The sequence below is a fragment of the Schistocerca gregaria genome, chromosome 5, assembly GCF_023897955.1.
Source record: "Schistocerca gregaria isolate iqSchGreg1 chromosome 5, iqSchGreg1.2, whole genome shotgun sequence".
Classification (NCBI taxonomy): Eukaryota; Metazoa; Arthropoda; class Insecta; order Orthoptera; family Acrididae; genus Schistocerca; species Schistocerca gregaria.
This window is the reverse complement of record NC_064924.1, coordinates 285,247,875-285,319,963: the sequence shown is the minus strand read 5'-3', so window position 1 is coordinate 285,319,963 and position 72,089 is coordinate 285,247,875.

Below are 72,089 nucleotides of genomic sequence, written 5' to 3'. Positions count from 1 at the left end.
CCGAGCGGTTCTAGGCGCTTCGGTCTGGAACCGAGCGACCGCTACGGTCGCAGGTTCGAATCGTGCCTCGGGCCTGGATGTGTGTGATGTCCTTAGGTTAGTTAGGTTTAAGTAGTTCTAAGTTCTAGGGGACTGATGACATCAGATGTTAAGTCCCATAGTGCTCATGGCCATTTGAACCATGTATCACGGGAAAAGTAATTTATAAGTTGTATTTGAACAACTGTGGTCCAAAGATACTTTTTTCATAAAAATAAATGTTTGTTACTGATCTTGTAACGTCCTTGGCTTGCACTCCTAAATCCTTTCAAACAATTTGCAAATGTCGCAAGACACTGTTGTTTAATTTTTTTTAACACTAGCTGAAAATCTGGCACTGCTCGAGGATTCGTTTTGCCAATTTTCTGTTAGAAGCAAAACCAAAAAAATTAAGTGTGTTTGTAGCGTAATATCGAACAAAATTCATTTTCATGTATTTGTGAAAACACCTTTGAAATTATGAAACAGTCACACAAAAAAATATGCGTAATGTACAAATGTATATTGATCAGCCAGAACATTATGCCCACCGACTTGCTACCGATACAAACTAGTCCAGGCAATAGCAGCGTCCCCCGGCGAGGAATGACTGTTCGTCAGACACACGAACGGTGCGTGTACTGTAAAATCAGTGAGCGTGCAGCCTGTGTGTTCGATGGGGAGGGCACACGATTTATCTGAGTTTGACTGAGAGCAGATTGTGATGACCCGGAGGCTCGATACTGGTATTTCAGAAGCTGCACGACTTGTCGGGTGCTAGAGGAGTGCCATGGAGAGTATCTTCAACATGTCGCAAAACCAATGGTAAAATAGGACAGGCGGCGACCTGTGGCGGAACCAGCTTCAGAGTTCAATGATGAACCTCCACAGCTGATGACCTATGCATGTGCCAATGTTAACACCACGACATTTGCAACTATGACTGACATGGTCATGTGACCATCGGCACTGGATGTTGGCGCAGCGGCAAAGCATTGCGTGGTCTGATGAATCCTGATACCTTCATTGTGCTGATGGGAATGGGCGAATCCGTCGTCTTCCTGGGCAACAGCTCTTTTACACCTGCGTGTGGGACAGAGACAAGCTGGTGGCAGCTCCATTATGCTCAGGACAATATTCACGTGGGCATCCATGGGTCCAGTGGAGCACGTGCAAGGCACTATGATGGCCAAGGAGTATCAGATACTGGTTCAGATCACGTATACCCCTTCATGACGATAATGTTTCCTGATGGCAGTGGCATTTTTCAGCAAGATAATGCGCCATGCCACAAGATCAAGAGTGTAATGCAGTGGTTTGAGGAACACAGTGGAGAGTACCAACTGATGTGTTGAGGCCCCAATTAGCCAGATCTTAACCTTATCGAACATATCTGGGATGTGACTGAATGTGGTCAGAGCTGATCACCCTCTCCTGGGAATTTACGTGAATTAGGTGACTTGTGTGTGCAGTTGTGGTGTCAGCTCCTTCGAGTGAGCTACCAAAGCCTAACTGGTTCCATACCACCGAGCGTCACTGCTGTTATCCATGCAAAAGGCGGACATACCGGCTATTAGGTAGGTGGTCATAATTTTCTGGCTGATCAGTGTTTAAGTACAGCTGCTCCACATGTCTACAGCGTGATTTTATAAATGTGTCTATGGCTACTTCACTTTATGGCTCTGGAGAGTGCTAATGTTTTCACGTACAGTCGTTTGCACTTTGCAGCTGAAAGCTGCCAAAAGTGCTGGCAGGTGTCAGGGATTTCCGTAAGTCGACTGGCAACACCTCATGGTACCGCGAACGAGGCGGGGAGGTGTGCTGAAGACGATTGGGCACATCTACTGGTGTTGCATGTGCGTGGACAGTGCTGTCTCGATCACTGAGTAGTGCATTCTTTCCCATCTTGCCAACAAGTGTCCCTCAGCAGTGATCTCTTTTCATCCTCCGGAGTCATGTCCCTGGGCGCTGATCATACCTTCGATTGGCTAGATCATATTCTTCTACATCCAATCTTTGTTAAATTTTGTGTGCACCCACAATCCCTACAGCAGACAGGACTGGCAGATTTCATTAATGGTGGACCTCCCTCACTCAGCTAACTCCATGTTGCAAGTTAGGAACAGATGTGTCCCGTCCATTTCTCACCTCCTCATCCTCAGCCAATACCTCCTTCTACTTCAGTCCAATGTTTTACACACATCTCTCAACAAAAAAATGGTTCAAATGGCTCTGAGCACTATGGGACTTAACATCGATGGTCAGCAGTCCCCTAGAACTTAGAACTACTTAAAACTAACTAACCTAAGGACATCACACAACACCCAGCCATCACGAGGCAGAGAAAATGCCTGACCCCGCCGGGAATCGAACCCGGAAACCCGGGCGTGGGAAAGGAGAACGCTACCGCACGACCACGAGATGCGGGCATCTCTCAACAGGAGAGTACGTGCAGATGTTAAAAGCCACTCTCATCAAGCGTTCTTTCCCTTAGTAAACTGCATATTGCCCATTTCACATTGACCTCTCACGTACCATAGAAGCAACCAATTGGCCCCTCTGCTCCCCCATCTGTGAAAGGATCCTTTCCGCTCTTCTCAACAGCGTTCTCGCTTACGATAGTGGCTGCTTAATGGTGGGGGACCGGGGCGGGGAGGGGGGGGGGGGGCGGTGGCAGACCTCTGACCTCAGTTCCGTTTACTGCTCGTGGTTTAAGCGCTGCAAATTTTAACAGCACCTAAATATCTTGTATTTCAGTTGAAGTGGTCCACAAATAAAGTCCTATATTGTCTTTCCACTCATATTCAAATAGTTTCACTCCATGTTCGCCTCACAACGATCATAAGCACCTAACATCGATACTGAGTAAGTGTATCTACAAATTAGGATGTGCCCTGCCACTGGTAACATTACAAAATTTGTTGCTTTATTCTGAGAATATCAAGAAAACGGCTTACATATATAAGTCTTACGCTGAGGTGACAAAAGTCATGGGATACCTTTGAATATCGTGTCGGGCCTCCTCCTGCTCGGCTCAGTCCAGCAGCTCGTCATGGCATGGACTCAACCAGTGGTTGGAAGTCCCCTGAAGAAATACCGACGCATGTTGCCTTTATAGCCGTCCACTATTGCAAAAGTGTTGCTGATACAGGATTTTCTGCAAGAGCCGATCTCTCTATTGTGTCCCACAAATGTTCGATGGGATACAAGTCGTGCGATCTGAGTGTCCAAACCATTTGCTCGAATTATCCAGAATGTGGTTCAAACCATTCACGAACAATTGTAGCCCAGTGACATGGCACATTTTCATCCATAAAAATTCCATTGTTATTTGAAAACAGGATATGCATGAAAGGCTGAAAATCTCCAAGTAGCTGAACTTTCAGAGGATCCAGTCCATTCCATGTAAAAGCAGCCCACCCTATTATGAAATGCCCACCAGAGCCACCACCAGCTACCACAGTTATTTGTTGACAGTTTGGATCCATGGCTTTGTGGGTTCTGCGACACACTCGAACCCTACCATCAGCTATTACCAACTGAAATCTGGATTCGTCTGACCAAGCCACAGTTTTGCAGTTGTCTAAGGTCCAAACGATATGGTCGCGAGCCCAGAAGAGGCGCTGCAGGCCGTATCATGCTGATAGCAAGTGCACTCGTGTCGATCGTCTGCTGCCGTAGCCCATTAACGCCAAATTTCTCCTCTCTGCCCTAACGGATACGTTCGTCGTACGCCCCCCATTGATTTCTGCGCTTATTTCACATATTGCTGCTTTTCTATTAACATTGACAACTCTGCGCAAACGCCGTTGCTCTTGATCGTTAAGTGAAACCCGTCGATCACCGCGTTGTCCGTGGTGAGAGCTAATGCCTGAAATTCTGGGCACTTTCTTGACACTGTGGTTACCGGAATACTAAATTTCTTAACAATTTCCGAAATAGAATTTTCCACAGGTCTAGCTCCAACTACCATTGCACGTTCAAAGCCTGTTAATTCCTGTCGTGCGCCCATAATCTCGATGGAAACCTTTTCACATGAATCACTTGAGTACAAATGACAGCTCCGCCAATGTACTGTTCTTTTATATCTTGTTTACGCGATACTACCACTATTTGTATATGTGCATATCGCTAACCCATGACTTTCGTCATCTCTGTGAATCACGTACCAAAACTTATGATTCGTCCCACTTTCATGAATCTCTGCCAAATACCTTGACAAATATATGCTAATACGGAAGCAAAGAACCATGGCTCAAAGTCTACATACAGTTTACATCAGAATCGAAATATTTTCTTGTGTTCTGGCGACATTTTCGTCTCAGACGTCTGCATACATTCGAAAAACAATGAAAACTTATCGTTATGCACTGAAAATGAAGGGCAGACAATAAACAATAGAAGGTCAAGTACAGAAACGTAAATGAAAATTAATTCAGTAATAATAGAAATTCCATTAATTATAATTAATTATTAACACTTATTGCTAACAAGGGAACCTCCCCATCGCACCCCCCTCAGATTTAGTTATAAGTTGGCACAGTGGATAGGCCTTGAAAAACTGAACAAAGATAAATCGAGAAAACAGGAAGAAGTTGTGTGGCACTATGAAAAGAATAAGCAAAATATACAAACTGAGTAGTCCATGCGCAAGATATGCAACTCAAGGACAGTGTAAGCTCAGGAGCGCCGTGGTCCCGTGGTTAGCGTGAACAGTTGCGGAACGAGAGGTCCTTTGTTCTATCTTCTCTCGAGTGAAAAGTTTAATTTTTTATTTTCAGACAATTATTATCTGTCCGTCTTTTGGGAGTGATTATCACATCCACGAGAAAACCTAAATCGGGGAAGGTAGAAGAACTTTTTACCCACTCGCCATGTGTACAAGTTAGGTGGGTCGACAACATATTCCTGTCATGTGGCGCACATGCCGTCACCAGTGTCGTATAGAATATATCAGACGTGTATTCCTGTGGAGGAATCGGTTGACCTATGACCTTGCGATCAAATGTTTTCGGTTCCCATTGGAGTGGCACATCCTTTCGTCTACTAATCGCACGGTTTTGCGGTGCGGTCGCAAAACACGGACAATAAACTTATTACAGTGAACAGAGACGTCAGTGAACGAACAAACAGATCATAACTTTGTGAAAATAAAGAATGTGAAAGTCTCACTCTTTTTTATCTTTTTTTTTTTCATTTTGTTCGTTGTAGATCGTTGTGTATGGTCGTTGCGGACATCACAATAACATCCGTTCAAGTTCGTTTTTCATCGGGGAGCCGGCCGCGGTGGTCTCGCGGTTCTAGGCGCTCAGTCCGGAACCGCGCGACTGTTACGGCCGCAGGTTCGAATCCTGCCTCGGGCACGGATATGTGTGATGTCCTTAGGTTAGTTAGGTTTATTTAGTTCCACGTTCTAGGCGACTGATGACCACAGATGTTAAGTCGCATAGTGCTCAGAGCCAAGCCATCACTCGGGGAGGACTTGAACCAAGGACCTCTCGTTCCGCAACTGCTCACGCTAACCACGAGACAATGGCGCTCCTGAGCTCAGATTATCCTTGATGTTAGCTATCTTGCGCATGGACTACTCAGTTTGTATATTTTGCTTATTTTTTCATAGTTCCACACAACTTCTTCCTGTTTTCTCGATTGATCTGTGTTCAGTTTTTCAAGGCCTATCCACTGTGCCAACTTAAAACTAAATCTGAGGGGGTTGCGATGAGGAGGTTCCCTTGTAAGCACCAGTAACAGTTCATTCGCTATTTTTTGTCTATGAATATGTCTCTTGCTCTTTCAACGCCCTTTGCACTGTATTTCTACTTTAAATGTTTATAATTCACACTGTCTGTGATAGACTTGCACTTTATACTATTTGAAAACGTCCTCTGCTCTTTTTTTTATGCATCAGTCTTCGACGTACGAACCTCATCCATCCGTCACTTTCATAAAACAAGCGTACAACAGCCATACCATGAACTTACAGATATGTCACCAACGCTTGCTCTGCCTCATTTCCACTTGAAATTTTCCTCTCCTTCACAATATAACCTTATACTACGAAATATTGCCACAAGTTTCTTGCACTGAAGATTCCAACTTCTCCCATTCCTTCTAATCATAGGTACAAAAATTTTAAACAGCTACAATTCACAAATGGAATCACTCTGAAATTTTACTATGCATCTGTTAGCTTATGGCTTTTATTTTTCTTTCTCTGAACATTAGTTATCAGTCCACACTTATGAATATCTGTTATGGCACTTGAAATGATTTATTTGTCAGTTCCATCATTACATTTCTACTGTTCTCAACAACATTCTGACGTACAAAAGAGACTCAGCAAGGTAGGGGGCCTCTCTTCGGTTGATCGGCGTCAGTCTGCCTCCCACAGGGGTGGGTAGGGGTGGCCTGCCGCCTAGCCTGAGATCCATTACACAGTAAATCTGAATGTCAATTATGGCTTACTACAGGATTCTAGGGGAAACAGTCGGTGAGCAATCACAGTTAGAAAATTGTTAATACCAACACTTGTATCACCACTGACACAAGGAAGTGAATAAACAAATGCTTTGGATTCTGAAGACGAAAGAGAACGATCCTTAAAGGTGGTGTTCAAAATGTGGACCACAGCTTCAATTCAAGCGTCGAATCTGCTATGTGAAGCGTGGTATAGCATCCCATCAGAAATTTCCCAGAGGTAACACGTCGTTTCGTGTCGTTTGGTGCAATCGATATGTCCCAATAAACAGCAGTGTCTTTTAGCTATCCTGAGAGGGGAAAAAAGACCTATAGGGTCACATCTGGTGATCTGGGCGGCCAAGGTACAGTGTCCCTTTGTACGTCGTGCACTGTTCGCTACACAGTCGTCATGTTGATGGCACATGGTCCAGCTAGTCTGCAGAGGAACTTAGTGTAAATACAGACATTTGTCTGCTCCATTTAACAGCTTAGTTAAGAGAGGTTGGTTGGTTGGTTTGGGGGATTAAAGGGACCAGACTGCTACGGTCATCGGACCCTAGTTACGAGAAAATTATGCTCATACATTTGTTTCCTTTTCAGTAGACCGACTGTATTGCGACTTAGTTGATTTGGTTTGAGATAATTCGATAAGTGAGACTTGGTAGAACATGGTATTTTCAATACCGACAAATTCGACATGTTAATGGTGTATGGAAAATATTGAAAGAATGTTCTTTCTGCTCTGTATTCTAGCTTCGTTTTATAAATGTCAATGATACTGGGAACAGTTCCACTTAAATATGTTCCGCAGTTATCTACAGGGAGGCGCTATCGTCATAAAATTGATACGAAATGCAGAATTACGCAGAGACAATTGCAAATGCTGACAGCTGTCTCAAAAAATAAGGAAATGAAATACACTACTGGCCATTAAAAATTGCTACACCACGAAGATGACGTGCTAAAGACGCCAAATTTAACCGACAGGAAGATGATACTGTGATATGCAAATGATAAGCTTTTCAGAGCATTCACACAAGGTTGGTGCCGGTGGTGACACCTACAACGTGCTGACATAAGCAATGTTTCCAACCGATTTCTCATACACTAACAGCAGTTGACTGGCCTTGCCTGGTGAAACGTTGTTGTGATGCCTCGTGTAAGGAGGAGAAGTGCGTACCATCACGTTTCCGACATTGATAAAGGTTGGATTGTAGCCTATCGCGATTGCGGTTTATCGTATCGCGACATCGCTGCTCGCGTTGGTCGAGATCCAATGACTGTCAGCAGAATATGGAATCGGTGGTTCCAGGAGGGTAATACGGAACGCCGTGCTGGATCCCAACGACCTCGTATCACTAGCAGTCGAGATGAAAGGCATCTTATCCGCATGGCTGTAACAGATCGTGCAGCCACGTCTCGATCCCTGAGTCAACAGATGGGGACGTTTGAAAGGCAACAACCATCTTCACGAACAGTTCGACGACGTTTGCAGCAGCATGGACTATCAGCTCGGAGACCATGGCTTCGGTTACCCTTGACGCTGCATCACAGACAGGAGCGCCTGCAATGATGTACTGAACGACGAAACTGGGTGCATGAATGGCAAAACGACATTTTTTCGGATGAACCCAGGTTCTGTTTACAGCATCATGATGATCGCATCCGTGTTTGGCGAAACTGCGGTGAACGCACATTGGAGGCGTGTATTCGTCATCGCCATACTGGCGTATCACCCTGCATGACGGGTGCCATTGGTTACACGTCTCGGTCACCACTTACAATTATTGACGGCAATTTGAACAGTGGACGTTACATTTCAAATGTTGGGTTGGGTTGTTTGGGGAAAGGAGACCAAACAGCAAGGGCATCGGTCATTTCAGATGTGTTACGACCCGTGGCTCTACCCTTCATTCGATCCGTGCGAAAGCGTACATTTCAGCAGGATAATGCACGACCGCATGTTGTAGATTCTGTACGGGCCTTTCTGGACACACAAAACGTTCTACTGTTGCCCTGGCCAGCACATTCTCCAGATCTCTCACCAATTGAAAACGTCTGGTCAATGGTGGCCAAACAACTGGCTCGTCACAAAACGCCAGTCACTACCCTTCATGAACTGTGGTATCGTGTTGAAGCTGCATGGGCAGCTGTACCTGTACCCGCCATCCAAGCTCTGTTTGACTCAATGCCCAGGCGTATCAAGGCCGTTATTACGGCCAGAGGTGGTTGTTATGGGCACTGATTTCTCAGGATATATGCACCCAAACTGCGTAAAAATGTAATCACATGTCAGTTCTTGTATAATATATTTTACCAATGAATACCCGTGTATCATCTTCATTTCTTCTTGGTGTAGCAATTTTAATGGGCAGTAGTGAATAATGTGTGTAAATAGACGGAAAGGCCTGATATCGTTCAGCCACGTGGTCTTCGGTCTTTGAGAATACAAGAGTCTGTGTATGAGGCACTTAAAATTGGAACGTTCACAGTAATCGAGCAGTGGGGAAATCATAGCGCAGACTTAGATATGCTGAAAGAATCTTTGGCGAGATAACTGAAACCGTTGTGGCCCCAGACAGGCCAGTCTGGACCGACCAATCGTCGTGTTATTGTCAACGAATGGCCTCATTTGGGTGGGGCAAAGTGGGATGGGAATCAAAACATCGACCTCCCGGCCGCTGTTGGGTTGGCAGACCTGGTGCTGTTACGCGGTTGCACTGTCAACGAGCTCTTCACTTAGCTTCACGAAGCTGAGTGCATCCCGTTTGAGACCTCTTGGCAACGAAAAATCTCTGGCAGTACCTCGAATCGAGTCCGAGTCATCTGCATTGCAGTCAGCCGCACTAACCACTGAGCTATGGAAGCAGACTTGATAAGATCTTAAGGAAATGTAATTCATGCCTGAAAATGGTTACTAATAAAACGTGTGACCAATTCTTGAGTATTGTTTAACAGTGTGGGACGCTTGCCAAGATGGATTAACGGACAAGGTAAAGAACGGTTCATCACCGGTTTGTTTAGTCAGCCCAACATAATTTTGCGCTCGTCGATGCAAAAAAAAAAAAAAAAAAAAAAAAAAAAAAAAAAAAAAAAAAAAAAAAAAGCTGTTGCGCACCGTAAAAAGTCTTACTCGCGAAATTCTGAGAGCCCTATTCAAAGACGAAGCAAGAAGCATACTGTTGTCTCCAACACATGTCTGGTGTAATGACCATGTCTGAAAAACTGGAGAAATTGGGGCCCCTTCAGCAGGATACTTTCGTAAATACGTGGTAGTAGCAGCAGTAGTAAAGTGCCCCCGTTGTGCCGTCAGACACGCCGGTCGGGAGCAACGAACACCATGTCATCCTCAGCCAATGGCATAAATTGGTTGTAATATGGAGGAGCGTGAGGTCAGCATACTACTCTTCTGGCCGCTGTCGGTTCTGCAGATTTTGCAGTCGCTGCTTTCATTCAAGCAGATCTCACATTGGCGTCACCAGTGTGAGTAGACCCCAGTCTAGTTCTACCACCAAGGAAAAATCCCTGCATGTTCCGGGAATCGAACGCGTGTTCTCTGCGTGAGAATCAGCCATGCTGACCACTCGGCCATGAAGGCTTGTAGAGTAAAGGTGATCAAAATTTTTCCTCATCTTGGATTCGAACCAAACACTTCTGGGTGCTATCTACATCTATATCTATATTTATACTCCGCAAGCCACGCAGCGGTGTGTGGCGGAGGGCACTTTACGTGCCACTGTCATTACCTCCCTTTCCTGTTCCAGTCGCCTATGGTTGTCCGGAAGAACGACTGCCGGAAAGCCTCCGTGCGCGCTCTAATCTCTCTAATATTACATTCGTGATTTCCTCGGGAGTCTAAGTAGGGGGAAGCAATATATTCGATACCTCATCCAGAAACGCACCCTCTCGAAACTGACAGCAAGCTACACTGTGATGCAGGGCGCCTCTCTTGCAGATTCTGCCACTTGAGTTTGCTAAACATCTCCGTAACGCTATCACGGTTACCAAATAACCCTGAGACGAAACGCGCCGCTCTTCTTTGGATCTTCTCTATCTCCTCCGTCAACCCGACCTTGTACGGATCCCACACTGATGAGCAATACCCAAGTATAGGCCGAATGAGTGTTTTGTAAGCCACCTCCTTTGTTGATAGACTACATTTTCTAAGGACTCTCCCAATGGCACCCGCCTTACCAACAATTAATTTTATATGATCATTCCACTTCAAATCGTTCCGTACGCATACTCCCAGATATTTTACAGAAGTAACTGCTACCAGTGTTTGTTCCGCTATCAAATAATCATACAATAAAGGATCCTTCTTTCTAAGTATTCGCAGTACATTACATTTGTCTATGTTAAGGGTTAGTTGCCACTCCCTGCACCAAGTGCCCATCCGCTACAGATCTTCCTGTATTTCGCTGCAATTTTCTAATGCTACATCTTCTCTGTATACTACAGCATCATCTGCGAAAAGCAGCATGGAACTTCCGACACTATCTACTAAGTCATTTGTGTATACTGTGAAATAAGGTAGGCATGATAACAGACATCGAATCAAAGCAGAAACGCTTTGTTAGGATCATAATACACTGTCCAGTTACATTAATGTGACCACTTGTCAAAGACAGAGATAACCACCCTTTGAAGCACGAACAGCGCATGCAGGAAGAGAGTCAATGACGTTCTGGAAAGAACCGATAGGGATGTAGAAACATGCCAACTTCAGTCTTGTGGCCAGCCACACTACGTTTCTCAGATGAGGATCCATCTCGCGAACAGCCCGATCAAGGTGGTACAAAGATTCCCGATTATGTTTAATGGACATGGCACTACAGTAAGCTTATGGTGCTCTTTTAATAATGCACGTACACCGTAGTGTGTGTCACATGTTGCATTGTCCTGATGGAGGATGCCTTCGTGATGAGGAAAAGCAAACTGCATGTAGGGTAGGAAACGGTTCCGCCAGGATAGGTGCATTCTTGTATTGATCGATTTTGCTTTGCAGACTGACGAGATCAAGCAGGGAATGCCACGAAAACAGTCCCCAGACCACAACGCTCCTTCAGTTGCTGCAGTGTGTTTGCTTTCAGACGTTTCACGCCATCTGTCTAGTGGGGTATAAAAGGTGATTCATGTGGAAAGGCCAACTGCCTCCATTCAGTGGACATCCAGTTGATGAACAGCAGTCGGCACGGGTGCATGAATCAGGATGTGGAATACTATACGAACAACGTTCACTGAACGGTCGTAGAGGAGATACTGACGACAGCCCCTCGATCCACCTGGCCGGTCAGTTGCTCAAGAGTTGCACGTCTATTTGCTCGTGCGCATCTCCACAGCCGTCGTTCATCGTTCCCAACCACGGCCCGTGTGCACCACAGTCTCCTCGGCGCCAGTTTTGGATAGCGCCACTTTGTCATGCAGTGTACTTTAAGCAAGGCAACATTCCAACAGTTAACAAACTTCGCTGTTTCGAAAGAGCATCCACCCTTGGCTCGAAACTCAATGGTCATACCTTTTTGAAAGTAAGATAAATCGTTCCTTTTCCGCATTACAACGCCTGCACTGTTTTGCGCATCCCTCCGACACACTGTACACACTCCACTGCTAGTGGTGCCACCTGCAGTTTGTGAATCGTTGTCGCACGTTGACGTCGACCATTGGCGGTGATCACATTAATGTGACTGGTCCGTGTAGTTTGGTATTGCTCTTAACATTTGTGACTGGTCCGTGTAGTTCAGTATTGCCCTCAACATTTCTGACTGGCCCGTGTAGTTCGGTATTGCCCTTAACATTTGTGACTGGTCCGTGTAGTTCAGTATTGCCCTTAACATTTGTGACTGGTCCGTGTAGTTCGGTATTGCCCTCAACATTTGTGACTGGCCCGTGTAGTTCAGTATTGCCCTTAACATTTGTGACTGGTCCGTGTAGTTCGGTATTGCCCTTAACATTTGTGACTGACCCGTGTAGTTAGGTATAGCCCTTACGAAATTGTAAATGTAAATGTCGTGACTAGGGCCTCCCGTCGGGTAGACTGTTGGCCGGATGCAAGTCTTTCGATTTGACGCCGCTTCGGCGACTTGGGCGTCGATGGGATGAAATGATGATGATTAGGACAACACAACACCCAGTCCCTCAGTGGAGTAAATCTCCGACCCAGCCGGGAATCGAACCTGAGCCCTTAGGATTGACATTCTGTCGCGCTGACCTCTCAGCTACCGGGGGCAGACCTTACGAAAAAGAAACGAAAGCTGTAGTGCAACTTAAAATGGGGATCCTTGGAAAGAAAAGAACGCGTTTCTCTCGAAACCCTGTTCGGTAAATTTGCAGAATTGTATTCCACGAAAACTGTAGCATCATTATTCTTCCACCATCGTAAATTCTACATCTACATCTATACTCCGCAAACCACCCAGCGGTGTGTGGCAGAGGGCACTTTATGTGCCACTGTCATTACCTCCCTTTCCTGTTCCAGTCGCGTATGGTTCACGGGAAGAACGACTGCCAGAAAGCATCCGTGCGCGCTCGAATCTCTCTAATATTACATTCGTGATCTCCTCGGGAGGTAGAAGTAGGGGGAAGCAATATATTCGATACCTCATCCAGAAACGCACCCTTTCGAAACCTGGACAGCAAGCTACACCGCGATGCAGAGCGCCTCTCTTGTAGAGTCTGGCACTTGAGTTTGCTAAACATCTCCGTAACGCTATCATGGTTACCCAATAACCCTGTGACGAAACGCGCCGCTCTTCTTTGGATCTTCTTTATTTCCTCCGTCAACCCGGCCTGGTACGGATCCCACACTGATGAGCAATACCCAAGTATAGGGCGAACGAATGTTTTGTAAGCCACATCCTTTGTTGATGGACTACATTTTCTAAGGACTCTCCCAATGAATCTCAACCTGGTACCCGCCTTACCAACAACTAATTTTATATGATCATTCCACTTCAAATCATTCCACACACTCCCAGATATTTTACAGAAGTAACTGCTACCAGTGTTTGTTCCGCTATCATATAATGATGCAATAAAGGATTCTCGCGTAGGGATGCTAAGAATAAGGTAAGAGAGACAAGGGCGGCTACGTCAGCATATAGACAGTCGTTTTACCCTCAATCTGGGAAGGGAATAGGACATAAAGTCGATAATACTGATGTGATATGCCTCCCGCCATACAATGTACAGTGACTTAAGGGGTATTAACGCAGATGCAGATCGCCATCTAAGGCGTCCGCGTCATTTTGCCTTCCATCCTCAGAAACTACATTACTTCAATGTATCAGGAAATTCGTTTCCCTCGACATGGATAACTAACAATTCTCCAATGGGAATTTCTGACGACATTGGAATATCCTCCTCGAGCGGCATTCTTGCAGTACGGAATGTAAATGCATTTTTAAGACTCGAGGCGTATTTCTTTCTTTACTATCCTCTATATCGCTCCTTAAAGAAATAGTTTCGGGCTTCTTAGCAGCACAATAGAATCGCAGCGCTGACCCGTTTCTCCGACAAAAAGCGTATGGGCGTTTGCAGAGAGCCCCGATGCGTCTTGTCGGGCGACTGTTTCCACCAATCATTAGCATATTTCACAACGCCCGCGCTGGAGGGCCTCCAAGAGCTAAACCTCGCCCTCCCCAGTGTGTCTGCTCTTGACGAATTCGCCGGCCAGCCAGCTTCATTTCGGGGCAGCGCCACCCACTGTTCTGCTTTATGGCGTCTTTCAAATGCACGTTCCGGGATGGGCCTTCTTTATTGTTCGTTTCTGCGAGTACGAAGCCGAAACAAGGCCCCGGGTGCACGCAGCTGCAGCGCCAGTTTGTTGTTTTGTCCGGGGCGCCAGAACGCGCTGGCCGAACTCCCAGTGGTGCTCGTTGGTTGGGAAATCAATCACTCGCCAGCCGACAGCGGAGCTAACTCGGCCCCGGTAATGACCACTCCGAGAAACACGAGCTCTGTGTCTCTCAGCCAGAGCGCTGCACTGATTCTGCTTCTCGCTGCACATTGCATCGCAGTCTAACGTAACAGTCGCGACATTCCGTTTCGTTTTTGTTAACCGCAGCGATAGCAGCGCCCCATGCGGCCACCAAGCGACACTTCTGAATACGATATCGGATGAGGGCAAATACTGACGTCTATATTGATTTGTAACACAGTTTTTTCAATAGGGCGAGTATGAAGTGCCATAAAAATGGACGATAAGCAAAATTTGACATCACACTTGTTATTATTTACACTCATGCTCATAAATTAAGGATAATGCTGCTACATGGTGAAACAACGCTCTGGTGGGCGGTTTGCGGGTTTAAATCACCTCAGGGTATGACCATAAGGTGCATTTGACCTGCAGTTGTCGCACGGTGGCGCTGGCAGGAGTCCACATACGCAGAGGTGTGTTGGTGCATGTCAGAGTACAGTGCAGCGAGTAAGTGTGCAGATGTTTTCAGACGTGCTAATGGTGACTGTGTGTTGAAAATGGTTCAAAGAACACATATTCATGACGTTATGAGCGGTAGAGTACTAGGGCGACTGGAGGCTGATCAAATACAGCAGGTCGAAGCACGAGCCCTCCGTGTGCCACAAAGTGTGATCTCAAGATTATGGCAATGATTCCAGCTGACAGGAAACGTGTTCAGGCGCTACAGTACGGGACGTCCACAGTGTACAACACCACAAGAAGACCGATATCCCACCATCTTTGCCCGCAGACGGCCACGGAGTATTGCAGGTAGCCTTGCACGTGACCTTACCGCAGCCACTGGAACAGTTGTCTCCAGACACACAGTCTACATACCCTGAACAGACATGGTTTATTCGCTTGGAGACCTGCAAGGGGCATTCCACTGATCCCTGGTCACAGGAGAGCCCGTAAAGCCTCGTGTCAAGAACGCAGTACATGGGCATTGGAGCAGTGGTCCCAGCTTGTGTTCACGGACGAGTCCAGGTATAGTGTGAACAGTGATTCTCGCCGGGTTTTCATCTGGCGTGAACCGGGAACCAGATACCAACCTCTTAATGTCCTTAAAAGGCACCTGTATGGAGATCGTGGTTTGATGGTGTGGGGTGGGATTATGATTGGTGCACTTACACCCTTGCATGACTTTGACAGAGGAACTGTAACAGGTCAGGTGCATCGTGACGTCATTTTGCACCAGTATGTGCGCTTTTTCAGGGGTGCAGTGGGCCCCACCTTCCACTGATGAATGATAACGCACGGCCCCACCGAGCTGACGTGGAGGAGTGTGGCACCACATTCTGCAATTATCCTTCATTTACGAGCATGAGTATAGTTTCCTAATTACCCTGTAAGATACGAAACGGCACGTTACAGGACAGTTTAATTACGATTCTCTTGTAGTATACAGACATTTACTGTACAATGTCGTTTGCCTTTAGCAACAAAAAATTGTTATTAATTATCAGAAGATTTGACCTTTTGCAGAAATATGTTGTATATCTGGCCAAGAAAGCAGTGTTTTGGTCGCTACACTTTTAGCCAAGTCAGTGAATGTGGAACGTAGGAAACACGTATTGAATGTAACACCTGCATTATTTGATATATCAAATAAGCCATCGCAGCTGTAGCTTAAGGGAAAGCCACGCAGACTTGACAATAAATAGGCAAAAGCAATAAAATTGCTTCCCAAGGCAGAAGAAACGAGTTCCGTAGTTGTAGCTAAATCTAAGCCACAAAAGGCAATATTCTTTAACACATTCGCTTTCGAAGCAAAATTAATTACATTTATAATAATATTCCTGTTTTATAAAGTCGAGTGAAGTGTAAGAATGGGTGAATCATTAGACTACATAAGAATTTTTAAGTGTCAGGGACAGTGTCTACAATAATAACAACAGACAATAACAGAAATATATTCCTATCATCCATATAATATGTGTTCATATTTCTTGCTTTCGGCGGAATAAGCTGCAAATATACACACATTCGGAAATATTTCTTCCTGAATAACTTGCAGATTACTTCATAAAGTCAGTCTGATTCGGATGTTTTCATACGTACTTCACGATAATTCATGTCTCCTGGTAATTTACTAAAGAATGGAACGGAAAAATATAACAATAACAAGGAAATAATGAAAAACATACATTATCTGTACGATGCATGTGACTGTATGCTTTCTCGGGAGCCCTTGTGCCGCTCCAGAACACAGTAACAACTTTCGCACCAGAGTGTGTCGTGACTGTATGTATTACACTGTAATTTCAGGACAGATGGTATTGAACATTTGTACATTGTAGCGTAGTTTTCGTTAACATGGGCACTGAAACATAAATCAAGAGTCTAGGTAACAACTGAAATACGCTAACTATTTTATATTCTGGGCAACCGAAGCTGTTGAAAGGTGCCATGTTATGAAGAATTCCGGCTGGCCGGGGTGGTCGAGCGGTTCTAGGCACTACATTCTGGAGCCGCGCGACCGCTATGGTCGCAAGTTCGAATCCTGTCTCGGGCATGGGTGTGTGTGATGTCCTTAGGTTAGTTAGGTTTAATTAGTTCGTAGTTCTAGGGGACTGATGATCTTAGAAGTTAAGTCCCATAATGCTCAGAGCCATTTGAACCATTTTCAGAGGAATTCCACTAACAGCTGGTAACATTGTTGTTTATTAAAACACAACCGGTGGTGGTAAATTCCTATGGTACAAAACTGCTGAGGTCATCAGTCCCTAGGGTTACACACTACTTAATTTAACTTAAAGTAACTTACGCTAAGGACAACACACACACACACACACACACCCGAGGGAGGACTCGAACCTCCGACGGGGGCAGCCGCGCGAACCGCGGCAAAGCGCCAGAGACCGCGCTGCTACCCCACGCGGCAACACAACCGGTTTCGAGGACCTAAAGCCACATCATCAGGTGCAAGCTACATCCTAAATGGCAAGTGCACCGTCACCACATTTTGCGGATATTGTCTGAATAGTAAATTTTGACTAGGAGCGATGGGTATGCCAATGATCTTTTAACGTTGTGTTTGTTGTAGACTCTTATTTATTAATTTTAACATCCACATAATGTGGTAACATTGTACTTTGGTTTTTACCATCCAGGTTGCACCTGATGAAGAGGCTTTAGACCGCGAAACCGATTGTTTTAATAAACAACGTTTTTATCGACTGTTAGCGTAATCCTGCCTTGCATCAACTGACACACGCAAACGTGGCAAGACACAGGGAGAAAGAAGAAATTTACGTTGGTAGAATACCGTGTAGCAAGTTTGTACCATCACCGTGTTCGTAATATTCTTACGTTTACAATGATTGCACAAATATTCAGGGTGATTCAGTTAAGAAGCTCACCACAGGTACTTCCATCACCGCTTAAGATACCGTAAAAACAAATAGTTCTCGAACCGTGTAAGTTATCACAATTCTATTTTCGCCCAGGTAAATTGCTAGAAAGTCTTTACTACATCACATATAATCTTTTGTCATGGCTTTATTAATTCGTTTTTTCAAATATAACCACAGACGTCCGGAATGGGAGGGGGGCAAGACGTAGCAGAGTTGTTATTTATTATAGAATTATCATACACTTCTAGATTCCGCTGATGACGGGCATTGCATGGGTGATCGAAGTGGGACAGTACTATGGCTTTTCTACTCTGATCACTTGATTCATTTAAAAAATGGCCATTTTAGATTCTTGTTTCCCTCCCACCCTGGCTAACTATCAGCAGACATCCCTGAATGCTTCTAGAATGAAATTTTCACTCTACAGTGGAGTGTGCGCTGATATGAAACTTCCTGGCAGATTAAAACTATGTGCCGGGCCGAGACTCGAACTCGGGACCTTTACCTTTCTCGGGCAAGTGCTCTACCAAGTGAGCTACCCAAATACGACTCACACCCCGTCCCCACGGCTTTAATTCACAGCTTTAATTCCACCAGTACCTCGTATGCTATGTTCCAAACTTCACAGAAGCTCTCCTGCGAACCTTGCAGAACTAGCACTCCTGGAAGAAAGGATACTGCGGGTACATGGCTTAGCCGCAGCATGGGGGATGTTTATAGAATGAAATTTTCACTCTACACCGGAGTGTGCGCTGATATGAAACTTCCTGGCAGACTAAAACTGTCTTGCGGACCGAGACTCGAACTCGCGACTTTTGTCTTTCGCGGACAAGTGCTCTATCAAGTGAGCTACCCAAGCACGACTCACGTCCCCTCCTCACAGCTGTAATTCCGCCAGTACCTCCTCTCCTACCTTCCTAGCTTCACAGAAGCTCTCCTCTGAATGCATCTACAGTAAATTCTGCTGCTGCGGTATGTTTTAAATGGGTGAATTCTACCCTAAATCAATCTCCAAAACTCGAGTAATAGTTTCAGAGAAGTTTAGAAAGTAGAATTTAATCTGTTGTGAAAGTCAAACCCACCGTTGTCTTTTATGGAATTATTTGTCGCATCAGGTAAAGAGGAAACTTGTTTTACACAGCCACAACAGCAGGAGAAAAGGAAACGAAGGACACGTCATTTTATTGTCTGTTTAATATACGCGCGTGTAGCTCTGTTGTTATTTATTTATTTATTTATTAGAAAAGTTGTTCTATAAACTGACAGAAATTAGACTTTCACCTCCGGCTTTTACAGAGAATACTGGAGGAACGTGAAGAGAACAGTGATTTGTACACACAAATTTGTCTAGAGGGACCGTGTTCGACAATAATGATGGATCAGAATGAAATTTTCACTCTACAGCGGAGTGTGCGCTGATATGAAACTTCCTGGCAGATTAAAACTGTGTGACGGACCGAGACTCGAGCTTTACTGTGCCATAGCTTGCTAATAGTAGGGCACTGGAATACTACGGAGGGGATACGGAGCAAACCCAGAACACATCTCGTAGCCATGGAGCATTCGTGACCCATTTTCACACAATCCTGCTTAGCAGTACGTTATGAAATCCGAACGGGCAGCTGCATTCACCGTCACAGCATGACGTATGTCTCCTTCTATATACAGTGGTGGAAATATTTATTGCATCACCTCTTACAATTAATCATTTTTGTTACAATCGTTGAATAACTGAGCTAAATTTGTCTGATTTCTCTTAATTTCTATCACAAATGATTGTACACAATAATTTATGTCAATTTCTTTTATTCTTAATTTTTGTTTCTATAAAATTGTTTTTTTTATATAATTTAACACTTTCTTGAAACATGAGTGTGAATGAATACTCTGCTATTCTGTTTGCTATTCTGAAATATGAATTACTAATGTTGAAAGAAACACTATATATGAATGTTGTAACATAACACTGATGGATTTTAGCGTTTGTATTGCCTCATATGAACACACTGTTGCATCTAATACTTTGTTGCTCCACCACACACCTTAATCACCAGTTGGCATCGTGAAGCCATTGAAAGAATTAACTTTTTAATGTACTCCTCACTCAGTTCATAAAAACCACACACGCACAAGGGTCTCCAAGAACTCCCGTTTATTCCGTGGTTTCTTTTTAGTGATATCATTTCCCATAACCTTCCAACAGTTCTCAATAGAATTGAGATCAGGGTTGTTTCCACGCCACTCTAATACTCGAACCCCGTTTTGTAGAAAGAAAGATTTTATCTGAAATGTAGAAGTATGTGATAATCAACCAAGAAAGTAATCTGCTTAGTGTCTGGCACAAATATTAGTCATAGGGCTCACCTTCAAAGCTGTATGGCAAGGGGCGGAGTCATCCTGAAAAATGCAGTTGAAACATCTCCAAACTGGTCTCTAATGATTGGCATAACCTTCCTTTCAAAGATGGTTTTGTAGGCATCTGCGTTGACAGTGCCATTGATGAAGTCCAGACGACCTACCCCGTGTCTGGAAATGCACCCCAAGACCATCTGTCCCTGTGGGTTTCTGACTGTATGTGTTATGCATGATGGCAAAAATTCTTCACCTTTTCTTCGACGCACGAACACTTTTCCATTTGAGCCATGCAGATTAAATTTAGACTCGTCTGAAAGGATTAACCCTAGGACGCCCAAGCTTTTTTTTCTAACTTGGATGCCTAAGGGGGAGGGGGGTGGGCATTCGGCGAGCCCACAGGTATTAAATAAGTTTACTGACGAAAAATTACAACTTTCAAAATGGTTTATGTATTTTAACTAAGACATCGGTTTGTAACTGTTGTTAATTGATATAGATATTGGATTGAGTGAATAAAAAATTGACATATTTCAATACAAAATACAGATGTGTTCATATACAATAGTAGACTACTCTGAGTCCTCAACTTCAAGGCAAGAGACACACTTCACAATTTTTCTGAATGTGTGTTACACACATGTTTATGACACTGTCCACAATACTGTTTTGGTTTACTTAGATTGTTGTACTTCTGCTTCTTTGTTTTAGCTTCTCTTACACAAATATGGTACCGACCTTTCCCTGCAGGAGGCTGACGTGCTTCTGTTGTCACTTCTTTGATTTTCTCTTGAAGAATAGTTTCCATTGATTGAACAATTCGGTTTGATAATCCTCTTGCATTGGCACTTCTTTCTTCTACCTGAAATTTCACTAGTTCCATCCCAGCTTGCAGAAGATAAAGTTTCCGTTTGTTGTGTTACTTTTCATTCTTGTATGTTGCTGGATGAATATGGTGGTTTCATTGATAGCACATATGTCGATGAGAGAATAAAATGCAGATAGAGGCCATTTCTTTGTTCCTCACTTGCACGTATACATACAGACCTCCGAGGAATTCTAGGCTGTGTGGTTACGTACCTTCTTCCAGACTCAGCCACAATAACATCCTGATGGTCACTGCCTGAAGCTGCGCTATCTTCATCTTCTCTAACATCCACATCACTTTCCCGATCTGAATCATACTCCATAACACCATCCTCATATTCACTGTCACTCCCCGAGTCAGAATCCTCGTCTAAAATTTCATTCAGAACTCTTTCTGAAGACGAGTCACGTATTCCTTTAGTCATTTCTAAGTCTGGGTGTGAACAGTAGGAAAATGCACTAATTTACTGCAAGTTTACCAGATAAATAACAGCTGACTGACATCAACAATAACTCCCTCTGAAAGTAAAACCATTGTTCTGAACAACAAGAATACCAACCAACAAGAAACTAACTCGCATTGTTGTAGAAATGAGACATACGAAATCGTACTAAGGGAAATTTTCTACAGCACGGAAGCCTAAGGCGGGGGGGGGGGGGGGGGGGGGAGGGGTTGTTCGACCCATAAAAATTTTATTTCTTTTTTCTTTCAAAGCATAAAATAGCCAACAAGCAATAACTCAAAGGGAATATGTAGTATGAAAGTTAGTTGGGCAAAAGCAGGGGACGTAAAAAAATTGTGGGTTCAACGAACTCCCCCCCCCCCCCCCTTAGGCGTCCTAGGGTTAATTTTGTTCCACATATCTGGTGTCCATGTCTCATGTGCCTTTGCCCGTTTCAGTCGCTGTTGGCATCATCTTGCTCAATAAAGACTTCCTTCTAGGACGAAGGCTGAGAGTCCAGCCTTCAGTGGTCTATTTCTTACAGTTCTACTGATTACTGAGATGTCGCACATTTCTTCCCAGTCTCGCTTTAGTTCAGTTGTTGACCGGCGACTATCGTTGATAGAAAGCCTTTTTAAAACCCTGTCCTGTTTGGCAGTAGAATCGCTTTTCCGACCTCTTCCTTTCTCACGATCAACATTTCCTTTTTCCCTATATTTTTTCAGTACCCTCGAAATCGTAGACTGATTAAATCCTGTCTTAGAGGCTATCTCTCTAGTGCTGAGACCAACAGACGAATAAACATGAATAGCAACCTTCTTTTCTGGCGTTAATTCCACTGAAGTGCCCATCTTCTCACTGCACTGATGGCAGTATAAACACTGGTTTCATTGTAAAAACAAACAACAACAACAAACAGTTGTGGATTGTTGGAAAACATGCGTGAAGAATTCAGATTATTAAGGCAAGAATATGTCAACAAAGTTTAGCAACAGTGGGACTGCTATAACCTGAAGCAAACCGCTGCAAAAGACAAAAAGACGGAGTAATTCAAGGTGATGAAATAAATATTTCAACCACTGTAATTTTGTTTCTCCATGCCGGTCAGAACTCGGTAAAAGGAAACACTTGTTAAATGTTGAAAACTGCTGGCATGTTGGAATCAGGCCCATCACTTATTTGCAGGCATAGATGTTTTCTTGCAGAAATAACTGTGGCTCAGATAAACGTACAGAAAAAGGGAAGGGAGCACAAAGACGGAGCTTTCTACAAACTAGCATAATAAGTAGCCAAACACATGTGAGAAAAAACACTGTTGTACGTTTCAATAAACTACGAGGATGAAACACAAAATACTGTATAGTACTGCTTAGTGTACAAAACAGGTACTGCGTTCTAGGGATTCATGGCAATTGCTCAACAGAAAAATAATCACAAATTTAGGGTCTGTACTTTACCGCAGGCAAGGTATTTAGATCAACAAATGTGGGGCTTTCTTACGAAATTAGTAGAACTAATTTCTGTAATACTTGATGTTATGTAAATATAAGCACGTTCTCTAACAGGAGTAAGTTTTTTTCGATTTGGTGAACTTTTATAAGCTGATATCCTTACTGACTGAACATGTGTCTTTCCATTTTGTCTCATTGCATATTCGCTGATATCGAATGTATATTTATGTACAACCTGACGTAGTAATTTTAAACACACCCATTTTCACGAACAAAGTGTATTGTTTGTGAACCAAATGAAGCCGACAACTGCCGCTGCAGGACGCTGAGAGCAAAAATTCACGTTAACCAGCTTGTGCCGTGTACTGATGGCGCTGTGGTTGGTGACGTTGGATATGCCATCTGCGTGCACGTCAGCGTTAGCTGCCTTGTCCCGTGTGTCGACGAATTACGTTGTTTACGTGGTATGGCCAAAAGGTTTGGAGTGTAGATGGCAGCTCGATAGCATGTCATGTTTTAACTGTTGCGGCGGAGGTGAACCACTAATAAAATCGCAAAGTTGTTGTCAAAATTAATTATTCGAAAACTACGGCTCAATGCACAGACGAATGCGTAACTTCAGTCTGCTAGCCAGCACTTGATAAACAAGTTCATTTGTCTGTATCAGAATAGAGACCAAGATGGAGTCCCAGGCTAACGGCTGTTGTATTAACCGTGGTATCTCCTTTGTCCTAGTTAGTACGACCTGTCTCTACCAAGATGAACGCCAACGAAGTGCAGGCAGAGAGTGAGAGTGAAGTGAGGAACACTCGCAGTTTTATTAGCTCAGTTTTTAAAGAACAGAAGAAAATCCAAGTCTATACGCTAACAACCCACTAGCGCTGGCTCCTCCAGCCACCGTACAGGCGAAGGATCAATGTAACTGCATCCTGTTGGCACCTACTGTGAACGAGGAACGGAAGCTCCAACGACTGCTACACCTGGGGACGTTACTAACAGTTCTCCTTGCACACTTCAAAGAAATTAAATATCTAAACTTCGGCCATAAAGTTCCATTGCATCTGAACTAATTAATGTAATGAAATTTAAATTACATCACTACAGTCCTCTAATATTGTTTAGTTAAATTATACTATCATCAATATCGTTATTTGAAATATTTTTAAAGGAAAACTCTGAATTTTTGAGATGCTACAGACACAGAAATTATATCGCAAATGAATCATTTTTGGACCCATGTTTACTAGAATGTTTTTGATTCTACTATCATATACTTTCATCTCTCTTAATTTTCGTTTGCTAGTTGTGATACATCGTCTGTATACCGCATTCTGTCAGTACAGTCGACCTTTTTCTATTATTCGAAGTGTATAATTTCTTCTTAATGCTGCATATTCAGTGCCCTGTGCTCAGACCGGACGTTGGTCATTAATTTTCAAATACGTTGCATCGAAGGGCATAACCACATACTGAGATATAGTTTTTATTTAGGTGACTCTGTTGTTGTTCACTTCGTTTTGCCGATAAGAAGCATGATAACCTCTGCAGGCTGATCTAGCAAGAAGAAAATTCTGTGACGAAAGTATTATGAAAATCTGGTAATTCTCATATTGCAAAATGAAGTAGCGCATCTGAATTTTTAAACGTTTGTATTCTGAAACTTTTCACACATTGTAAAGACAAAATGAACTATCAGTTCGAGCAATACGTCTGCTTTCTGCATCCCCATACAATAATTTCACTACAATTCACCACAATTTCCCGCCAAGTTACGAGTAGTTCACAATGAAGACGAACACAGATACTACATAAAGCGAAGAGTTTAGATCTTTGGCAAAGACAATTGCTGGTACATATTTAGCGAAATATCATAGAACTGAATTTCAAAATTTTACGTTAAAACTTAAGTATTGTTTTAAGTACATGGAATATAAGTATTTAGGCATGAAATAATTAACTTTTATGAAGATAGTTTTAATATGAACTTTTCTTTTTGTAAATGAGTATATCGATATCCGCTGGTATCGTAGGATTCCTAATGTGTCATGGGCTTTGATTAAATAACAAATGGAGGCTGACTCTGGTGGTGGCCGTCTTTATCGAATCTACATACTTAGAGTACACCCTTGACACATTGGCACGTCAAAAATATAGTGCCTGCACGACCTCTAGGATGAAGAGTTCTGCGCAGGGTGCTATTAGGAATCTTACCCATCCACACCTCGAATGTCACTCCGATGGCCAGTTTAAGATCTGATCACAGCCTAGACATGTTACTTGCTGTAGCGACTGGAAAACTCTTATCTCCAACATAGCAGATAACTCAGATTAATCTGCTGAAGAGCAAATTTTTCCCTCTGTTTCTAAACTGGGTGACAGTTCAATTTGCAGTAAAAAGTTTTTTACCGAAATTGTGGAATTTGTTCAATTATTGGTATCCTACACAAAAACTTCACGATAGAGGGTCCAGTAAAAATTGTCCAAGGAAAGTGTTTTACTTGTGTTCTGCAGTAGCATACCAACAAATTTTTATGTCTTCAAGTAAGAACTGAAGCCGTATCTCCAAACAGGAGTCATAATTTATAGTATTATACCATTTTTATCACTTTATAAATCATAAAGGGAAGTTGTGATTATTGGCGTATATGCACCCACGAACGACACAACAGATAAGGAGAAGGATACATTTTGGGACACCCTCAGGGAGACTATTGAAAAAATCCCAAGAAGAAAGGAACTGATTATCATGGGAGATCTGAATGGAAGGGTAGGAATTAGAGAATCTTGTAGAATAGTAGGAAAACATGGAGAGGACGAATATAATGACAATGGGGAACGATTGATTGCAATTTGTGAACAATTTGATCTAAAAATTACCAACACATTTTTCAAACATAAGGACATTCATAAATATACTTGGCAAAAGTACACCAAAGAACTTCGTTCTATAATAGATTATATTATAATTAGGCAAACAAGCAGTTTCAAAGTAGTAGACGTCAGATCTTACAGAGGAGCCCAGTGTGGATCAGACCACTATATTGTTAAAATGAAGTCTTTCTGGCCATGGAAGAATGCAAGGAGTGGTACAAGTAACATAAATAAAACGAACCAGACTGAGAAAGATGAAAATTTGCCTTTTAATATTGACAGCCTACAAGACGAAAGTATCAGAACACTCTTTGAGGCCAGGATGGAAAGGAAACTGGTTGAATCATTTGAAGGAAGTACAGAGGAAATATATGACTATATAAAAGCTAATGTGAAAATCATAGCAACAGAGGTGTTGGGTAAAAAAGATAGCAACCACGAACGTGCAGCAGAGTGGTGGTTAGAGGAACTAGAGGTCCTCGTTAGAGAAAAACTAAATGCGTTCCTTCAGTGGTTGAATGATAAATCAGAAGAAACAAGATCAATATACAAGGAAAAGAAGAATGAAGTGATGAAAAAAATAAGGATGGCAAAAAATGAAGCATGGGAAAGAACATGTGCCAAGGTGAACAGCAAATTAGGATTTGGGAGAGCAAAAGAAGCATGGTCAGTATTGAAAGGGCTTCGACAGGATACAAAAAGCAAAACTAATCACCAACTGATAACACAAAACGAATGGGAAGAGTATTTCCGAAAATTATTAAATGAGGGCAGAGAAGAATATCTAGAAGAAGGAACAGGGGAAGATAAAGGACATGAAGATGATGAGATCCAGATTTTAGAAAGTGAAGTACTTCAGGCGTTGAGAACAGGAAAGAATGGTAAATCACCGGGACCAGGCAATATCAATCTGGAGTGTCTGAAATATGGTGGTGACAAAATTGTGTAACTGATAACACAGCTCTTCAACAAAATGATACATGGAGAGTCAATACCCAACGAGATGAAGCTAGGTTACATAAATACAATATTTAAGAAAGGGGATCGCAAAATTTATTCAAACTATCGAGGAATTTGTGTTACAAACACATTAATGAGAATTTTTGCAAAAGTAATTAAAAACAAACTGGAAAAAAATTTTAGAACCGAAGAAGAACAATGTGGATTCACGGCTGGGAGATCATGTGTAGACCATATTTTCACATTACGACAGAGTTTGGAGAAACATAGGGAAAAATAAAAAAAATATAGGATTAATTTTCATAGATCTAGAAAAAGCGTATGATACTGTTCCAAGAAAATTACTTTGGAGAGCACTATATATGGCAAACATAAACCCTTCCTTGATTAAAATAATACAACAGATGTATAAAGACAACATTTGCCAAGTGAAAGTTGGTAATAAACTTTCACAGAAATTTAGAACAAGCAAAGGCCTTTTACAGGGCTGTCCCATGTCACCATCATTATTTAAAATCTATGTAGATATTAGCCTTAGAACATGGTCTCGTAAATGTAATAGTATGGGATTAGAAATAAGAGATGGAGTTTACCTACATCATTTATTATTTGCTGATGATCGTAGCATAAGATGGGGAGGATGCTAACTATATGTGCAATCAACTAGCAGTAGCATACAAAACTTGGGGTTTGAAGATTAATTACCAAAAACAGAATACTTGACTAATGATTCAGATGAGCTATACATTGAAGGAAAGAAAATCAAAAAGATAAACATATTCTGTTATTTGGGATCCATTTTAGAAATCGAGGGAAAATCAGAGTCAGAAATCAATAAAGGAATTAGTAGCGAACGGAGGGTCATTGGGATGCTTAACTCAGTCTTATAGAGCAGGAATGCAATGAGCAGAACTAAAAAATTATTATACAAATCCATATTAGAGAGTGTGGTTCTGTATGGAACGGAGACCCTGGACAATTAACATGAAACACATTAAAAAATTACAAGCTCTAGAGATGGACTTTTGGAGAAGATCGGCAAGAATCTCCAGGATAGAAAAGATAAGTAACACCGAAGTAATAAGGAGAATGGAAATAAAAGAAAGAATATATGACGTAAAGAATAGGAAGAAATCACAGTGGTACGGGATGTACGACGAATGGAGAAAACCAGAACACCAAAATTGATACTGGAGTGGGAACCGGAGGGGAGAAGAAGAAGATGACGCCCTATGACCACCTGGATCCAAAATGTACAGCACACAATGAGGAGAATGGGCGCAGAGGGAGAAGACACACAAGATCGAAACACCTGGAGAAATATTTTGAGAATATAGTTTAAGAACGGTTATTGTTTGTATTGTAATCTCCAAGTAAATTATTATGTTGGAGATAAGCCTCTGTAATGAGGAAAAGCTAAAAATAATAAAATAATAAATCATAAAGTAAATAACACGGTTTTTCAGTATCTTGCAAATATTGTTGCATACCAATATAATTACCAACAAAGAAAGCTTGCTCACAAGAGATAATTAGCAAATTGTAAGAACGTGTAAAAACAGGTACGGAAGATAGCTAGGTCTATGTTAATATGTCGAAAACAACAGCCCATCACGTGGATACGAAGAATCATCATCATCATCGTCATTATATGTTGCATCAACGAGATTTAAGGCCTACAGCAGAATGCAAAAGAAAGAATAATACACACTACAGAAGAAAAACACAAAAACTTAACTCTATAAAAATTATAAACGAACGCATCACAGAAAGTACAATAAAGAACATGAGTCAGTCGCAAGGGAAGAAATATCAACTGCAGATGGCAGAACCCCGTTGCTGGTCTCCAGCTTCATCTTCCACCGTTGTCGATTCCATTCGTTAGTACTCGATCTCTCCATCGCGTCCTTGGACGTCCGATTGCACGTTCTCTAGCAGGTTGAAAATAGTATTCTCCTTTAGGGAGAGATCGATCAGCTCCGAAGATGCGGCCAAATCACTGTATCTCCTTCGGCCCCAATATTTGGCCATTGTGTGACTTTCGAAACTGCTGATACAGGTCTTCTTTCGTTCTTCGTTCCCATTTATCTTCCATGGTTCTGTAGATGGGTATAGTTCGAAGAATACATCGTTAAATTTGTCATTATTTGGGAGTTTTGCGTGGAGTTGCCACCCCTGGCAACAATAACGGCACTAACTCGGCTGGGCACCGAGTCGAACTGAGCTTGGATGAACGGTATGGGTATGTCTTGCCAAGCTGCTTCAGCTCTATACCGAAGCTCAGCAAACGTAGTAGCTGACGATTGGTGACATGATCAAACGTTTTCATTGAGTGAGAGATCTGGAGAACATGTAATTATCGTATGGCAGCGAAGCTTGATACATGTTCTAACACATTAATGCGGAACCGATTTACCCTGTAAAACGAATTAGTTACAATCTTGGCCACCAAGCGCAAGTCGGCGCTTTGAAAGGGGTAAAGAGACATTTCCATGGATAATGGATTAGGAATAGGATGTGGGCAGAAAGGCCAGACAAGTGAGAAAGTGATAATGTTGATTTTATTATTAAGCGTTGTTTACGCTGTTTCTTTATCACGAGCACGGGGGACGTCGAAGAGATGCTGTACAGTGTTCAGGAAAGAGAGCCACACCATCTTCACCACTACGCCCAGTCCAGCGATGCGGAAGCTGCTCGTTTAGGTAGCGACGAACATCCTTGATGCAATGAGATGCTGCCACGTCTTGTTAGAAGCTGAAATTCTCTGAATCAGCAATCACTTGTGGAAACAACCACTATGACAGCATAAAAAAGAAAGAGGTACCCGTCACAGTCTTCTCACGGAAGAAGAACGGCGCATATAGCTTCGTCTGTGACAGTACTTAGGAAGCATTAAACTTCGGCAAATCTCGTTCATGTGCCACGCATTATGGGGATGTTCAATGCTTCACATTCTCACGCTGCGGCGATTAGCCTTGCCAGATAAATGTAAGATTGCTTCATTAGAGGTGGTCATCCTCAAGTGATTCCCGCATTGTGATGCAAAATTGAAGGCTCCGGCCAATATCTTCGTAGTTTAATTCTTGCGCGAGCTGTGCAGACTGTACGATTTGGAACGTAACCTTCGTCGCGAAATCTTGCTCCCAATTTGCTACGGTATTCCTAGTTGATAACTTGCGCGGACCGATGATATCTTTGGGATGCGTACCATATTTTTTCCTTACCCTCTCCACAGTTGCGTCTAGCGTACTTGGTCTCCACGGCTGCTTCGGGCACACTCCTTGGAGATGTGCTTTCCTGTTTACAATGACAGTGTCCCTAAATTGTTGATACCAATTCACAGTGCTCTGTATATACGATTATTATTTCGAAGACATTGGTAAAGTGGTTGAGGGATTTAAATGTAATTCCTGCTTTCTTTATTCCTCACAGTAACGGTCAACGACTCATTCGCCAAGAGCGCAGGGAACGTAAACCGTATTGTAGAACAGTCATTTATTGGATGGTTGAGGTCAGGTTCTCATTCAAATTAGCAAAAAATAGGCAACTTCTGGAATTTTTTTTGAGACAATGAAAAGACATAAAAGGATCTGTTTCGGGATTCTGATTGATTATACTCTGAACTTTATTTTAGATTTTCAATACAAAAAAGCTCAAGTAGCGTCCGTAATTGTGGTTTTGTGAAGGACCTGCGAGTCTGAAGCACGCAGACTGCGTGTAATGTAGCCTCTGAAATCAAAAATGGATAACGTCAGTCGATACTACATTACATCTATGGGAGCTTATACCTAACCGCAATGGAATAATAGTAAATTTAGCGATGTGGCGCTTACTCCAACTCTGTGTTCGAGTTTTGTCTCTTTATGGCTTTACAAATAATAGTTAATATTAACAGATTTCATGTATTACAGATATAAGCTCCCAAGAAAAGTGTTTACTTTTTCGGGCTTAAGGGTAGAAGTTAATTGGTTGAACAGTTTTTATTTTAGGCTGCGCTCAGTTTTGAGAAATCTTTTCTCGAGGAAACCTGTTAAATGTTTATGGAAAACTTTTATATGTATTTTTAGTTGAATTTGCATCAAAACTGTATGTTATTATATATTTTCAGTGCTGCTGAATACAAATCTGAAGTTAGATTTTGAAAATTCAAAATAGCTAATCCAATATGGCGGACCAAAAACTATGCTTTGACAAATTTTGACCAAATTAAGTGTTTTCGTTACTTACGTTTAGTTTTCAATTCTAGGGCCGTGTATTAACCCTTCTTCTGACTCGAATTGTTCCTGCAGAACAATTCCCTCTTTTTTCTTAGTGAGAAAAGCCGATTTGACTGAGGTGGACATGCAGCGTTCGGCAGCCTGCACACGTTGTTCGTCAGAATTTTCGGCGAATATATTTCCATGCACTCTGCAATACAAGTTATCTTGTGAACGTGCGTCACAGCACAACAAGTTTTCTACCTGAGCCGGGCGTCTCCGGCTCAGAGCGTCCCACGGCGACCGTGACACTGCTTCGAACAATTGCCTGTAGAAAGCTTTGTAACGCACAGATTAAAAAAAAATCATTTTGTCTCAACATTCTATAGACATATAGCTTTCAAAAAATGCAATCAATATCCAATTTTCGACCATTTTGAATGAGAACCTGACTATAAGTGTGCGCAATGTAAGTGGCACTACGTTGGACAAACTGGCAGATCTTTTCAGACTAGATATAAGGAGCAATGCAACGTTTTACGTTACGTTAACAAGCCCAGATCAGCAATGTCTATGCACATAGGGTTAAGTAATCATAAATTAGGGAATACCGAGGAGGATCTTTTTGTACTTCACCTCTATGATAAGGGCTTAACTTTAGACGTTTTGGAAGAGATGTTCAAATGGAGATCGAACAATCCTGAGACTGTTCTTAACGAGCAAGTTGATCTCATGTATAAACATCTGCGGAATAACGTTGTCATTGCTTTCAATAGCTAGTTTCGGAAGTAGCTTACTGTCTTCTCCGCTCCTGTTTTATAACCCTGACACATCCCCTTCATCTACGGTCTGTATCTCTTTTATTCCAAGAACATCAGATGGTCAGTTACTGTAAAAACTTCTATTTATTAATTCTTGAAATGTTTCAAAATTTATTAATCTTTCAAATCTAGTGTCTTTTAATTTCACTGATTCACAACCTGTCATTTGTTACGTTAGGACTCTTCTTCTACTGTATGTAGATTTGGCAGTTTTATATTTCAAATTTTCTGCTTTTTAAGTTCACTGGTTCTCAGCCTGTCATTTGTTATGTTTGGCTTTTCTTCCACTGGATGCAGATACTGGCAGTTTTATGTTTTAAATGTTTTACCTTTTGATTTCACTGGTTACAACCCGTTATTTGATATGTTTGGACTTTTCTACTATTAAATGCAAATTGTGGTAGTTGTAAGTATTTCAGCCTTTGGCTTATGTTATTATTTATTTTAGCTTTCCATGTCATGATTGTGTTGCTTTCTTGCATTTGTTCTGTTGCTTTTTTCTTATTTTTTTAAAAAGCGAATATCTCTTGTGATAGATCACCATTACTTTTCGTCATTACCTATATCGCTTCTGCATTTTTTCGGCTTTTATACGTGCTTGGACCTAAGTTCCTCTCCATGCTGTGTTACGCGCCCCCGTCACCGGTGTTTACCACGAATACGGCCCACAGCGTCACTGCTCAATCCGCTTACCGTAGCCGCACAGGTCACCCAGGCGAACTGTATCAGCGATTAGTAAATGTTGACCTCGAGTGTAGGTTTCCGCTTGGTTTGTCGTATCGGGTTGTAGGCTGACTTGCGCTTTCTGTAGCACAGGGTCGTTATTTACTTTAACATTGGTTTGACGCGTGACTTTCACCTGATGTCCTACGATGGTTTTATTATTATAGATTGTATGCATTCCCGGTGGCAATTTTAGGACAAGAGGAATTTTCCCAGGCCATGACTCGAAGTTGTAGTTCCTTGCCGCCACAATTTGGGATGTTATTTGACGGTACACTTACCGTGAATGTTTGCCTGTTAGTTACTGGTATCAGGGCACGAACGTGACGACCTACTATAGCTAGGAAGGCTACTGATCTGTCGTTTTATCTGTTTTTCAGTTTCTAAATGCCAATCTTTAACTTTAAAAATTTTTAATTGTGTAATGGAATAGGTTACGACTGTTGTTTTACTTCAGATTTCACATACACGTGATGATGGGGCTAAGACACCGAAACCGTGGTAGTGTATAGCGACGTCTGTCAGGCTTGACTTCGGTCAGTGAAGTGTTTTCCAACTGTGGCGGATTTGCGTAACATGAACATGTTGCAGAACAGCTATATATGTCCCACAAATAAAAATTTTGTAATAAATAACAACTCATTAGTTAAGGGAAGACAGTAGATAGAGTTACGTAATGTACATCTGTTGGGTCGCTCTCCACAGGGAATTCTGCACGTTTGTTTTCCCTCTCTGCCCGAAACATAATTAGAAAGTTCCGAGACGATGGCATCCACTGAGAAACACGTCTCCAGAGACAGTTCTAAGTACGATTTATGGAAATCTGTGCGGCAGACATGCAGCCCACTCAATGCTTTCACGTTGCAGTCAGATTTTGCAGGAATGAACACCGTAACCTAACTGATTCTCATCGAACTACAGTGGGACACGCTTGAAGAGATGGGTTGCGCATCACGTACCGATTTACCGTTAAATTTCTGAGCGTGTACTTTCCAGGCAGAGCCAAGTAACGTGTTACTTCTTCCTATGTACATCTTGCGAAATGACCACGTCGATCAAATCCGATGAGTTGTAACTGATACTGCATCTTACCGGCAGTCGATCTTCCCGTGTGCTATTTGTGAATTAAACAGGAGAAAGGGAGGACAGTGGGTTAGTTATAATATCCACCGCGCTTGCAGGGATGATGCTCATGAAATGTAGAAGTAGACAATGCTCTAAGAATACTCGGAGAAGGCAGAACTACTGCAGTGTTATGCTTCGTTGTTAAATCGTTTGCATTGTAAGTTGAACCAAAAGCGACTAAAACTGGCACAGAAAAAGTGCGCTTCCGGCATGATAATGAACCGGCCCCAACTGAATCAGTGACGACAGTAAAAATGGGCTTCGGATTGGTGCCTTGTACGTCTTATTCTCCAGATTTAGGTCAAGGTGGTTCCTCCTATTTTCCCCAACTTGAACATTTGGATTGCCGTGACGAAAGATGTATCAAATGAGGAAATCACCGCTTTCACCATTGAGTGTACTGGATAATAACTTATGGCAAAACGTACGTATCTGAAGTAATTGAAAAAAAGAAATGAAACTTGCTGGGCATGCACGTTGAGAAATTAAATGAGTATTTTGTTCTACGAAACTTTTAGACACCTTTTTGGCATTGTAAGCTTATCCTATGTGCTCATGCATAGCCCATATCGTTAGTTATTGTGAAAAGACAGATTTCTTTGAGGCACTTGTACATGGTGGACGGCGACTCAATTTCTGAAACTAATCTGAGAATTTACAGCCGACATTTGCGACCACGATTGAATTATTTCTAGGGCCCAATTGTATATCAATTAATCCGAAACAACAACCAAATTTACATGTATAAGTGATGCCTGGTGAAAGGTCTCTGTTGGATTCCTTTCATGTTAATTTCTTAAATGTGTTGTCATTTACGGCATAAATTCCTCTTCTAAATTTACTGTGGTGTTTCTGACTATCTGGGAGGAGACTGAGTAGTGGAACGTGTTACTTTTACACATAAACAAGAACGATCTGTCACAATACTACACTTTAAAACACAGTTTATATGTAATTCCTGTCACACAGTCTCATACGGAACCTAAGATACTGTCATCCCCCTTCCCTTCTGTGTGAGAGGATGAATGAGCAAATGTATTTCTAGTTGCATGCTTGATGGTAGCAGACAAGCCTGTCTGCTAGAGAACAGTAGGACCAACGTCGGAACAGGTAGCTATGCTTTCTAAAAGCAGAGAGATTTCTATTCTTAGTATGGTCCTGTCTGTCCCTTGTCATGTTGGTACAGGAAGCTGCCTCCCTGGTCACTTATGTTTGTATCTGTTAAGCACGCTCGGTAGGAGCCCAGGTCAGTCTGTCCGCAGCGAGCGTCGGAAGTGGTAAGATCTCCGGCTAAGCGCGTGTCTGCGAAGTCTATAGGACAATGGATTTCTTAAGTTCAGCCTAACTGAAAATTTAATCACCTTTATTTCAGGTTTGGATCTAAAATATCTAATGTTATCTTAAATTGCAACGCAGCGTATTTCGAGTGTGAAGCTCAGAATACCTTCCAGTAGTTGCTTTGTCACTACTTTGTGAGTAAAGTGGAACCACGTGTTGATCAGTATCTCTAACTAAGATCATCAATCTTAAATGCGAATGTGCGTGAGATTATAACGTCTCGTCTTGACAATATTTCTTTATGGGTGTACTTTTTGAGACCAGTACCACGTGCTTATACAATTTTTTGACCCATCAAGTTAATAGTAAGACGATAGTAACCAGTTTGAGGTTTTTCTTTTGTAAATTGCTTTTCGATCTAATTTATTTTAATTATCAAAATTATTGTGGAGTTACACTCTTTGTGTAAACCAAGTTGACCACGTGAAGCATGTGGTGCAATCATCAAAGTAGCCCTCAGCTATTCTTTTCGGGAAGATTTCACAGAGAGTTAGTATGAATTTAGTATACCAGTGTGTGGTAATTACATGACGGACAGGATTGCGCTACGAACGTAACTTCTTTGGATGAAAATTGAATCGGTTGGTTGTGGTTAATTTCCTCTTGCATATGTTTCAACATTCTTCGTGTGTTAGTTTATGAATGCAGTGTTGTATGCAGTCTCCCAATCTTGGCTCCATATTTGATATGTTCCATAAGATTACAAACTCATATTTTTACAATCCTAAATAAGGTAGCAGTTTAGTTATGAATCAAGTTTAATATGCTGAAATTTCAATGATCAATGTTAAAATAAATTTCCAAATATAAACTGATTTATTTCTTTTTATTTAAATTCTCTTTAATATATACACACACACACACACACACACACACACACATATATATATATATATATATATATATATATATATATATATATATATATATATATCACCGGTTGTCGTATGAGTATTAAAAGATTATAATTAATGTAAGTCTGGTTGGGAATTGGGTAAGCTAGACTGGATACCTAGTGAAACAGTTGCTCAGTATGCAAGGTTAACTTCCCCAGACAGCTTTTATTGTCTATCATCACCGCTTTCGGAACAAATTAATGCAACAACATTACACTGGGACAATGTCTGAAATGGTTGAAATGGCTCTGAGCACTATGGGAGTTAACATCTGAGGTGATCAGTCCCCTAAACCTAGAACTACTTAAACCTAACTAACCTAAGGACATTACACAAAGCCATGCCCAAGGTAGGATTCGAACCTGCGACCGCAGCAGCAACGTGGTTCCGGACTGAAACGCCTAGAACCTCTCGGCCAAAGTGACCGGCCTTGGTACACTCTCTCAAGGATACTTCCTCTCATTTAAGACAAAGCAATAATTACCAATCAAACACATACTCTGGCTTGTAAATTCCAACAGATTTTATGTAACAAAAAAACCCAGAGTAATATAAATAATTGTGCTAGAATTTGAAACATTAATAAACAGACAAAATGTCTACGGGCGTTAAAGCCCATTCCAAACAATAAATAATTTGAAAATCCTCTTTACATGAATCTTGAGAACCATGCTAACAATGAATGGTTTACCGAGAAAAACTCCCACAGAAGCAGTACACATTTTAAGACATAACAGCAGAAACAACTCACAGTTTCTCTCTCTGAATAAGATATTAAAAACTCAGTACAATGAAAGGCACCTTTCAGGTATTACAAAATTTCAGTGACAGATAGTGGCACACCACACGTGCGCGGAAACTACCATTTAGAACGAGTCTGAATGAAATCTAAAAGGAACGGTGAAGAAGGAAAGATGGACGACTCGGCGTCACCAGGGCAAATAATAAAATACTCAATTTCGCCGAAGAACTAGAGTCTACTGATAAACACAGTGACCGCGCTATCGGGTACAGTTCAAACTCGCCGCCGCCAAGGCTCTGAGCACTATGGGACTTAACATCTATGGTCATCAGTCCCCTAGAACTTAGAACTGCTTAAACCTAACCAACCTAAGGACATCACACACATCCATGCCCGAGGCAGGATTCGAACCTGTGGTGACACAGTTGCGGACTGAAGCGCCTAGAACCGCACGGTCACACCGGCCGGCAAACCACTATCCATACCGCAATCAAGGAGGCTGTCGGACTATACATCATGCCGAACAGCATCGGCAAGGCGAGGAAACGTACACTGCCGCAAAAATACGCCAACCTCCAGGGTAGGTAACTGGGGTGTTAGCGGCCACTTGGCAGTAAAATACCGCTTGTTGCACTTCACCAAATAATAACACCAAATTCAAAAACTAATAACAGGTAATAGAAGAGGGCTAATAGATTCCGCCAACTCTACATGCTCCTCTTGTTGCTGTTCGTCTCACGGCGACCCTGCGACCAGCAACCCAAGAACAAATGGCATGATCACCAAATAGTGGTTTCACTACTGGATTAATGTTCACTCAACTCAACGTGCTGAATCGGGTGGACGACGAGGTTTTGGCCCTCGCAACTACAGCCCCTCGATTCGGCAGCGGTCCCACCATGTCCTCGCGATGCTGGACTTCTCTGCACGCTCCGGCTCAACCGAACTACCGACACACCCGACTCGAAAAACACTTCACGTCCTTCCAAAGATAGTACAGGTACTAGATATCGATAAACTGTGCTGCTGCCACTCGCAGACAGACAACGCTAGCAAACGCAGTGGCGCCAGTAAACAGAAGAAGAAAACGAGACACCATTATCCCTATTACACGATGCCAACCTACCAATGGCACCAACGCGAGACGCGCACTGCTCAGTGCTTCTTGTCAAATTCAGTTTGATAGGCGCAACGCTTTCCCAGACTCATTGAACGAGTTATATCACAACTGGCAAGCTTTGAATCCTGGCCCCTTGTGGAAAAATTTCTGCAGACGCCCACACCTGCAAGTGCTCAGGCTGTAACCCCATCCGTGTGGGTAGGCAGTCGTGTAGGCTACTGTAAAATATCCTGCCTTAAAATCGCTTGTATATCCTACAGTTCCTTGCCATTTTCGAGCCTCTCAGTTTTGATGCTACTTTATTCTCTGAGAGTTAGCCTAGAAATTGGGAAATTTATATTTGTTAAAATATAAACATTTTATTAAAAAATTTGCGTATCCAGGGATGTAGTAACCTCCATGAGCCTCCCACCCCTTTTTGAATAGGAGCTTCATCAATTAAAAAAAAAAGTTGTTTACAGCTGCACACAGAGATTGTTAAATCTCCTCTTCTTTCAATAATTGAATTTCCAGTACTACTTTGTTCCCAGTTTTTAACAAATGGGATCATATTGATCCGAACCGGCATATGCGTTCGAACACAACAGCATAGTTAATACATGGCACTTCTTAGCGTGCTCTGCAACCAGTATATCCAGTATGATCCAAGGTGCACTCGCGTACAGTCAAGACCACCTACAATAAATCAGACCTTAAGGCAGATATCGATAGTTGACAATATCGCGGCAGTCGTGGGGGAAACAAACCAGCGTGCTTGTGTTTCCATAACGCGTGTGTGTAACATTGTATACGTGACGTTCAAGAGAAGCGAAAGCATTTATTACCAGCTGTTATTTATGCTATATGCTGTGAATGTCGTCACAAGTGCTACGCTAGTATTTATTTTCTAGATTCTGTAGTAAGTTCGGCATAATTTAAAGTGTAAACTGTTCTTGCGATGGGTCGTAGCTGTTGTGTACCAGGATGTAAATCCAATTACGGCAAAACATACGATACCTCAACATTTAAGTTTCCCAAGGAAACAGCACTGAGGAACAAATGGATCAAACTAATTCATAGAGATAATTTTGAAGTGAACGATAAAGCTGTGGTATGCATTAAGCATTTTGAACCTAAGTTTGTGGTTAGGGAAGACACTTTTCCTGTGGAAAATAGTGAACCAATACGTGTGCATTTTCAGCATTTTAAAAGCGAAGTGCAGAAAAGGGTTTTTTTTCTGACTGGTTTGATGCGGCCCGCCACGAATTCCTTTCCTGTGCTAACCTCTTCATCTCAGAGTAACAATTGCAACCTACGTCCTCAATTATTTGATTGACGTATTAGAATCTCTGTCTTCCTCTACAGCTTTTGCCCTCTACAGCTCCCTCTAGTACCATGGAAGTCATTCCCTCATGTCTTAGCAGATGTCCTATCATCCTGTCCCTTCTCCTTATCAGTGTTTTCCACATATTCCTTTCCTCTCCGATTCTGCGTAGAACCTCCTCATTCCTTACCTTATCAGTCCACCTGATTTTCAACATTCGTCTATAGCACCACATCTCAAATGCTTCGATTCTCTTCTGTTCGGGTTTTCCCACAGTCCATGTTTCACTACCATACAATGCTGTCCTCCAGACGTACATCCTCAGAAATTTCTTCCTCAAATTAAGGCCGGTATTTGATATTGGTAGACTTCTTTTGACCAGAAATGCCTTTTTTGCCATAGCGAGTCTGCTTTTGATGTCCTGCTTGCTCCGTCCGTCATTGGTTATTTTAGTGCCTACATAGCAGAATTCCTTAACTTCATTGACTTCGTGAACATCAATCCTGATGTTAACTTTCTCGCTGTTCTCATTTCTACTACTTCTCATTACCTTCGTCTTTCTCCGATTTACTCTCAAACCATACTGTGTACTCATTAGACTGTTCATTCCGTTTAGCAGATCATTACATCATTCAATTCTTCTTCACTTTCACTCAGGATAGCAATGTAATCAGAGAATCGTATCATTGATATCCTTTCGCCTCGTACACTCCTGGAAATGGAAAAAAAGAACACATTGACACCGGTGTGTCAGACCCACCATACTTGCTCCGGACACTGCAAGAGGGCTGTACAAGCAATGATCACACGCACGGCACAGCGGACACACCAGGAACCGCGGTGTTGGCCGTCGAATGGCGCTAGCTGCGCAACATTTGTGCACCGCCGCCGTCAGTGTCAGCCAGTTTGCCGTGGCATACGGAGCTCCATCGCAGTCTTTAACACTGGTAGCATGCCGCGACAGCGTGGACGTGAACCGGATGTGCACTTGACGGACTTTGAGCGAGGGCGTATAGTGGGCATGCGGGAGGCCGGGTGGACGTACCGCCGAATTGCTCAACACGTGGGGCGTGAGGTCTCCACAGCACATCGATGTTGTCGCCAGTGGCGGCGGAAGGTGCACGTGCCCGTCGACCTGGGACCGGAGCGCAGCGACGCACGGATGCACGCCAAGACCGTAGGATCCTACGCAGTGCCGTAGGGGACCGCACCGCCACTTCCCAGCAAATTAGGGACACTGTTGCTCCTGGGGTATCGGCGAGGACCATTCGCAACCGTCTCCATGAAGCTGGGCTACGGTCCCGCACACCGTTAGGCCGTCTTCCGCTCACGCCCCAACATCGTGCAGCCCGCCTCCAGTGGTGTCGCGACAGGCGTGAATGGAGGAACGAATGGAGACGTGTCGTCTTCAGCGATGAGAGTCGCTTCTGCCTTGGTGCCAATGATGGTCGTATGCGTGTTTGGCGACGTGCAGGTGAGCGCCACAATCAGGACTGCATACGACCGAGGCACACAGGGCCAACACCCGGCATCATGGTGTGGGGAGCGATCTCCTACACTGGCCGTACACCTCTGGTGATCGTCGAGGGGACACTGAATAGTGAACGGTACATCCAAACCGTCATCGAACCCATCGTTCTACCATTCCTAGACCGGCAAGGGAACTTGCTGTTCCAACGGGACAATGCACGTCCGCATGTATCCCGTGCCACCCAACGTGCTCTAAAAGGTGTAAGTCAACTACCCTGGCCAGCAAGATCTCCGGATCTGTCCCCCATTCAGCATGTTTGGGACTGGATGAAGCGTCGTCTCACGCGGTCTGCACGTCCAGCAAGAACGCTGGTCCAACTGAGGCGCCAGGTGGAAATGGCATGGCAAGCCGTTCCACAGGACTACATCCAGCATCTCTACGATCGTCTCCATGGGAGAATAGCAGCCTGCATTGCTGCGAAAGGTGGATATACACTGTACTAGTGCCGACATTGTGCATGCTCTGTTGCCTGTGTCTATGGGCCTGTGGTTCTGTCAGTGTGATCATGTGATGTATCTGACCCCAGGAATGTGTCAATAAAGTTTCCCCTTCCTGGGACAATGAATTCACGGTGTTCTTATTTCAATTTCCAGGAGTGTATTTTAATTCCACTCCTGAACCTTTCTTTTATTTCCATCATTGCTTCCTCGATGTACAGATTGAAGAGTAGGGGCGAAACGCTACAGCCTTGTCTTACTTCCTTCTTAATACGAGCACTTCGTTCTGATCGTCCACTCTTATTATTCCCTCTTGGTTGTTGTACATATTGTATATGACCCGTTTCTCCCTATAGCTTACCCCTACTTTTTTCAGATTCTTGAACAGCTTGCACCATTTTATATTGTCGAACGCTTTTTCCAGGTCGACAGATCCTATGAAGGTGTCTTGATTTTTCTTGAGCCTTGCTTCCATTATTAGCCGTATCGTCAGAATTGCCTCTCTCGTGCCTTTACTTTTCCTAAAGCCAAACTCATCGTCACCTAGCGCATTCTCAATTTTCTTTTCCATTTTTCTGTATATTATTCTTGTAAGCAGCTTCGATGCATGAGCTGTTAAGCTGATTGTGCGATAATTCTCGCACTTGTCAGCTCTTGCCGTCTTCGGAATTGTGTGGATGATGCTTTTCCGAAAGTCCGATGGTATGTCGCCAGACTCAAATATTCTACACACCAACATGAATAGTCGTTTTGTTGCCACTTCCCCTAATGATTTTAGAAATTCTGATGGAATGTTATCTATCCCTTCTGCCTTATTTGACCGTAAGTCCTCCAAAGCTCTTTTAAATTCCGATTCTAATACTGGATCCCCTATCTCTTCTAAATCGACTCCTGTTTCTTCTTCTATCACATCAGACAAATCTTCACCCTCATAGAGGCTTTCGATGTATTCTTTCCACCTATCTGCTCTCTCCTCTGCATTTAACAGTGGAATTCCCGTTGCACTCTTAATGTTACCACCGTTGCTTTTAATGTCACCAAAGGTTGTTTTAACTTTCCTGTATGCTGAGTCAGTCCTTCCGACAATCATATCTTTTTCGATGTCTTCACATTTTTCCTGCAGCCATTTCGTCTTAGCTTCCCTGCACTTCCTATTTATTTCATTCCTCAGTGAACTGTATTTCTGTATTCCTGATTTTCCCGGAACATGCTTGTACTTCCTCCTTTCATCAATCAACTGAAGTATTTCTTCTGTTACCCATGGTTTCTTCGCAGCTACCTTCTTTGTACCTATGTTTTCCTTCCCAACTTCTGTGATGGCCCTTTTTAGAGACGTTCATTCCTCTTCAACTGCGTTGCCTACTGCGCTATTCCTTGTTGCTGTATCTATAGCGTTAGAGAACTTCAAACGTATTTCGCCATTCCTTAGAACTTCCGTATCCCACTTCTTAGCGTATTGATTCTTTCTGACTAATGTCTTGAACTTCAGCCTACTCTGTCCATTTACAATTTTAGTAAAGGATGACTACGTATCTTTCATTAAATTAAATGCTGATTCAGTCAGTGATGTGTCATTAGTTTCAGTGTGCTTCAAGATATCAAGTTCCTTGGAAGTAAAAGTGTTTCACAAAAATGTGTGTTTGCATATAGAAACCTTGAAATCGATACTACAGTCTGGGGACGAAGAGAACTTGAAATGTGACAAGTGGACGAAATTTGATAATCTGGTGAGTCACCTAAATGGTTTCACAGATAACTCTACTGGCAGCGTTGACAAGATTATAATTTTAGTCAGTGTTCCCAAACAAGCACTGAAAGCTGGTAGTGATTTTGACGCTGAAATAGCACCTAAAATAGAATTTGTTTTGGAGCCATTACAACTTGCAATAACGAAGCAAAGTAGATATTCTCCTGAACTTTTGATTTGGGCAGCAACCATTTGCTTTTCATTTCCTGGTGCTTACCATCACTCGAGAAAACCAAATGTGTTAACATTACCTCATCCTGTCTATTTAAGGCAGTTTCTATGCAAAATGGGTCCAAATAAACGTTGTATTGGTCCATCACAGGTAGCTTTTTTGAGAGAAAAAAATTAATTTCTTCAGGGAAGTGGACAAGGTAATTTCAGTGATGCTAGATGAAGTTTATGTTAATTCAAAATTCTCTTATAAGGCAGGAAAGATACTTGGTGTTGCTGAGAATAGTTCAGATACTACAACAGCAGGTACAATGCAGGTTTTCAATGCATCATCATTACATTCTGATTACAAAGAAGTAATAGCTCTCTTGCCTGTAAAAAATGTTATTTCTGATACTCTACTGAAAATGACAATTGATGTATTAATGTTAATGCATGAGCTTCAGTATGATGTTATATGCCTGGTAACAGATAACCATAGCACTAATAGAAAAATTATCAGCTTATGTGTGGTGGCACTTTACAGCCGTGTATTACAAATCCAGTCGCTCCATCCAAATTTCTCTTTCTTCTGTTTGACAATGTGCAGTTGCTTAAGTGTATCAGAAATAACTTGTTGAATGGAAATAAATGAATCCTTCTTAACGCCAAATATTGAGGATACATTTGCTTTCATCACTACCTTTCTACACAGTGATGAAGGGTATGCTGTGTGTGAATATACTGTCAGTGAAGCAAAGTTTTCAGATTTGAGGAACCTGTTTCATTCTGAGAAAAATAAACTGTTGAAACTTGCCCCGAAGCTAGTGAGAAAGGCAGTGTATCCAACTTCTGTTGAGAGACAGAATGTTACCCTTGCTCTCAGTGTTTTTGATTCTAAAAATGTGGCAGCACTAGAAATTTTGAAAAGTGAGGAGAATGAGATTTCTGATGGCACTATTCAGTTTTTGAAGTTAATCATTACATGATGGACAGTTTCTAATGTACAGCACCCCATGAAAGGCAAATACACATCAGATTATAATTCTAGCCCAATCACTGGACCTACTGACTCCAAACTTGTATTTCTTTAACATTTGAAAACATTTCTTGATATCTGGCATGCATTGCCTACTCATGGAAAATTAACCAATGAAAGATATACTGCTTTCTCTCACACACTTACAACAACAGTTCAGTTATGCAGATACATTTTTAACACTTACAACTGGTCCTACATTCTTACAGCAAAATTACACATGGATGCTTTGGAAGCAAGATTTGGAGCTTATAGAAGGGTGAGTGGCTGCACATATAATCTTTCAGTTGAGCAAATCTTGGAATCTGAGAGGAAACTGAAAGTAATAAGTCTACTACAGCTCAGATCTACTAAACATGGTGAATTTACATTAAATGATTTTGTAGCAAAAGTAAATTACAGCTAAAATACGAAACGTATGAAAATTTAGATAAATTAGAACCCACTTTAGAGGAACTAGCAAACATTCCCATGATGGATGAAGACTTGAATTGCTAGCTACACCAGCAATACAGTGCTTGAGAAGCTGCAAAAAGGTGGAAAATGTTCAGGCTGTGAATAAATGTTGCAGACACAGGATGGAATTTTGTTGCAGTGTGAAACCAAAGAACTCCTTTCGTGTTTCAACCAACTGAATCGTGGGGGATTGAAGTGTCCTACTTCTATAATGACTTCCTTGTGTTGTAATATATATAAACTTTTTCAAGTTCTGATTAGCAGCACATATGAACCAGAATTTCTCAAACTTGAAAATCAGAGAGATACAGTACTTGCCTTAGGAACTGAATTGTGTGAAAATGCCATTAGTAGCCTCAGTGATGTATGCAAATGTGGCATTCCTTTAAACACAATAATCAAGAAAAGTACTAAAGTGCTTTCAAATATTGTTATTAATAATTACACAAAACTGTTAAATGAAAAGTGTGTTTCAAAGGAAATTGCTCGAACACTAGTCAAACAAAAAAGTGGAACTCATGAAGACATTGCAACAAAAATAACAAAACGCAAAGTGGCCAAGCTGAGCAGCAAATAAATCCAACAGGTACTCAAAATCAAACCACTTCTAACATATTACGTAATGACAGTGACTAGAATTAACTGCATATTGTTTAATACAATTTTGAGTTTTAGTTACACACTTTATTTATTATTGCTATGTACCTTCTATGTTGCAAATTATTATTAATGTCCAAATATGCCATTTATATGTGTTGTGTAGTAGTTTTTTTTGGATTTGATTTTGAGTTGCATGTCATAATTTTACTTAGTCATAGTAGTTATTACGTAATTTGTGGCTTTAGTGACAACTTTTTATTTAAGTTTGAAGATAGAAAAATGCATAACAATACATTTCTTACCCAATTTAGAATCTACTTTCCATTTATGAAGTTTATAAATTATTCGTATTAGGGTTGCGCTGAAATACTTGGCCTAAGACGGCCGCCATCTTGGTTTCTGTGTTGTGGTCTGATGTATTGTAGGTGGTCTTGGTACAGTGCGAGTGAGTCACTGGTCCGGCGGAATGAAGCACAGAGCTGTGTTTACAGTTCCATGTGTGGCGACCATCACGAACCCGGCGGCATGCCGCGCACCAGAGCCGAGCTTTTAGGCCGCGCCATTAATAGTTAGGGTCCGGGACGGCGAGAGAGCGGAAGGTCGCAGTGGGGCAGTCTGGACGCGGGGCGGAAGTGACGCAGCTTGGCTCCGTTCCTGCCCCCAGTAATGCACCCCGCCGCTCGGCCGTTACTGCGCCAAATGGTGCCCCCATGTCGCACAGCCCGGCTCCGTTGCATATTTGGCCGGCACTCAACTGTCGCCATAAACTGCTGCACTCATTTCAACTTCTCGCAACGAGATGCACGCGAACAACAGGTGATTTACGAAAATCGTATTGAAACTGTCGTCTCGAGGATTGCGACATTGGGGAAGGGGAGGAGTGAGAGAGGAGGGGGGGAGGGGAAGTTTCCGATGAACTCATTTTTAAGACTGATAGCTAATATACACGGCGAGACAAAAACATGGAATAGCAACACTAGGATAGCATAATAAAGCACGAAAATAACGCAGTGTGCTACTACGAGGGGTCTTCAATAAGTAAAGCAACACTATTTTTTCTCTCTCAGCCAGTCGGAATTCGTTGTGGAACATCGTGGAATATTCCCGCTTTGGCCCCTGTAGTTTCATGAAGTCCCGATAGATGGCAGCGCTAATTGTAGCCTTCACAATGGCGTATGTGTCGGAGGTGTGTTGCAAGCAGAGAGCTGTTATTGAGTTTCTTTTGTCGTAAAGTCAGAGCATAGCAGATATTCATAAGCTTTTGCAGAATGTCTACATAGACCTAGTAGTCAACAAAAGCACGGTGAGTCGTTAGGCGAGGCGTCTGTGACCATCACAACAAAGTCGCACAAACCTACAAAATCTCCTGCGTGCCGACCGGCCGCACACTGTTGTGACCCCTGCCGTGTTGGAACGTGCGGACACTCTCATTCGAGGTGATCGACGGATCACAATCAAACATCTCGTTGTACAACCCGACGTCTCTGTTGGTAGTGCTGGCACACTCGTGCAGCAGTTGAGGTAGTGAAAGGCGTGTGCCTGGCGCGTTCCTCGTCGACTATTAGAAAACCATAAAGAGCAGCGAATGATAAAAAAAATAAATGGAAATCAGCGTTTGGCGTCATGGGCCGTAGGCCCCTTATAGCGCAGGTCCCACCACAAGGATGCAGGTCTTGTTACAGTCGACGCCACATTGGGCGACCTGCACGCCCGATGGGGATGAAATGATGATGAAGACAACACAAGACAACAACCAGACCCTGAGCGGAGAAAATCCCCGACCCAGCCGGGAATCAAACCCGGGACCCTAAGGACGGCAGTCCGTCACGGTGACTATTTTTTTTCTTTTCAGTTTTGTTCGTTTTTGATCGTTTGGTTCGGTCGTTGCGGACGTCACATGACATCCCTTAAAGTTTGTTTGTTGATTCTTCGACTCCCTTTTTTTTTATCACAGAGGCCAACCAGCTCTCTGATCGAACACGCTGAGCTACCGTGCCGGCACCATTCAGCTATCGGGGCGGACAACGACCAACGATCATCTGTGCGGAATTGCTTGAGCATTACGAGGCTCGTCGTGACAATTTGCTGTCGAGTATCAGCACGGGCGATGAAATGTGGGTTCGTCTCTTCGAACCGGAAACAAAAGGAGAAAGAAAATGTTCACAGTCGCACCCTTAGCCAGTAGTCATCGTGATGGTCTTCTGGGACCCTGAAGGGGTTTTTCTCTTTGCTGTCCTCCCTCATAGTGTAACGATCAACTCTGAAATGTACTGTGCTACCCTCAGTAAATTAAGAAAAGAGTTCAGCGTGTTCGTCGCCACAAAAATGCAAACCACTTCTCCTTCTCTGCGCACCCGAGAGCAACTCACAAAACTTCATTGGAGTGTTCTTCATCATCCATCCCACAGCCCGGATCTCGCAACCTTCGGCTTTCATGGGTTTGGCTCAATGAAGCAGGCGCTCCCAAGGAAGCAGTACGTCGATACTGGGGAGGTTATCGATACAGGAAGACATTGCCTTCGACGTAACATGCGGGCTTACAGGACCATACAGAAATATAGCCTAAGGCCGTCACATTAAAATTAGAATACGTTGAAAATAGTTTGGTAGCCATGAACCATGGACCTTGTCGTTGGTGGGGAGGCTTGCGTGCCTCAGTGATGCAGATAGCCGTACCGTAGGTACAACCACAACGGAGGGGATCTGTTGAGAGGCCAGACAAACGTGTGGTTCCTGAAGAGGGGCAGCAGCCTTTTCAGTAGTTGCAGGGGCAACAGTCTGGATGATTGACTGATCTGGCCTTGCAACATTAACCAAAACGGCCTTGCTGTACTGGTTCTGTGAACGGCTTTAGCAAGGGAAACTACAGCCGTAATTTTTCCCGAGGGCATGCAGCCTTACTGTATGGTTAAATGATGATGGCGTCGTCTTGGGTAAAATATTCCGGAGGTAAAAGAGTCCCACATTCAAATCTCCGGGCGGGGACTACTCAGGAGGATGTCGTTATCAGGAGAAAGAAAACTGGCATTCTACGGGTCGGAGTGTGGAATGTCAGATTCCTTAATTCGGCAGATAGGTCAGAAAATTTAAGAAGGGAAATGGATAGGTTAAAGTTAGATATAGTGGGAAATAGTGAAGTTCGGTGGCAGGAGGAACAAGACTTTTGGTCAGATGAACACAGGGCTATAATTACAAAATCAAATAGTGGTAATGCAGGAGTAGTTTTAATAATGAATGAAAAAATAGGAATGTGAGTAAGCTACTACAAACAGCATAGTGAACGCATTATTGTGGCCAAGGTAGATATGAAGCCCACGCCTACTACAGTAGTATAAGTTATATGCCGATAAGTTCCGAAGATGACGAAGAGATTGATGAAATGTATGATGAGATAAAAGAAATTATTCAGATAGTGAAGGGAGACGAAAATTTAATAGTTATGGGTGGCTGGAATTCGATAGTAGGAAAGGGAAGACAAGGAAACGTAGTAGGTGAATATTGAATGGTGGTAAGAAATGAAAGACGAAGCCGCTTGGTAGAATTTTGCACAGAGCATAACTTAATCATACCTAACACTTGGTTCAAGTAACATGAAAGAAGGCTGTATGCATGGAAGAGGCCTGGAGACACTGGAAGGCTTCAGATACATTATATATGGTAAGACAGAGATATAGGAACCAGGTTTTAAATTTTAAGACAATTCCAGGTGCAGATGTGGACTCTGACCACAATCTATTGGTTATGAACTGTAGATTGAAACTGAAGAAACCGCAAAAAGGTGGGAATTTAAGGAGATGGGACCTGGATAAACTGAAAGAACCAGAGGTTGTAGAGAGTTTCAGAGAGAGCATAAGGGAACGATTGACAGGAATGAGGGAAAGAAATATAGTAGAAGAAGAAACGGTACCTCTGATGGATGAAATAGTGAAGGCAGCAGAGGATGAAATAGGTAAAAAGATGAGGGCTAGTAGAAAGTCTTGGGTAACATAAGAAATGTTGAATTTAATTGATGAAAGGAGAAAATATAAAAATGCAGTAAGTGAAGCAGGCAAAAAGGAATACAAACGTATCAAAAATGAGATCGGCAGGAAAACAATATGGCTAAGCAGGGATGGCTAGAGTCCAAATTTAAGGATGTAGCAGCTTATCTCACTAGGTTCAAATGGTTCAAGTGGCTCTGAGCACTATGGGACTTAGCTTCTGAGGTCATCAGTCCCCTAGAACTTAGAACTACTTAAACGTAACTAACCTAAGGACATCACACACATCCATGCCCGAGGCAGGATTCGAACCTGCGACCGGGTCGGTCTCGCGGTTATAGACTGGAGCGCCTAGAACCGCTTATCTCACTAGGGGTAATATAGATACTGCCTACATGAAAATTAAAGAGACCTTTGGAGATAAGAGAACCACTTGTATGAACATCAAGAGCTCAAATGGAAACCCAGTTCTAAGCAAAGAAGGGAAGCAGAAAGGTGGAAGGATTATATAGAGGATCTATACAAGGGCGATCTACTTGAGGACTACATTATGGAAGTGGAAGAGGATGTAGATGAAGATGAAATGGGAGATATGATACTGTGTGAAGAGTTTGACACAGCAGTGAAAGTCCTAAGACGAAACAAGGCTCCGGGAGTAGACAACATTTCATTAGTACTACTGGCGGCCTTGGGAGAGCCAGTCCTGACAAAACTCTACCATCTGGTGAGCAAGATGTATGAGACAAGCGATGTACCCTCAGACTTCAAGAAGAATGTAATAAACCAAAGAAATCAGGTGCTGACAGATGTGAAAATTACCGAACTATCAGTTTAATAACTCACGGCTGCAAAATACTAACACGAATTCTTTACAGACGGCAAACCTAGGTTTCTAGCATTTGTAGACATAGAGAAAACTTTTGACAATGTTGACTGGAATACTCTCTTTCAAATTCTGAAGGTGGCAGGGGTAAAATACAGGGAGCGAAAGGCTATTTACAATTTGTACAGAAACCAGATGGCAGTTATAAGAGTCGAGAGGCATGAAAGAGAAGCAGTGGTTGGAAAGGGTGTGAGACAGGGTTGTAGCCTATCCCAGATGTTATTCAATCTGTATATTGAGCAAGCAGTAAAGGAAACAAAAGAAAAATTCAGAGTATGAATTAAAATCCATGGAGAAGAAATAAAAACTTTGAGGTTCGCCGATGGCATTGTAATTCTGTCAGAGAAAGAAAAGAACTTGGAAGGGCAGTTGAACGGAATGGACAGTGTCTTGAAAGAGAGGATATAAGAGGAACATCAACAAAAGCAAAACGAGGATAATGGAATGTAGTCGAATTAAGGCGGGTGATGCTGAGGGAATTACATTAGGAAAGAGACATACAAAGTAGTAAATGAGTTTGGCTATTTGGGGGCAAAATAACTGACGATGGTCGAAGTAGAGAGGATATAAAATGTCAACTGGCAATGGCAAGAAAGCGTTTCTTAAGTAGAGAAATTTAGAAGTATGTAGGTTGCAGTAGGTACTGGAAGATGAAGAGGCTTGCACAGGATAGAGTAGCATGGAAAGGTGCATCAAACCAGTCTCCAGACTGAAGACCACAGCAACAACAGCTAAAAGAGTGTGGAATGATAAGGTGCATTGGAAACCTGAATAAAACCAACCAGTTTTCAGAAAAATTGTTGCATTGCTTTTTGAATATTCTTAGTGTACGGTACAGACGTTAATAGTACTTCAAGAAGGTGGAGCGTATTGAAATAGTTGTTTTATTAATTTTGCTTGTGCAGTGAATCATGCGGTAATCTGTTGAAATGTTTGTTAAGAACATAGGGCAAAACATTTGCCTTGAAAGAGCACACTGGTCACTTTGGAGTGCTGTAGATAGCGTACAACTTTTACCGGGGGGTGGGGGTGGGGGTGTACGTTATGCCAGTAAAGTGTGTGCGCGCGGCAGTCGGTTGTACGAGATCATTCTGATTAGATGGGTCGACGTGAACGCGTGACAGAAACAGTTACCTTGTTTGCACTTGCCCATGACCAGACAGTGAGTGAAGTTGCCTGGTTTGTTGGCGTACCGAAGTGAACTGTCCAACCTGCCTGTAAGCAATGGTGTACCACTCGCAGTCATGTAACATGGCATAAGAACAGATGTAAAAAGATTCAACAGACTGAACCGAAGGCAAGTGTTGAATCTTATCAATGACTGTCGGTTTCAATCCATGCAAGACTTGCTGATGCCAGTGAATGCAGGTACACTGACCAGCCAGAACATTATGACCATCTATCTAATATACAGTATGTTCACATTTGGCACGGATAACAGTGACGACACGTCGTGACATGGAAGGAATGAGGCCTTCTTAGGTAGCTGAAGGGAGCTGTCAGCTTATCTGCACACAAAAGTCACCTAATTCCCGTAAACTCCAGAGAGGGGAGCGATCATCTCTGACGCCACATTCCAGATGTGTTCACTTGGGTTCAGACCTGGTGAGTTGGGGGGCCACTACATTAACTAGAACTCGCCATTGTGTTCCTCGAACCATTTCAATACATTCCTGGCCTTGTGACATGGCGCATATCTTGTTGACAAATGCCGCTACCATTGGGTAGTATGATTGTCATGAAGGTGCGTACGTGGTCTGCAACCAGTGCACAATACTCCTCGGCCGTCATGGTGCCTTGCACGAGCTCCTCTGAAGTCGTGGATGTTCCCCGGAGCATAATGGAGCCACCGCCAGATTGTCCCTATCCCGCAGTACAGGTGTCAAGGAACTGCTCCTCTGGAAGACCATGGATTCATGCCGTCCCATCGGCATGATGAAGAAGGTATTATGATTTATGAGATCACTCAATGCTCTGCCACTGCGCCAACGTCCATTGCCGATGGTCAGGTGCCTATTTTAGTCGTAGTTGACGATGTTGTGGTAAATGGAAATGTCGTGTGACTAGGGCCTCCCGTCGGGTAGACCGTCTTTCGATTTGACGCCACTTCGGCGACTTGCGTGAGGATGGGAATGAAACGATGATGATAAGGACAACAGAACACCCACTGCCTGAACGGAGAAAATCTCCGACCGAGCCGGGCATCGAATCCGGCTCGTTAGGTATGACACTCCGTCGCGCTGACCACTCAGCTACCAGGGGCGGACAATCTTGTGCTGTTAAGGGGAAGTTTACTATCTTTTGCCCGAAAAAAGCAGGTCCTTTGAGATTTTTTTCTCGGGATGCGTTATAGATATCAATGTCAAATTTGGTCAAAATGTTTATTGATATTTACTCTACAAACTGGAATTTTTGCGACCGTAAATATCGAAGAGCAAAGGCGGAAGTGCCGTCGGAACGAAACATAATTTCGATGTAGACCTCCACGCACGGTATGTCACAGGTCAGCCGGCTCGTCTGAAATCAAAACTGAGTTGACGTTAGCGAAGTACATACGATTCTTTAGGAGTTGTACTTCGCTTAAGTTATTTGCACCATAGGAAACAAAATGGCGACCATTTGAAAAAATAGTTTTTTCATCGATTTTTCGAATTAGTCGGCCAAGTAAAAATATTTATAATTGATGGATCGGAATAAAAGTGGTACAACTCCTAGACAATTTAGTTAGCTTCGTCGGAAAGCAATAATCGTGCCAGTCGGTTCAGTAGATTTGAAGTTACGATACCGCGCGATAAAAAAGTCATTTCGAGAAAAACGCGTTTGAAGTTTGGACTACATAGAAATGCAATGTGATGCAACTTACGTTCAATCTGATAAACTAGTCCTTCCTCACAGAGGGCCGTCTGCTCGATCTGGGCCATCCTGCGCTGCTCCAGAGCCGCTTGTACGGCCGGTGACAAGCGGTTTTCTGCCGCTTGAATCCGTTAGACGTCCGAATGCTTGGCGAACTGCGTCGAATAGTGTCCCAGGGTGGCGTCCATGGTTGTCATGGTCTTCAGAATTGCTGAATACCCTTCGCTGAAGCTGATCACTGCCAGGAAAGTCGCGTCTCCAGAGTCTTCGCACCAGAATGCAAATGCTTGGGGGATAACTTCCAAACACACACGTTCCAACTTTCATTTGAATTTTGTGTTTCCTCCCAAGCACCGGTACAATAACTCGTCCTCGTAAAAATAAAAAAAAACTGGTGCGTGAAAAAGGCCGATTTCAGGCAGGTGCATTTTTTGTCCAATCACGAATAACAAACATTTCCTTTACGTATTCGGAAAAACCGTTTCAGGGATGGATTCTAAACGCTTTCATGGATCCAAAAATGCAATTTTAAAAAAATCGATTTTTTGAACCAAAAGATAGTAAACGTCCTCTTAACATTAGCACTATGTTCACACACTTGTGCTCTGCCCGGCTTTAAACTCTGATGTTTGTCTCGCCACAGTTCACAGCAGTCCGCCCAGTCTACAACGTCCGACATCTGTAATGACGTGTGGCGCCCAACGCCATGACGTCTGGACGTGGTTTCCCCTTTGTTTCACCACGTGTTCGAGACTCTCATCACAGTACTCCTCTAACAAGTTGTGCAATTTTAGAAATCGCAACCCTTCCTTCCTTATTCTACACACAGACAGCGCACTTTCTGGGACCATATGCATCGTGTATGTGTCTGACTAGCAGCCATTCCTCATCAGGTGACGCTGCTATCGCTTGGACAGGTTTATATCGACAGCAGGTCGGTGCTCATAATGTTCTGGCTGATTAGTGTCTGTGTCAATAGATTTCCGAGAGAACGTTGCAAAGAGATTTGCTGTAACTGATAAATATAGTCGAATACCTAGCAAGAGGCTGCTGCTCAGAGAGGTACATAAGGCAGCATATCTGTAGTGGTCGAAAACGCTGGAACTAAACATTAACTGACCGTAGACAGGTAGTGTGGTTGGACGACTCGCGATTTTGTCTCTTTTTCAAATGATGCATGGCGTAATAGTGTGCTGACCAGTCCAATGAGGCGTTTAACCCACAGTTTATGAAGGGTGTCGTCCAAGCCACAGGTGGCACTGCGATGTTTTAACGGTATTTTTCGTACCTTCACTTGCTCCTACTAATGCAGAATATCGTGAACTTAAAGCAAGATGTTTATTACTGTACATCTCATTCTTAAGCTAGAATTACACGATGCACCCAACGTGTACCAGTCAGGGTAGACGGCCTGCCACCTAGTGGCAGAACGGGTGAAGCTGCAACTTCAACAGACGGTTTATCTGCCAGGGAGAAATAGGAACAGTTCTGTTCACTGTTGTTAGGAAGACGCTGCAAATGGGCGATACAATACATCACAAAAATATAATACTACAACTGAAAAGAATATACATTTTTATTTTTCAGTCTCTGTCCACCTACTGCCATCTATATTGGTCTACGCTGATAGTATTAATTGGTCCGTGCTCCGTAGTTACAATAATGTATTAAAACTACCGGTATTTAACCAAATAACATAAAAATAATATTTCACTGTTAAAACTGTTTGCATTTGTCTGGATGACTCTAATCACTTTCACTGACCACAGTAAAACCGTCTGATTACGAGGTGCGACAATAAAGTAATGACACTGATTTTCTTTGCAAGATGTGGCAACCCTGCAGGCATGCGTAGGCACAATACCTTTGTCCTTGGTCTATAAGCTGCTTCTAGTCCAAGCAGTACAACGATGCAGCTGCTTAGTCGTGAGTTGTCCTGTAATAAGTTAACACGTGTTTGTGTCTCTCTTCATGGATATGGAACCGCATAATATTGCGCAACGGTATGCCACTTCTTTTTTATTAAATTGGGTCAAAAAGCGACGACGACTTACAGTAAGCTTCAGAAGACTTTTGGAGAGGAGGTTAAGTCAAGAGCTCAAGTTTATCGTTGGCATAAAATATTTAGTGAAGGTAGAACGAATGTTGAAGATGAAGACCACAGTGGACAACCATCAACCTCACAGATGGATGTCAACTTGGCCAGGGTGTGTCAACTCCCACGATCTGATCGAAGATTATCCGTGAAAATGATTGCAGGAGAACTGAACATCAGTCGAGAAACGGTTCGTCTAATAAGAACTGAAGATCTTGGTATGAGAAAGATTTGTGCAAAAATGGTCCCCGAAAATCTCACACCACAACAGCAAGAAACACGGAAAAATGTGACAGCCGATCTGTTAGAGCAAACGGAAATCAATCCAGAATTGTTCAGCCGTGTTATCACTGGTGATGAAAGTTTGTTTTTTCAGTACGATCCAGAGACAAAACCGCAAAGTTCGCAATGTTGCTCAAAGGGATCACACAGACCAATAAAAGCTCGCATGTCAAAGTCAAAAGTGACATGCATGCATGGGTGCCTCTTGGCCAAACTTTTAAAAGAGTTCTTCGTGTCCGTGCCAACATTGCTGATAATTGGATTCTGCATCACGATAATGCACCATCCCATACTGCTCTGTCAGTACAGCAATTTTTAACCTCAAAACAAATTTCAGTACTACCACAGCCACCTTATTCACCAGATATCACACCGTGCGACTTTTTTCCATTTCCAAGAGTGAAAACGGTGGTCAAGGGATACCATTTTCAAACAACACAAGATGTCCAAAAAGCTGTGACGAGGGTCTTGGAGGATATTACAGAAGATGAGTTCCAGAAATGTTGCCATCTATGGCAGAAGTACTGGAAAAAAGTGTGTGCAATCAGAAGGGAGATATTTTGAAGGAGAAAACTTGACTAAAACGGTAAGCAACAATTTTTTTCACATCAGTCTCATTACTTTATTGTCGCACCTCGTAGTTAGAAACTTATTAACTTCATCTACATCCTTCGATGGGTGAATATGAGCAGTGGTTATTCTTTCAGTCATAGCCGACAGACCATTTGAGGCACTGTGATGACAGGAGAGTTCCAGTCATTGTAGACGTAGACGGACAGTTTCTCAATGTGTTTTTCATTCGGTATATCTTGATGAAAACAAAAATTTAGAAAGGAAATTAATTTTAAAGAATAATATTGAAAATTTTGAAATTGAGTGTCACGCTCCCACTCTTCCTAGTTCATCAAATGATCTCACTCTTTACCGACAAGGATCGAACTGTAACAACCGAACAGCTTACACTCTCCTGGCGATAATGATTTTTATCGTAGCTAAATACTCGCTCACATTCTGCTGTGGAATGCGGGAAGTGACAGTACTGGTGGTGGTGGTGGTTAGTGTTTAACGTCCAGTCGACAACGAGGTCATTAGAGACGGAGCGCAAGCTCGGGTTAGGGAAGGATGGGGAAGGAAATCGGCCGTGCCCTTTCAATGGAACCATCCCGGCATTTACCTGAAACGATTCAGGGAAATCACGGAAAACCTAAATCAGGATGGCCGGAGACGGGATTGAACCGTCGTCCTCCCGAATGCGAGTCAAGTGACAGTACTACCTGGGCGAAGTCCGCTAAAGCACACACACACACACACACAAAAAGCATTCAGTCATCGGATGAGATTTGTCCAACCTTGCCCTTTAATTAGACATGCAGTTATATAAGTTTAAAGCATGTCATAACACTTTTTGCTTCATATACGGTTTCAAACTAAAATTATTTTAGAAATTCATACACAAAGCATTATTTATGAAGAGCTAAATGAAATTTGTGGCAAAATCTGTTGGGTTCAGATTTCGAAAACAGATCTCTGAATGCACATCCAAGAGCAAACAGCGCCATTCGTCATCCACTTTTTGCATTTCAGGCTGAACTCGTGATACAAGATCTGCCAGTGTTGAAACTTCCTGGCAGATTATAACTGTGTGCTGGACCGAGACTCGAACTCGGGACCTTTGCCTTTCGTGGGCAAGAGCTCTACCAACTGAGCTACCCAAGCACGACTCACGCCCCGTCCTCACAGCTTTAATTCCGCCAGTACCTCGTCTCTTACTTTCCAAACTTCGCAGGAGAGCTTCTGCGAAGTTTGGAAAGTAGGAGACGAGGTACTGGCGGAATTAAAGCTGCGAGGACGGGGCGTGAGTCGTGCTTGGGTAGCTCAGTTGGTAGAGCACTTGCCCGCGAAAGGCGAAGGTCCTGAGTTCGAGTCTCGGTTCGGCACACAGTTTTAATCTGCCAGGAAGTTTCATATCAGCGCACACTCCGCTGTAGAGCGAAAATTTCATTCTGCTAGTGTTGTTAAAGCGGGTGTAACTTCTCTCCTGTACGAGATAAGGCTCTTTTTGGAGATAATACTGATACATATTCTAGCAGAGGGTCACTAAATTTAAACCAACTCTGAATTCCTCTACATCCACGAATTAAGAAGTTACGGCATCTCTCCATGAATTCCCTTGTAAAATGAGGCATGGCCAAAATATCTTTCGACTTCTTTGCTTCCAGCAGTTACACACCTAAAAATAAGCTATTACTGTCCAAAAAATTGTTCTTATCTGCAACCACTACAGGATCCACAATAGTTGTATCCTGAGATTCTTTGAGAATATCATCCTGTTTCATGAAGCTAAGTACAATGTCTTCATAAGATTTTTCCATTTTTTTTATTTAGGTTAGCACTACAACTTCTCACGACTGGAGATAAGCATTCATTGTTTAGAAGCTGGAAATACAGTTTAATAAATGAATGATGGAGCAGGTTTAGGATGTCTTTGAATTTATTAACCTTTTCTGTTGTCCACTTATCAATAAGAAATAAAATTATTGCATTGCACTGTTCCAACATTCGTTCGACAATAGACAGAAGCGAAAGTTAACGAGTCTGCACTGGATGTAGTATTTTATGTAATTTAAGCTGCATATATAATGTTTTTGATTTTCTGCTAGTTGATATTACCATTTGTATATTAGTTTTAAATAATGATGTACATCTCTTGCGAGTTCCTCACGACGACTAGGAAGTACCTTGCAGCCAACATTAGCCCACAAGTGAACGACAAATGCATTTTATTTATATGATTCCAGGAAGAAACTCTCTTAGTCGACTCAATACTGAGTTGTGCTTCTCCACTACAACATTTGCACTATCTGAGCCCAAACTAATGACGTTTATATAATCGAATATTGTGTTGTACTAAAGCTTGATTGCATTTCTCATGCAAGTTAGCCCCTGTTGTCCTAATTACAGAAGTGTCATTATTTCAGTTAAATTGAGTTCGCTCAATATCAATATATGGTCATAGATTGTGTCATAATAGCCCAAAACGAAGCAAGTAGAACTGACTGAAGTAATATCGCTACTTTCATCTGCAAAAGGGAGTCTCTTGTTTTTTGAAGCTTGGAAATTTGATCATTTTTAAGAGAAGGTGCAATAGCATTTCTTACAATAGCAGTGCTTTCATAACATTTTGAGCTATCTTAAAACCAGGAAACGTATTCTTTAACATAACTGTCAAATGGTCAGTTGCATTAAAAGGAATATCACGAGCTGCTAGGAACGCCCCAATTTAAGCTCGGCTTCTGTAGATTGTTTTTCGAGAATCGTCGTGCGTTTAGACCAGTGGACGTCAAATTACAGATTGCGAGCCCTCGGTTATCAGCCGTATTTTACTCTGAAGAAACAAAAGTCATAGGACGCGATATGCAAATATACAGACAGCAGTAGTATCACATACACTAGGTACAAAAGAGCAGTGCGTTAGCGGACATGCCATTCTTACTCAAGGATTCATATGAAAAGGTTTCTGCCGTGATTATGACCGTGCTCCGGAAATTAACAAACTTTGAGCGCAGAATTGTAATTGGAACTAAACGCATGGAACATCCCATTTCTGAAACCGTTTGGGAATTCAATATTCGGAGGTCCACAGTGTTAAGAGTGAGCTGAGGATACCAAATTTCAAGCATTACCTCCCACCACAGGCAACGCAGTGACAGACGGCCTTCACATAACGACCGACCCTGCGGCGTTTGCGTAGAATTGTCAGTGCTAACAGACAAGCAACACTGCGTGACATAATCTCAAATATCAAAGTGGGGGGTGCAACGAACTTATTCGTTGAGGCAGCATACGACCGACGCGAGTGCCTTTGCTAACAGCACGACAAGGCCTGCAGCCGCTCTTCTGGGCTCGTGACCATATCAGTTGGACCCTAAACGACTGAGAAAACGTGGCCTGATCAGATGTGTCCCGATTTCAGTTGGTTAAGAGCTGATAGTAGAGTTCTGGTGTGGCGCAGACCCGACGAAACCATGGACCTACTTGTTAACAAGGCACTGTGCAAGCTTGTTATAACTCCATAATGGTGTGCTCTGTGTTCACGTGTAATGACTGGGTCCTCTGATTCAAGTGAACATATCATTCACTGGAAATGGTTATTTTAGGCTACTTGGTGGCCACTTGTACCCATTCTAATTTTCAAATGTATGTGAATTCCTAAGGGAGCAAACTGCTGAGGTCATCGGTCCCTGGACTTACACACTACTTTAACTTATGCTAAGAACAACACACACACCCATGGCCGAGGAAGGACTCGAAGCTCCGGCGGGAGAGGCTGCGCGATCCGTTGCATGGCGCCTCGAGCCGAGCGGCCACTCCGCGCTAAACCCATTCAACGGTAGAATTTTTCTGGATGACAATGTGCCATGTCACTGGGTCACAAATGTTCACAATTGGTTTGAAGAACATTCTTGACTGTTCCAGCGAATGATCTGGCCACCCAGATCGCCCGACATGAATCCCGTCCAAGTTTTATGAGACATAATCGAGAGTTCAGTTCATGCAAAGATTCTTGCACCGACAGCACTTTCGCATTTATGGACGGCTATAGAGGCAGCATGATTCAACATTTCTGCAGGAGACTTCCGACGATTTTGTTGAATCATGCCACCTCGAGGTTCTGCATTACGCTGTACAGAAGGAGACCCGACACGATATTAGGAGGTATCTCATGACTTTTTTTATCTCACTGTATAATAATTTCCATCAAGCAACTAACAGCAGAACCCCAAAACAGAACTAACGTTAAGAGTTTCTTACGAGCGTATTTTTCTTGCTCAGTAACAAACAAAAATACTTACAGAGACAGTAATGTTTTAAGATTCAGAGCATTTTTGATCTGTCTCGTATTGAAATTACCGTTCTTAACGAATATAACACACTAATTTATAGAGGTTACCAGTTAATAGTTAGATCGATAGGGGAAGGTATGTTAAAGTGGCCAAGGTAGGAAAAGTTTCCCTGCAAATTTTTTGTCCAGAACAGCGGTGCTGCTTACCGAGAAGTGGTCAAACTACAGGGAGTGTGATAAGTCACGCCCGATTTTTACAGTTTTAATTTCTTTATTTATGGACCAGTTTTCTTAGAACAACTTTTGTTAGAAACAGCACACCTTGAATTTGTATTTAACATTGTTTTTTCTTCTATTTCACTTGGAAAAAGCCGCCTGTGCTGTCTGTGGCGGAGCAGGCCAAAATAGAAGCTCGTTATGAGGTCTCTGGATCTGTGGTGCGTGTACATAGGTGGCGGAGGGTTGAATCAGGGATCAATGTAACAATGGATGCAAAAATAGTTAAAAATTGCTATTCAAAATTACTAATGACAGGTGGTGACGCCGATGCAAGATGATCAGCGAGACCATCAACTTCGAGGACACCAGGGAGTGTTGGCAGAGTTCATGAAATGTTCACTAGGAGCCAAAGAAATCACTGCGTCAAGGATCTCGTGAAAGTAGTCTTTCACATTACGCAGTTGCAACAATTTTTAAGAAATATCTCACTTTTACGCTGTGGAAGCCACATTATGTGCAGTAGTTGTTTCCTCATGACTGTGATACTTGTTACCTCATGACTGTGACTGAAGAATGGAATTTGGAGAAGTTTTCTTGGGTTGGAATGATGATTTCCCTGAACTTTTAGAGATCATTCTGTGGATTGAGAGGGCTGTTTCCCCACATTGGAGAATTTGTAAACAGGCATAACTGCCATTATTGGGCAGCCGAAAATACACATGAATTTGTGGAAAAAGGACAAGAGTGTCCGTAGGTGACCATATGATGTGGTATCACATCATCCGAAGTTGTTGGTCCTTTCTTTCTGCGGAACACCAAGAATGGCCTGCATGCAGCCCTGATTTAACGTCTTGAGATTTTTTTCTCTCGGGGTGGCCTAAGGAGGAAACTAAGGAATTTGGATGAACTGGAAGCAGTAATATCTGACGTGTTAGCTAATGTTACACCTAATACAAGGATTGGTACTTTAATAGTGGCAACTATTTATTTACAGCTCGTACAAAACAGATTCATGTTTCAAAGTTTTACTGACCTCCCAAGTAGTCACCAGCATTGTGTATAACCCGTTGCCAGCGGTGTGGAAGTCGTAGGATACTCTTAGCAGTGCCAGTTGTGTTGACAGTTCGAGCGGCTCGGTCTATTGCCCGACGAATCTGCAGCAGTTCTGAAGCGAATGCCGCGAAGTGTTTCCTTCAGTTTATAAATCGTCTTGAACTCACGAGGGCATAAGTCAGGGGAGTGCAGTAGGTAGTATAGCACTTAGTAGCCCCATCCGTCAAACAAATCAGTAACGACTTGCACTGTATGTGCTTGAGCACTATGCTGCAAAATGATGGTCAGATCCTGCAGAAAGTGTCATCACTGCTGTCTCTTGTAAGACAGTCGTAGGCTTTTCAAAAATGAAAAGCATAGAGACAGAAGTGATGGTACCTGTCATTGGTGACACGGAGAAATAAGACATGTTAGGGAGTCATCTCGTCCAGGGTATGTCACAAGCTTCATACCAGAGGTCGATTATAATCATCTGCAGTTGACCAGAGAGGAAAGAACTGTAGTGATGACTGACATCTGATAGAGTAGTAGATGTGGAAAATTCACATTCTTTCTCCAAAGTAGTGCATAAGATGTTTGGGGAATTCGCACTGGAAACAGACTGGCATGTGTCTTCCGTCCTCAAAATGACTGTTCTTCTGTGAGGTGTGATGCTAGGTGGGAGAGTTGGCTGTACTTGTATTGGTCAGGTGCTGGGTTATCGTTTGATGCAGCAGCATTGCTCTGAAGTGGCCAAGTTAATTTCACCCGGCTTCTTCAACTGGTGGCACATACTAGAACTAAAGATCAACCTATTTCTTTTTCAACATTCTCTATTGCCTTTTGACATACGGGGTCGAGCATTCACGACTGCCATCTCTTTCTTACCTGGTCCAACAGTTCTGGTTTCCATAGTATCCTGTATATTTTCTCTCACCACATGGCATGTAAATGAGGTGAGTTGTTTGAAGGAAGAAACCAAACAGCGAGGTCATCAGTCTCATCGGATTAGGAAAGGACAGGGAAGGAAGTCGGCCGTGCCCTTTCAAAGGATCATCCCGGCATTTGCCTGGAGCGATTTAGGGAAATCACGGAAAACCTAAATCAGGATGGCCGGACGCGGGATTGAACCGTTATCCTCCCGAATGCGAGTTCAGTGTGCTAACCATTGCACCACCTTGCTCAGTAGAGAGGTGAGGACATGGGGTCTTCCACAATGGCCATAGGTCCATATCCAGGAGTCGGTCATATTACTTTTGTCACTCTTTTTCTGTTGAATTTCCAAGATTTGCTGGACCATCTGATGTATTTCTTAATTATTGTGATATTATTAGTTTTTTGCGACCCCTGCATTGAGTGTGAGATTTTGTCGGCTTCAGTCATATTTGGATTCATAATGTGGCATAGGATCAAACATTATGTTTGTATGACTTTGTCGTTTCCCAATGATGTAGGGCTTTGTTGTTCTGTTTTCTGTTGTTCTTCTGATAAGTGGACTTACTGCTGATTGTTGCCAAATGTTTTCTTCGGTTCAACCTGGAATTTGTCACAGCTGTCAACCTCCTCTTCTTTCTCATACTACTACTGGGATGTGACTCCCAAGTAAAAGAACACATCTGTCAAACACATCATGTCATTCCACTTACTGTATTTGGTGACTCGGTTGAATACTTTCAGCCATTTCATTGCATCATGACAAGCATCACTGGATATTGCGTGATATGCAGCTGACTTGTTCCCATTTTGGAATCCATTGGTCTCCTGAACATACAGACCTTGCAAACGGTGTGCTTACACAGGTGTCTGTAAGTGGGCAAGCAGGGAGGGGGGCAACAAATGGGGATCCATGCTTCCCCCTGGAATACAGAGTTTTTGTGCATATATGAGGGTTGTCCAGAAATACACTCCTGGAAATGGAAAAAAGAACACATTGACACCGGTGTGTCAGACCCACCATACTTGCTCCGGACACTGCGAGAGGGCTGTACAAGCAATGATCACACGCACGGCACAGCGGACACACAAGGAACCGCGGTGTTGGCCGTCGAATGGCGCTAGCTGCGCAGCATTTGTGCACCGCCGCCGTCAGTGTCAGCCAGTTTGCCGTGGCATACGGAGCTCCATCGCAGTCTTTAACACTGGTAGCATGCCGCGACAGCGTGGACGTGAACAGTATGTGAAGTTGACGGACTTTGAGCGAGGGCGTATAGTGGGCATGCGGGAGGCCGGGTGGACGTATCGCCGAATTGCTCAACACGTGGGGCGTGAGGTCTCCACAGTACATCGATGTTGTCGCCAGTGGTCGGCGGAAGGTGCACGTGCCCGTCGACCTGGGACCGGACCGCAGTGACGCACGGATGCACGCCAAGACCGTAGGATCCTACGCAGTGCCGTAGGGGACCGCACCGCCACTTCCCAGCAAATTAGGGACACTGTTGCTCCTGGGGTATCGGCGAGGACCATTCGCAACCGTCTCCATGAAGCTGGGCTACGGTCCCGCACACCGTTAGGCCGTCTTCCGCTCACGCCCCAACATCGTGCAGCCCGCCTCCAGTGGTGTCGCGACAGGCGTGAATGGAGGGACGAATGGAGACGTGTCGTCTTCAGCGATGAGAGTCGCTTCTGCCTTGGTACAAATGATGGTCGTATGCGTGTTTGGCGCCGTGCAGGTGAGCGCCACAATCAGGACTGCATACGACCGAGACACACAGGGCCAACACCCGGCATCATGGTGTGGGGAGCGATCTCCTACATTCGCCGTACACCTCTGGTGATGGTCGAGGGGACACTGAATAGTGCACGGTACACCCAAACCGTCATCGAACTCATCGTTCTGCCATTCCTAGACCGGCAAGGGAACTTGCTGTTCCAACAGAACAATGCACGTCCGCATGTATCCCGTGCCACCCAACGTGCTCTAGAAGGTGTAAGTCAACTACCCTGGCCAGCAAGATCTCCGGATCTGTCCCCCATTGAGCATGTTTAGGACTGGATGAAGCGTCGTCTCACGCGGTCTGCACGTCCAGCACGAACGCTGGTCCAACTGAGGCGCCAGGTGGAAATGGCATGGCAAGCCGTTCCACAGGACTACATCCAGCATCTCTACGATCGTCTCCATGGGAGAATAGCATCCTGCATTGCTGTGAAAGGTGGATATACACTGTACTAGTGCCGACATTGTGCATGCTCTGTTGCCTGTGTCTATGTGCCTGTGGTTGTGTCAGTGTGATCATGTGATGTATCTGACCCCAGGAGTGTGTCAATAAAGTTTCCCCTTCCTGGGACAATGAATTCACGGTGCTCTTATTTCAATTTCCAGGAGTGTAAATGTACTGCATTTTTTCTTCAACAATTTTTTATCGAACATAATGAGAATTACACATACAAAAGAATGTTGTTTTATCTACGCACCCTATTTTTCCACATAATCTCCAATCTCCTTCCTCCAGTGCGAAACAACGGTGTTTATACCTTATTGGTACCAATCCTTGTCCAGTGGTGGAGCCAGTGCTTCACTGTGTGGATCACCGCCGGCTGGAGTGGCCGAGCGGTTCTAGGCGCTTCAGTCTGGAACCGCGCGACCGCTACGGTCGCAGGTTCGAATCCTGCCTCGGGGATGGATATGTGTGATGTTCTTAGTTTAGTTAGGTTTAAGTAGTTCTAAGTTCTACGGGACTGATGACCTCAGATGTTACGTCCCATAGTGCTCAGAGCCATTTGAACCGTTTTGTGAATCACCTCACCATCGTCTTCAAAATGTCTTCCATGAATGACATCCTTTAATGGCCCAAGTAAGTGGAAGTCCGAGGGGGCTAGGTCAGGTGTGTCAGGTGTGACAGCCGTGGATGGTCTCACCGACCGCTGTAAATCGCGGAGCTCCACCGAACCGCCTTCTGACGACCTTGCCCTCCGTACCCAGTGACTTTCTGTTGACAGCAGATGCCCCACAGAATTTGCACAAATGTTTGGGAATATTCCCCACAGTTTCATTCTCTGCAGTGAGAAATTCAACGACTGCAAGTTGCTTGTAACATACATCACGTACAGACGCCATTTTGAAAGTGCCTTGGAGCTACGCTGTCTGTCGCAAGTGACGGAAGCTTTGCGTGCTCACTCAGGAGAAGTCAGATACTATATATGTTGAATAACAAACAGTTCTCTGGGATGTAACAACATCTGTGTGTCACTTACAAAATTCAGTTCATATGGCATGACACGTCTTGAACTGACCTACACATCTGTTTCAAAAAATAATAAATTTAGTCTTGTCAGCACGCCTCCCTCCCCTCCCGAAGCTCCCTTTCCACCACAAAAATTTCTGCTGATGTCCATGACTGCTTGAATTGAGTTATCTGTCTGTGTCAGTGGCGGATACATGGGGGGGGGGGGGGGGGGGCGTCCCTGTCTTGCGGGGGGCCGCCCGCATTGCCACCCACGCCGCCCCCTCCAGTCAGCCCGCACGTTAGTCGTTCGTTTCTTTCGTCAGTAGACTCGACTGACTAGAGTTATAGAGTAATTGTACTTTCCTATATAGCACGCACGTCCACGTCATCGTATTTTATACGCTTCTGTCTGGCACATAGATAGCTAACAAATACCTACGAGAAAAGTCGGGGCCACTCTAGTGATTATATCTGGCATTTATTTTCTTGTTCAGAGAACCTTCGATACGAAGTGTTACAAATACGGACTGTTCACCGAATAGGAAGCTAGTTTAAAGTCAGTAGCAGAAATATTAAGACTGAAGACTGAATAAGTAAAAAGTCCGAGTTGTAGCAAGTGCAAGTGAGACAGTAATTCATACTAATTTCTCAGTAAAAATATTGTTATGAGACTAATAACAATATTTTTACTAATAACGTAAATATAGTTTCCCATCCTAACTCGTAATGAGTTAGGTATGGGAAACTATGGGAAATTCGTAATACGAGTTAGGTATGTGAAACTATTGATGCATATGTCTCCAGTAATACGGGCTTTCGAGAAGATTCCTAAAAACGCATTCTTTCTGTATAAGCCGTCTATCGAATTCACTAGAAAGGAACGGAATCGACAGTAAAAGTTCCACACACGTAAATTGCTGGATGACGTCATCACTGGAAACTCGTCCTTATATTATACGTCGTAAGGTTCATATTGGCTTGTCGCTTTCACGGTAGATATTTGTTCACACTCCATAAAAGTTTGGAAGCGAACATTCTGGCAGCGAATGTTCTCGAAACAACGAGTCATCGCTGGCAGGTAGTCAGTTTGAAACTGCAATCGTCGTGATGACCTGGAAGTGATAAAAAGTGAACAACTGTGATTATTGGCTGTTACCACGGACTTTCGTCAGTTCTGTGCTTAGTGATACTAGAAATATACGGAGTGTGACCATGTGTGTTTTAGTGCCATGTGTACTAATGTAGCATTTTTCAGTACGAATGAAGTGTTTATTTGAGAATAATTGGCATGTAATTTACCTGACTCGCCAGGTTAGCTGAGGGCGCTAATGATCTGCTTCCTGGACTCAGGTAAGTGCGCTGGCCCCGGATCGATTCCGCCCTGCAGATTAATGACGAGGGCCGGTGTGACGGCCATCCTGGACGTGGTTTTTAGGCGGTTTTCTACATCCCACTACGTGAATACAAGGCTGGTCCTCACTTCCCACCTCAGTTACACTAGCAGACATTTGAAAACGTTCGCGCTATTTCATGGCTTACAGTCGACGTAGAGGGTTGGGGTACACTAATTCCATCCCGGCAGATCCAGGGTGGTGAAAGGAAGGGCATCCGGCCACCCTCTCACACTAACATCGCCAAATCCATAGTAACAAGGCCGACCCCACATTGAAGTGGGACAAAGGCCACAGCAAATGATGAATTGGCATCTAATTTACCTACATCGTAACAATATAATGAGATGGATTTTATGCAATAACAAAAAGAAAAGTAGAAACATCTGAAGGTTCCTGTCACCATTCAGCCACATAAACACTACCAGACGTACAGGCAGAGCCCAGCATACTGTCGAAAGTTTCACAACAAAGTTTATCGACTGATTACTTTAATGCCACGGATATTGGCAATTATTTGGATATATTTATGTGAATGAATGTTAGTGATGATATAAAACACAAGCTTCTCACAGCTCCAAGGAAACGTGAACAAGATTATATCTTTCCTACTTCTGAGCACAACAAGAGAGGACAGGTTGAACGCAGACAAGTGCACAAGAATCACTCTGAACAGTATCCATGGCTGGTGTTCTCACAAGTTAAAAAGGGAGTTCCTTGCATTTACTGTTCAATTTTTGTGAATAATAAAATGGTTGGAGGAAAGAAAGCCATTATCATCAAGAAACTTGTGACTGAACCACTAATAAAGTTTGCCAAACTTACTGGTCAAGATGGTGACCTTGAGACCCACTCTCAGCTCAAGTACCACATTGAAGCGTCAACAGATGCAAAATTAGTTTTGGCGACACGAGACATACGCGAACTTGAGGTCGTAAATCAATTGTCAAGACAGTGAATGGAAAGTATTAAGGAAAACAGAGACTTGCACCTATAATAAAAACAATCATATTTCATGGAAAGCAAAATATTCCTCTGCGGCGGCATAGAGATGATGGGAGTGTAGTAGAAAACGAAAATGATGGTGAAAGTATAGTGAGTAACGAGGGAAACTTTAGAGCTCTTCTAAGATTGAGAATTGATACTGGAGACTTGCAACTGAAACATCACCTTGGAACCGCTAAAGCGAACGCCACTGACATAAGTAAACCCTGTGCAACGAATTTATTTCATGCTGTAAAACACTTATTTTATCGAGAATACAGGAGAAAATCAAAGATTCTCGTTATCACTGCATATTCTTCGACATGGAGGTAAACCTCCATGTTCTTCGATGAGACTATGGACATAGCGCACATCTTCCAACTGAGTTTAACTGCAAGATATGTTGATGGTGACAGCAAATTACACGAAAGATTTTTGGGTTTCGCTTACATCCATAAAGACAATGATTGTAGTAGAAACATTGACGATGATCCTCAAGAGAGTCAAGATGAAGAACCTAGCGTTACTGGTGAAGTATTAGATACTACGATTCTAAGGAGACTGGAAGCCTTTCTATGTCACTGGAGAACTGTGTCGGTATAGGCTGTGATGGTTGCTCAGTTTATTATGTCAGTATTGAAAGGAGCTGTGGCTACAACGAAAAAGAAAGCTATCAACGCGCAAGTAGCGCTGTCTCTAAGTCAGCAGCTCAACCTCGATGTCTCTCGCAGTTGCGTAAGTTGCAAGTATGACTGACACTTGGTTCTATTGAAGTAGTATCGTTCTTTACAGCGTCTAGCAAACAGTTCGCAACATTTAAGAGTCACCTTAAACGCTCGCTGCAGTCACATTGTCAAACGAGGCGGGTTGAGTGACATGATACTCAATTCGCAGCTGAGCTCGGAATAGTTTTAAAGTTCTTAAACATATACAGTGTTGGAGGGATAGAACAACGGCTGCCAAAGCCAATATTCTCCTTCGAGCTCTCTCTAATTGCGAATTTATTATCAATCTGTATACACTGAGTGACATTATGAGCATAACATATCCAGTCAGCAAAGTCTTAAAAGACCCCAGCTTGGACGTCGCTATGGCAAAAGCATGAAAGCTAATGCTGATAGCCACTTTGCTCGTATTGTTGAAGAGGCAAAGGCAGTTATGGAAGAGTTAGACGTGGAGATGGTTGTTCCTCGTTTTAGAGGCAGACAAAGACACAGGGAAAACTGTGATCATAATGATGATGCTGTGACATATTGGAAAGGAACTGTTTTTATTCACACACTGGACCAAGTTACGACTGACACTCTTCGTGATTAAAAAGAGCCTAGTGTGAGAGATTCTTCAATACCAGCAAACGAGCATAAACACCCATAATGGTCATGATTCTGTTATGCAAGAGTTGTTTGTGTTTGTCCTAGATCTGACTATCCTACTTTGCACACGCTGTACAAAATATTTGCTTGTCTACCTACATCTATTGCTACAGTAGAAAAAAGTTTTTCAACATTGCCGCGTACAAAGACATGGCTGAGGCCGACAATGAAGGAGGAATGACGTAATGACTTAGCTCTGTTCAACACTCACCCATTTGTCCTATCGACGATGTAATTAACCAATTTTCCAGGAAGAACAGGCGCACAGAATTCATCATTTAAGGAAGAGAACCACAATTTTAACATTTTTACATCATAAGATGTCATTGTCTTGAATATGTGTATAATCAGTTTAAATAAAACTTTCTTAAACTTTGCATGTGACCTGATTATTTTTTACTACATTAAAAGTAAAGGTAGCTCAACATATCTTTAGCGCCCCCTCCTTGAGGTTTTTCTGTATCCGCCACTGGTCTGTGTAGGTGGTGGCTTTTACGTCCTCTATTTGGAGCATGGTGATGCAAATGTCTTGACGTACCTGAAATGTCCACTAAACAGTGTCACACTTTACACTCAAGTCCAAATCCAAAAGCATGGTCTTCAGTGAACTACAAAATTATCACTGAAAGTGCTTTACTACGAAAAACAAGGAGAGAAGATTCGGTTTAATGACCCATCCCATTGATCTCATCAGAGATGGAGCACAAGATTGAAAGGGCATATCTGATTTCCTTCCCCGTTCGTCACACAAAGGAACCGTCCCAGCATTTGCTTGCATCCATTTAGGGAAATCATGGAAAACCTAAGTGTGGAAGGCAGGATGCTAGTTTGAATCATCATCCTCCTGAAAGCAAGGCCAATGTGCTAACCATTGCGCCGCCTCACTCAGTTTTTTTATTACAGGCACCAACATACAGGCAGAACAGAATTGAACTCTGGTCAGAGAGTGCTGCTACTTATACAAATATCAAATCTTCCGGAATATACAAAAATAAGAAACTCTGGAGAACCTTCTAGAAATGATAAATACTAAATAATAAATAATTACTGGTGGCCGGGTTTGAAATGATGATCCACAGCATGCCAACCAGTGATGTTAACCCCTATGCCACACTGGATGCAACACAAAACTGGTAACATGTGTTTGTACATTTAATTGACAAGTAAAGAAGATGTGACAGAGAATCCACATAAAACTAACAGACTTTATAAAATATGTTTGTGAAAAGAATGTGTGGAACACAGTGGGAAAAAGAAGTTGTCAGAACCTACAAGAAGCCTCATCATAGTAACCAGCATCACTGTAGGCCATGTAAGGTAAGGCAGAATATACTGACAAACGAAGAGTTGAGACACCAGAGCTCTGTATTCCAGCCTCTAATTTTGATTTCAATCTCACTGCAGACAATGTCACAGTTTGGGCACAAGAAAGTAATTTACTTTCAGGAAAGGACACAGGATGTCCCAGGACAAATGGCCAATGCTTAGGGATACGACAGGAATGATAAATCAAAGCAAAAACTATTAGTAAACATGGGCTTTAAAATGAATTCCATGAGAGCTATGAGCATATGGTCAGTAGAACAGATGTGTTTCACAGCAGCAAAGATGAGCAAGTGCTCACAGCTCTTTGGTATGCATTTTAGAGCCCTTTGTTTCTAGACATTTTTGCTTCAAATGGTTGGTCCTGTCAAATTCCTAAATATTTACCATTCTTGCTGGGACATCCTGCATATAAATAATAAAAGGAAAAGGAAACCCTACAATCAGGCCCTGAAGACTAAGCAATATTTGATGTCCTCAATCATTCATCATCAGATGTGGTACGGAGGGGCATGGGATCAGCACACTGCACTCCTGGCCATAGTTCACATTTAGCAGCAGGTTTGTTAAGTCTTGCTAATAACATAGGAAGTGCCATTGATGGTCCATGTAGATTGTCAAATGCCATAGACTGAGATTTACTTTATTGTTTTGCTGTGAGCAAATGTTGAAAATTGTGGCATTCTGTGGCTATCACTGTACCAATTACTGCTATTCCTAATTACATTAGCAAAAATAAACCTTGTAAATTAGTGGCTGCAGGCCTTGTAAATTTGTGGCTGCAGTTTATCTTTTAATTGTAACTTAATTTTTACATGTGTATTTTTGAAAGGAAACATTTACCGGCACCTAAATATGCAAACATTGAGTTCAATTGACAGTACATTACTACTTATCATGCAGTTTTAAACTGAACATGGCTACTTGCTACATAACATACTTTAAGGACTATTATACACCATAGACTACAAGATGCACCTTAATTTTTGAGCATTTTTAAAAAATAACATTTTTTTCCATTTTTATTATTACCAGCAAGAGTAAAACGAAAATTTTCATCATTATCATTGTCCTCTTCATACATAAGATGGTCTTCACTGCCATTGAGAACATTACTTATTCTGCACTTCTTGAAGGATTTAACAATAAAGTTTTCTCACACTCTTAACCAGGACTGTTTTATCCACTGACACACGTGTTTGTTTGTAGGTCATTTTAAAGGTCCCTTTGGCATGAATTCATGTTGGGATTCATCATTCATCCATTTGACCCATTCCTGTCTCATATGCAACTGCCAGTTGAATCCAATGTTGCCAGATAGAGGCACATTTCCTATGGCATCAAATATAAGGCCATTTATTAAGACTTGCGGAGATTTTAAATCAAACAATGGACACTTTTATATTACTTTTGAGTATAAGTTGCGCCTGAATTTGGAGGCAATTTTCAGAAGAATAAAGTGTGTCTTATAGCCCATAAAATATGGTAGTTAACAGAATTTCACAATCCTTAAAATTCAGATAGTATTTAAAAAGAGTGGCTAAGCAGAAGTTTTGAAATTCATTTTGTATTGGTTGGGGTAAAATGCAGGGAGTGAAAGGCTATTTACAATTTGTACAGAAACTAGATGGCAGTTGTAAGAGTCGAAAGGTGTGAAAGGCAAGCAGTGGTTGAGAAGGGAGCGAGACAGGGTTGTAGCCTATCCCC